Source organism: Sphaerodactylus townsendi, linkage group LG07 (assembly GCF_021028975.2).
Source record: "Sphaerodactylus townsendi isolate TG3544 linkage group LG07, MPM_Stown_v2.3, whole genome shotgun sequence".
Lineage (NCBI taxonomy): Eukaryota > Metazoa > Chordata > Lepidosauria > Squamata > Sphaerodactylidae > Sphaerodactylus > Sphaerodactylus townsendi.
This window is the reverse complement of record NC_059431.1, coordinates 633,900-702,453: the sequence shown is the minus strand read 5'-3', so window position 1 is coordinate 702,453 and position 68,554 is coordinate 633,900. Positions and strand designations below refer to the sequence as shown.

The window sequence follows — 68,554 nt, the reverse complement described above, 5'->3', positions numbered from 1 at the left end:
TCAGAGAATTGCAACCCTAACCATATAGGCATTACCATAACCACTGTTTGTTTTGCTTCTATGGGCATTGTGGCACTCCTCTGTAAACGTTACGGCTGAAATCCACTCCATTTATAGCAAATGGATTTCGGTATCTGAGTTGAATTGGACCCGATGACTCAGCACTTATTCGGTTTTGAAACTTTCAAGCACCACCGCGCTTGTTTGAAGCAATTCCTTGGCCTTCTGTTGTACGGCTTGTTCCAAATATCTAAGAAATGTCAAGGTATGTTTACCTTAGTTAGGGATAAAAGGAAATCAGCTTCTGTGCAGGACAAAAGATATACACCACCTTTAACGAAGCTTGTCTTAAGAGAATTCCAGTTGCTATAAAAAGAATACACTTCCTTGACTCTTGGGGAACAACTTAATTTGAAAAACTGGATTGCAACAGTATGGTGGAGTCTCTTTCTTTAGAGGTTTTGAAACAGAGGCTGGATGGCCATCTGTCAGGAGTGCTTTGATTGCGTGTTCCTGCATGGCAGGGGGTTGGACTTGACGGGGTCTCTTCCAACTCTATGATTCTAACGCACAGGCAGCAATATCTCTGCATCCCGGAAAGCCAGGGAGCTGTAGTAGTTAAGAGCAATGGACTCAAATCTGGTGAGCCAGGTTTGATTCCCCACTCCTCCTCCACATGAGCGGTGAACTCTAATCTGGTGAACTGGATTTGTTTCCCCACTCCTACACATGTAGCCTGACGGGTGACCTTGGCTAGGCACAGTTCTCTCGGAACGCTCTCAGTCCCACCTACCTCACAAGGTGGGGAGAGGAAGGGAAAGGAGTTTGTAAGCCACCTCGAGTCACAGGAGAGACATTTGGGTTATAAATCCAAACTCTTCTTCTTTTCATCTTCACCTTAAGAAGAAGAAGAAGAAGAAGAAGAAGAAGAGGAGGAGGAAGAGAAGGAGTTTGGCTTTATATCCCCCCTTTCTCTCCTGTAGGAGACTCAAAGGGGCTGACAATCTCCTTGCCCTTCCCCCCACACAACGAACACCCTGTGAGGTAGGTGGGGCTGAGAGAGCTCCAAGAAGCTGTGACTCGCCCAAGGTCACCCAGCTGGCGTGTGTGGGAGTGCACAGGCTAATCTGAATTCCCCAGATAAGCCTCCACAGCTCAGGCAGCAGAGCGGGGAATCAAACCCGGTTCCTCCAGATTAGATACACGAGCTCTACGCCACTGCTGCTCCTTAAACTTCAGATGCTGCCATTTTTGCTCCTAAAGTGGTTCAGGCAGGTCCACAACAAAATAAAAGTACATAGGAAAAAAAACTAATTGAAAACTACTAAGAATATCTCAGGTCCAGTCAAAACCAAGGCAATACCTTTTGGAGGAGTCCAGTGATGAGTCCCATACGATGTCTGCAAGAGGAGGTACTGGATATTGCTCCCGACTGTGGCGGCAGATGCCTCACGCAGCTTTCTGAAGATAATCAAGCCACACGCTCTGACGGTCATGATTGTCCTACGTAAAATGAAGATGAGTGAATGACCTCAGGAACTGGATATGCAGACATGGCTCCGACGCCTCAGAGATTCCCCAAAGGGAAGCCAGTGGGCAAAATGGTACCCACCAAACCTTTCCTGATGCCCACCAAGTGTCTGCAGAAAACAGGTGAGGCCAGATGAGGTGCCTGCCTGCCCAGCAGGGTGAGCGTAAAATCATAGAGTTGGAAGAGACCACAAGGGCCATCAGGGCCATCCCCCTGCCATGCAGGAACACGCAATCAAAGCACTCCCGACATATGTTCATCCAGCCTCTGTTGAAAAACCTGCAAAGAAGGAGACTCCACCACACTCCGAGGTAGTGCATTCCACCGTCAAATAGCCCTGACAGTCAGGAAGTTCTTCCTAATGTTTAGTTGGAATCTCTTTTCCTTCCCCTTGAACCCATGACTCCGTGTCCTAGTCTCTGGAGCAGCAGAAAACAAGCTGGCCATCTTAAGAACATAAGAACAAGCCAGCTGGATCAGACCAGAGTCCATCTAGTCCAGCTCTCTGCTACTCGCAGTGGCCCACCAGGTGCCTTTGGGAGCTCACATCTTCAATATGACTTCCCTTAAAACATTTAAACATGGTTATCATGTCACCCCTTAATCTTTTCTCCAGACTAAACATTCCTAGCTCCCTAAGTCTCTCCTTGTAGGGCAGTGATGGCGAACCTCTGGCACAGGTGCCAGAGGTGGCACTCGGAGCCCTCTCTGTGGGCATGCACACACAGAGTTTGTCATGTGGAGGGCAGAAAATCACCCCCACACATACACATCTAGGCTGGCCTGGGCCACTGAGAACGATGTGCGTGCACTGCAGGGAAGACCCGGCTGGCGGGCCTGGTGCCTGTGCTCCAGGTGGCTGTTGCCGGGGGGGGGGGGGCAGAGGAGGCAGAGATGCTAGAGAGGCAAAGAGCGGTGCACGCAGGACTTGCTTGAGGCTAGAAAAGGCTGCCCCCTGCTCCAGCGGGTGGGGCGGAGGAAGAGGGAGCCAACCGATTTTTCCTAAACTAAAACCTCAGCATTCAGGTTAAATTGCCGGGTTGGCCCTTTGCGATAAATGAGTGGGGTTTGGGTTGCAATTTGGGCACTCGGTCTCAAAAAGTTTCACCATCACTGTCGTAGGGCATGGATTCCAGATGATTGACCATTTTAGTCACCTTCCTCTGGACCTGTTCCGGCTTGTCAATATCCTTCTTGAATTGTGGTGCCCAGAACTGTACATATTATTCCATGAGTGGTCTAACCAATGCAGAATAGAGAGGTACAATTACATCCCTCGATCTGGACACTATCCTCCTATTGATACAGCCCAGAATTGCACTGGCTTTCTTGGCCGCCACATCACACTGCTGGCTCATGTTCACATGGTGGTCTACTAAGACTCCTAGATCCCTTTCACATGTACTGTTATCAAGCCAAGTATCCCCCCATCCTATATCTGTGCACTTTATTCTTTTGACCTAAGCATGGTGTCTTATTGATTAAACTAATGATGCTTCAGTGGCAGCTGCCACCATAGCGTTGCTTTCTCTCTCTTTCTATCACTTTCCGAGCATATTTTCAAAAACTCCTCCTCCTGTCCCCTGCCCTTGGGCTTCCTTCACACGTGTCTGCAGCCACCTTGCAACGGCGCCCACAAAATTCCAGAGGTGCTCACAGGGTGGAAAATGTTAGGGACTCCTGCTCTCCATGATGCAATGTGAAGCTGGGTGCTCACAAAAATAAATATTTTATTTACTTAACAATACAAATAATTTAAAGTCATACAATCCAGGTCAATCTAAGGCCATGTAACCAGAAAACCTGTTCAAAGGCCAGGGAAAACAGCCGCCTCTTCTTTCCCAATCTTCTGAACGCAGGTAAAGAAGATGCTGGACACGCCCACAATCTCGGGGCCACCACTGAGAAGGCCCTGAAATATGAGTGGGAAACCCAATTGCAACCAGCAGATCTTAAACAGCGTCCATGACACCGACCTCGGATCCCATCAGACCACTCTGCATCCCGCTGGCCCCACTCCAAGTTGTTCCTGAGCATGTGCAGAGTTCGACACACTGATACGCTCTGCACATGCAGCAGCTATTGCGTTTTTTAGAAAAGAAATCTGTTATGCGCTGAGCTTAGTCGGTCTGGAATGCCCCTTTTGCAAAGCCTATTCAAATGAACGGGCTTACTCGAAAGTAACCGTGTCTAGGAAAAGGCTGTCACGTGATGCTTACCAGACTAGCAGCTCCACCTTACAAACAACGACCCCACGCCTTCATTCCCTGCAAGAGAGCCCCGAGAGCATTGGAACCTCTCCATTGGCAGGCAGGTGTGCCAATCAAAGCGTAAGAGTCGCTCGTCCAATCAAGATGAGAGAAAGAATGCGGAAGAAAAGGGGAGCGTTCAATCAACGAAGGGAAAGGGAGATGGAAGGTGGAGAACTAGCGATGTGATTGGCTTTGTGATATGAGTGATGGGAAAAGCACCAATAGGAGACTCCAAAGCGTCTTTTGGCTTTACTGACACCGGGCTCAAGTTTCACAAAACCCAATCCGTGTTGAGGGCGGTGACTTCCAGAGGAGACTCGTCATTTTTCCGCCTTTGAGTTCTACTCTCCCGCCACCGTCTTTCTAAGCACCCGATTGGCTAGATGAGGCGCCACCCCTTCAGCCTCGCTCTCTCTACTCCGCTTCCCATTGGACGCCTATGTTGGCTTGGGGGCGGGGCGGCGAACAGGCGCGAGCGTTCGAACACAGGCTTTGCGGCGTTGCTATGGAGACGCGGCCTAGCCATCGTCAGCGGAGCCTGGCTTGAGTTCTCCAAGCAGGCTGCTCGGGTCTTCCTTCACCCAGATCAGGGATGATCGCTGAGCATACTCCAGGTAAGCCCGGGGGGAGAGAAAACACAAATCCGGGGTCGAATGGCGTTGCTTCTGGGGAAGCGTGGCTGTTGCTATGGCGACAGCCGGGCTCCCCGGACCCCCGTGTACACACGGACCTGCTCCGTTGCCATGGCGACGCCCCCTTTCCTCGCCCTCCCGACGTCGCGACCACTGCGAATTCAAAGTTGATGCTCAGTGCTCAATCCGGAGTGCCTTTGCACGTGTTGGGCGTTCAGACACCTGTACACGTGTATGCACTACTCCCTCTGGAGGCACTTGGGTTTCAAAATGCTCTTTTTTGTGTGCAGAGCGCATAAGTGGGTCAAACGCTCTGCACATGCTCAGGAACAACTTCGAACTCAGACCAGAACTCTATTGTTGGAGACTTGCTCACTGGGCGCATGATAGCAATAATTCTCAACCGGATTTTCTGAGGTGGGCAAGAATGACTGCTATGGCGCAGCCAGCCCTGCCTCCTTTTGCCAGCCTCAATCGGTGAGCCAGCTGGACAGAAAAGACCTGGTGGTGCGGGCCTTGGTGGTCTTAGGGTTGGACTACTGCAGTGTGGTCCACATGAGGCATCCCTTGGAGACTGTCTGGAAACCACAGTTGGTGTAGAGTTCTGCAGCCAGGATGCTGGCTGGCATGGGTCTAGGGCAGTGGTGGCGAACCTATGGCACGGGTGCCAGAGGTGGAACTCAGAGCCCTCTCGGTGGGCACGTGCAAACACAGTGCCCCCCCCCCCACACACACACATCTAGGTTGGCCGGGGCCGCTAGGCTCGATTATTAGCATTAAACCTAAGATCTAGTTTTGGGAAAGCAGTGTAGTGCTGTTAAACCCCACTGATTTTCATGCCAAGAACTAAAGCGTGTTCCTTTACCTGGGAGTAAGCTCAGTTGCTGGCAATGGGGCTTGCTTCTGAGTAAACCCTCCTAGGGTCGTGATTCACCCGTTGGAAGAGTTGCGCAGTTGCTTCAAAGCCAAGCCACCGACTACCACCAGGCTTACTCCCGAGTAACGCACGCCTCTGAGCCAACCGTTTTTTCTTAACTAAAACCTCAGTATTCAGGTTGAATTGCCGAGTGGGCACTTTGCGATAAATAAGTGGGTTTTGGGTTGCAATTTGGGCACTCGGTCTCGAAAAGGTTCACCATCACTGGTGTAGATTCTGCAAATAAATACATTGAAATAAACAACAACATTTTTCCAAAACTGAGCTCGGGCGATGCCAAAAGTGCCCCTGTCGATGGAGCTGGGCAGCCACCGGATGGCCTCCAGAATAAGGAATGCGTTGGGAGGCCACATGGAAGTGATATTTTGCATAAGAACCTGAGCCCCCAACTTTTTGAGCCCGTGAGTTCTGGAATTCTGACATGAAGTGGTAGGTGCAACCACAAAATGGCCACTGTGGGAGCCAGAGCCAACCACAACCACAGAGGAAGCCCAGGTGGGGGTGGGGGCAAGAGGAATGAATGTTAAAAATACATTGGGAATGAGGAGTCAGACAGAGAATAAAATCAACCCTGCAGTGGCAGCTGTCTGCAGAGCCAATCAGATTTCCCGCGGTCAACCAGAAGTCCTGCGAGGGAAGAGCTCACGTGGCCCCACCCACTTTCCAGAAATACTTGGTGGATGCCAGGCAAGGTGTTGGTGGGCACCATGCCACTCCCAGACACCATGTTGGGGATCTCTGCGTTTAAATATGCTGCCCTTTTAATGCGCTGAAGGCACTTCTTGCAGTTGTGTGTGTTGTGAAGATGGGGTGGTGGTTCTTGGCTGGGTGGAGTTCCTGCCAGAGGTGTTTGGGCAGGGCCCTGCAGATGTTCTGTGGGAAAGCTGGGAACTCATGTGCCCTACTTGCATACTTAATAAACATTCCTTGAGCGACACACACTGTTGTTATAGTTCCTCCTTGCATCTAGTCTGTCCCGGTTGCACAGGGTTGCTTGGGCAATATGGCTGATTGTTTTGTAGCCGTGCAGAAGACAGGAATGATTCAGCTACACAAACAGGCCGCGTGAGAATAGCACTTGCCCTCAAGAGCGTTGGATACGCATAACCCCCTTATGCCTCTCGCTGCTGTCTACCTGCAACTGGTACCTGTTTGACAGGTAAGCTATGCAGCAGTGATAGAGGTCAAGGTTGGGGAAGGGTTCGCGATGGTTTCTAAACAGGGGCAGGCTTGTGCGGTCTCTCTACTCATGGTGCCGCTTTTGATACAACGCAGACTTACTTTTTTGAACTGAAAACTTGAGAGTTTAGAGGTCCTAATACCCACATTCTTTGTCAATATAAATGGGGAATTTAAAAAGCCCTCTAGTGGTGGCAAATCTGTACTTTCCCACTCTGATGGCAGCTACCAAAGTTTTACTGCGATCCGTCACAAACCTTTGCAGGAACGCAGGGTTGAAGGCATGACCGTGCTGTGAGCGAGCCAGGAAAAAGCTTAATTCCCAACAGTATCAAACCCATGCAGAAATGGCCCTTTACTTTACTCATTTATTTTTATTATTCCATCTTTGTTTACTTCTTTGTTACCCTCCTAGGGAGGAGTCCGGCCGTTCCCTCTTTTTGGGGAGGCTTTTAATGAATTGGGTTATGGGACGCCTGTTATTATTGTTTTGACCGCTGTTTTAATGGATTTTAATGGATTTTAGTAAATGTAGCAATTGTTTAGTTTGGAGAGGAGTACTTTAGTTTGGAGAGGAGACGGCTGAGGGGGGATATGATTAAAGAGAGGACTTTAGTTTGGAGAGGAGACGGTTGAGGGGGGATAGGATTGAAGTCTATAAAATTATGCATGGGGTAGAAAATGTTGACAGAGAGACATTTTTCTCTCTTTCTCACAATACTAGAACCAGGGGGCATTCATTGGAAATGCTGGGGGGAAGAATTAGGACTAATAAAAGGAAACACTTCTTCACACAACGTGTGATTGGTGTTTGGAAGATGCTGCCACAGGAGGTGGTGATGGCCACTCACCTGGATAGCTTTAAAAGGGGCTTGGACAGATTGATGGAGGAGAAGTCGATTTATGGCTACCAATCTTGATCCTCCTTGATCTGAGATTGCAAATGCCTTAGCAGACCAGGTGATCGGGAGCAGCAGCAGCAGCAGCAGAAGGCCATTGCTTTCACATCCTGCCTGTGAGCTCCCAAAGGCACCTGGTGGGCCACTGCGAGTAGCAGAGAGCTGGACTAGATGGACTCTGGTCTGATCCAGCTGGCTTGTTCTTATGTTTATGTGGTCACTATTGTGATCCTTTGTTATATATTGTATATCTGCTGACGCTGTTGGGCACCACCCAGAGCCCCTTGGGGATGGGGCGGTCTACAAATCCAAATAATAAATAATAAATAAAATAAATAAATATTTGTGGTAGAGTGCAAGCAGAAATCAAAACAAACCAGGGATCAAATGGATAGTAGTGTGTGTGAACTACTCTAGACAAAGATACTGATGTGTGTGCACTGTGTGAGGGTGTCGCTGTGTTTTTACACTCAAAGATGCCAGAGCCTACACAATGTTGCTCGTACATTGTTCCACCTTATCTGTAAGGGTTTATACTCCTCTGAGATTAATTCTGTTGTGTAAACCGACATGTTGTTTTGGGAAGAGTTTTTTGCCCTGCTTTTAACGTGAGTTGTAAAAGAAGGTTCTCCTTCAAAATACACACGACTGCTTATTTTGTAACCTGGCATTTTTTATTGTTTGTAGCGTGAAGGTGTTACAAGTGAGCTCTCACATCTCTGAGTTTAAAAAGACAGCAACACCGTTACAGAGGCCCTTTCCGCACAGGCAAAGTACAGCAAGTTGCAGTCAGGATTAAGCACCCCGCATTGCCGTTGCGCAGGCGTGGTTTTTTCCCACCTGCCTCCCTCCGCTGTGTAGCTATGCGGGCAGGCTGGCATGGCCCTCCCCAGCCATTCTGCCAGCCCTGTGCCCCTTCGTGTCTACGCAGCTGAGAGGTGGGACTGCCAAGTATCGCGTTTCCCGGGGCAGCTGTTCGCTTGCAAGCGGCTGCAACCCACATTAAAACCAAAGAATCGCGAATAGCACGATTCTCGAATAACCTGTTTGGTGGGGGGGAATGCGGGGCAGACTCACGTTAGGGGAGGGAACCATGTGAAGTTCCCTCCCAAAACAGGTTTGTCCTGTTGTTACCCTGGGTTTATTGGCGCGTGCGGAAGGGGCTATAGTCACACATCAATGTCTTTGTTTAAACCTTCATAGTTGCACATTGCTCACATACTCCAGCAGTCAGATTATTTGCACCATCCATTTAGCTGATTCGTTGTTTGTTTTGGTTACTACTTGTATTTACAACCCAAGGTTTGTCTTTTTTGTTCTGAGTTATTATGGCAGAGTACAGCATACTCAAAGAGAGAACAGAGAGATGAAGGCGAATTATTTCCAAGTTCTTTAGCAGTGGTGGATCAAAGAATGTCCTTAGGCTGCTCTTCTCTTTCTCCTCCTACTAGAAATACTCATCCAGGGAAGCATTTTAAAAGTGCTAGGGAGAGATCTAGTCTCCTCTGATAACCTGGAGATCGCTTTCCCCGCCGGAGGAAGATGCACTTGGGGTACTAGAAAATCCCAGGTGCAACAGCATCGGACATTGTTAATTTTATTTTTTCTTCTTTAAAATGTTTGAAAGTTTGTTAGTCTTCTAACATCTGTGGGCCAAAACACAGTTTTTCTGGTTCCAAACTGAAAATTAAAAATATGGGTCTGTAAGGGAACAGAACTGGTGTGAAATATTCCGTGTGCTAATGGGAGGCATGAGTCTGCTCAAAGAGCACATGTCCTCTAAAGTGTGCGTTTTAGGCTCTGGGTGTTTGGGCTGTATTACACATAATGACTGTGTCATAATGTGCTCCGAAACTGTGCCCCAAGATATACTGGAATTTGACTTGGGATTTTTTAAAAATAGCAGACAATAAAATGTGTGAATTTGTTTTGTGTGGCGCCATGTAAAACACTTGGGAAGCAGGAAGCTGGTGGATTCTTAGGCGAAAGAGTCCGGAGTCTGCCTGATTACTTAAAAAAAACCACGTTGGTCTCTATTGCTCAAATGACCTCTTAGAACTCTGGTGCCCCCCACCCCCACCCCCCACCCAAAATATGACGCTCTTGCTGAAGTTCTTCCTCTTTGTACAACTTGAAAGGAAGATGCTGGTTGCTATGCAACCAATCCCACTAACAAGGAAATTGGAAAGCAGGGATCGAAGAAACGAGTAGAAACGTGCCGTGACAAATATGCCGTTACGTAGAAACATAACGAAGACGTGTGCCTGAGTCTTTGCTTGCTAAATATACTTATCGATTGAGGATTCCTTCACTGAAGGAGAGTTATCGAAAGTGCAAACAAATGCTTGTTGCGTTTTGGAAATTGCCCGGCACAGCTCTGGAGATTCTCCTAGAGCAGTGGTGGTGAACCTTTGGCACTCCAGATGTTATGGACTACAATTCCCATCAGCCTGCGGTGGCCATGCTGGCGGGGCTGATGAAGGTAATCCACGCCTGAGTAAAGACCGCCACCGATCCTAGAAGGAACTTAAATGCAGGTGCGGCCAATTGCGTTTGTAGTTACAATAGTCGGGAAACCTCTAATTAGCCGCCTGGGCTTGACATTTACGCTGAAGTTTATTCATTTGGCCGGACACTTGAAGTTCCTGGAATAACACTATAATCTTTCATATAGATCATCATGATCTGGATTGCATAACAATATGCCACCTATGGAATGGTGGAAAGAGGCAATTATGGTTATCTTTGAATAACTCTGTTTTATGGACTTACTTGAGGTTCTAAAGTGAATTACATTCAAGGTTCTCTCTATATATATTAGACCAGTGGTGGTGAACCTATGGCGCTCCAGATGTTCATGGACTACAATTCCCATCAGCCCCTGCCAGCATGGCCAATTGGCAGCATGGCCAAGGTTCTCTCTATATATATTAGACCAGTGGTGGCGAACCTATGGTGCCCCAGATGTTCATGGACTACAATTCCCATCAGCCCCTGCCAGCATGGCCAATTGGCAGCATGGCCAAGGTTCTCTCTATATATATTAGACCAGTGGTGGTGAACCTATGGCGCTCCAGATGTTCATGGACTACAATTCCCATCAGCCCCTGCCAGCATGGCCAATTGGAAGCATGGCCAAGGTTCTCTATATATATTAGACCAGTGGTGGCGAACCTATGGCGCTCCAGATGTTCTGCGCGATACTGCTGAGAGGAGGGGCGTAACTAAGGCAAAAATCACATGGCAAAATCACCAATTAGTAACCCCCTCTCGGCACACACAAATAATTAGTAACCTACTCTCGGGAACCTGTGAGAACCTGCTGGATCCCACCTCTGGATAGAACCCTCTCTTAATGTAGTTATGCTAATTATACTCCTTGAAATCCGGAATGTGCTCTCGTCACCAGCTGGGGGTGTCGAATACAGTGTGAGCCTGTGGAAAGATACTTGTGGCCTACTGCCTTAACTACGATTGAGTAGTCTCCCTGTTGGCTGGATGGAGATTGAAAATGGGGTCAGTATCCAGACCGAGGATGTCCCCCCCACGCTATGTGGCTGCGCGCCTTTGGCCACAAGGGGCTACCCGAACAGCTGAGCATAGCAGTGAAACTATGCGTGGCATGCCTTTGGAAGGGCCAGAATTAGAAGCAATGCCACAATAAGGCCTCAGGAAATTATTTCAGTGTTTAAACTTATACCACAAGTGCAGCAGGGGGTATTTTTTAATTCCCTTTTATATTTTATATTGGGTTCCTTTGACCCCAGCACAGTATTGATGCGCGTATATCACCTTCCATGTTTTGTGATTACCTTGCCCTTGGCTACGGTTGTCCTGTTTCCCCACTCTTACCGCCAGCTGCATCGAATTTGTTCTAGCACACTCCATTGATACGCCCTCCCGTTCCTTCAATTTGATAATCCGGTTTGATACCCAGACAGCTGGACGGCACAACTTAATGTCTGGTGCTGCGGAAACTCCTTTCTCCGCCCGCCCATCTTGTACTATTTCAACACTTACCCTTGGCTCCTTTCCACTCGGAATAAAATTGTTTACCTTTCTCTGCCGTCTTTTCATCTGTATGAATTGGTCACATTCGAAATGTTAACAAATCAGCTTTGGCAATATGCTCATAGCAGCAGTGGCGTAGTAGGCTAAGAGCAGGTGCATTCTAATCTGGAGGAACCGGGTTTGATTCCCCGCTCTTCCGCCTGAGCTGTGGAGGCTTATCTGGGGAATTCAGATTAGCCTGGGCACTCCCACACACGCCAGCTGGGTGACCTTGGGCTAGTCACAGCTTGTCGGAGCTCTCTCAGCCCCACCTACCTCACAGGGTGTTTGTTGTGAGGGGGGAAGGGCAAGGAGATTGTCAGCCCCTTTGAGTCTCCTGCAGGAGAGAAAGGGGGGATAGAAATCCAAACTAAAAAAAAAGAAAGAAAAATACTATCAGCTTCTCCCTAGAACTTACATGAATTCCTATTTCTATTTCAGGGAAGGGAGATGATGCAGGAGAGAAAGGGGGGATATAAATCCAAACTCCTGCTCCTCCTCCTGCTCCTCCTCCTGCTCCTCCTCCTGCTCCTCCTCCTCCTTCTTCTTCTTCTTCTTCTTCTTCTTCTTCTTCTTCTTCTTCTTCTTCTTCTTCTTCTTCTTCTTCTTCTTCTTCTTCTTCTTCTTCTCATTTTAATGGCAGAAATTCTTCCTGACCAGAAAATTCTTAATTTTTCGTTGAAGATCTTCCTTGATATTTACCCAAGGTTTCTGATAACTGTACTGTAGAAGGCTCTCTGCCTGCACTACTTGAATTCCTTTCTTGATCCCGGGTATCTTTCTGGCAGCCCAATCCGGAGGGGGGAGTGGCTGTTGGAACCCAACCCAGAAAACTCTGTCACCTGAAGAGCCACACAAGCCTAAAGTTGGATGCCCACATGGCTGAGGACAGGCTTGGACTCAGGGGTCTGCAACCTGTGGCTCTCCAGATGTTCAGGGACTGATGGGAATTGTAGTCCATGAACATCTGGAGAGCCGCAGGTTGCAGACCCCTGGTATGTGCATTCCTGGAGATTGTGTTACCGCTGTTGCTCGGGTAACAATAAGTGATTTCAGCTCAGCAACTTAATGAGGCGCAGGAAGCCGACGTTCTTCAAAGCAAAAGGATTTTATTTGCAGGTGATGGTCACAGCTCGGGCAAGAGAATCGCGCTCTTGCAACCCCGTGCAAGAACTTTTATTCCCAAACTTCAAAGGGGCAGGGAAAAGGGAAGGTGAGGGGGCAAGTCCCTCACCAAACACCAATAAGAAAACAACAAATACCAAAGCAAGATACAGTTACAACTTCTGAATGGGATTACAAAATCCCGCTGTCAAACGTCTTCCTGCGAGATCTTGCAATGGTGCTGAAGGGAGAGCAGATAAGGTCCCTTCAGAAAATCCAGGTGGGCTCGCTACCGCACCCAGCTATCTCCTTTATCAGATGGCTGTTTCCTTTAGTAATACCCTAAGGCTCCCGCCTCACATAGTTGCAACAAAGAAAAGTTCAAACTGTCCAATGGTGGTCCCTGCACGTCTTCCAACAGCTGGGGACCTTTGGGTGCTGGCAACAGATTCGATTTGCAAGTCCAAAGAGGGTCTTTGTTAAGGAGTCGGCTGGGTGTCGGTCTAAGCTGCATTCCAGAGCCAACTTTCTTGTCCCTTAATATTAGCTTTCAGGCCACTGCTTTTGCTATCAGACACAAATTTCAAAAATAACATTTCTAAACTTAAACATTAGGGAAACCTTAAAGGGATAAACATATATACTTGTAGGCAAGGCTTTCCTAAGTCAACAATAACAAAACCTTAAACTAACCGAAGAACCTAGTCAAACTAAAATCCTAAACAGCGGGCACATCATAAATTCAACTCTGAAGGGGCTTTTATTACATCCTAGAATGGCATAAACAAGAGGGAAACCATATATAATTGGCACAATTCATATGTTTGCAACCTTTGCAAGTTTTATTAAGGCTTCTGAGACACACAAGTCTCTGCGTCCTAGCATGGAGCCAGTGTAATCAGGCAACCTGACTCAGGAAAATATTTTGTTTATTTTTCTGGCGGTAACAATTGGGCTTCCCTGGTGCCTTCAGGCCAGGAACGCGCCTGGTGCAGCCCTCAAACTTATGCCACCCAAAAGTGCGGCACAAGTCTGTTCTGGGCTATGGGGGATTCTCTGATGACGAGTGCTTTCCTTGTTGTCACGGCCTTCCCATGCCACCTTGATCCCCTCTGGAGGCGGCAGAGCAGCAGCGCCATCCCTGGCCACCACAGCCCTCTGGATCAGCCTGTTAGGGTTGCCAGGTGCCCACTGAAAGAAAGAGCCGGGGGTGTTTAGCCAGGGGTGTCAAAAGGAGCCGCCACGCCTTCGTCACCGCCAAGACTTAAAGCACTCGGTAGCTGCAGGCCGCGCTGGTCGAAATTGCCAGCAGACTCTGAATATAGTCAGTTTTTGTCCGGGCATTTGAACATGGAAGGGGCTTTATTTTGGGAAAGGCAGCCACAGCCCGACTTTGTTCTTCCCCCTGGTGGGAAGGGAAGAAGCGGCAGCTGCTGCTGTTGGGCTGAAACTTAAAACGGAGTGACAAATGGCTTCCAGCCCCCCCACTCCCAGTCTGAACAACTGGCGCAGATTATTCCGGTGGACAAATGTCCAGGGACCGGAACAGCAGTGGGTTCCGGAAGGGGGCAAGTCTGTTCTCAAGTGCGACACAAAATGTTGGCAGCATTTATTCTCTTTCTATATTGCTTCTCTTCTTTGGGTATCTGTGGGTATTGTCTTATAGCTTATAGAAGAAGAAGAAGAAGAAGAAGAAGAAGAAGAAGAAGAAGAAGAAGAAGAAGAAGAAGAAGAAGAAGAAGAAGAAGAAGAAGAAGAAGAAGAAGAGGGGAGGAGGAGGAGGAGGAGTTTGGATTTATATCTCCCCTTTCTCTCCTGTAGGAGGCTCAAAGGGGCTTACAATCTCCTTGCCCTTCCCCCCTCACAACAAACACCCTGTGAGGTGGGTGGGGCTGAGAGAGCTCCAGAAAGCTGTGACTAGCCCAAGGTCACCCAGCTGGCCTGTGTGGGAGTATACAGGCTAATCTGAATTCCCCAGAGAAGCCTCCACAACTCAAGCGGCAGAGCGGGGAATCAAACCCGGTTCCTCCAGATCAGAGTGCACCTGCTCTTTACCACTGCTCTTAGATTTATTTTGTTTTATTCTTTTATTTCATTTAGTTTCCTGCCCTCCCCGGCCAAAGCGGCTAACACACACACATTAAAATCGCAATATTAAAACCAATAAATAACATGGGCACAATTTAGAACATTCTAGCGAGTAATTTCCCCAGGTGACTGTAATCAATACATTATCCATTTTACTGATATGCACACCCGAGGTGCCTATTTCCTATTGGGGGTGGGAATATTTCCCATTTGGGAAAATGGGCATCCCTCCCATTCCTACCAAGAGATGGCCCTGACGTCAGAAACGTCAGTTTTCCTAGCTTCTAGAGAGAGCCAACTCGTCTTTCTTCAGTTCTGTTGGGAAGAGAGGCAAATTATTTCCATGTGTGTCAGAATCACTGAGTTGGAAGAGACCTCAGGGGCCATCAAGTCCAACCCTCTGCTATGCAGGAACACACAATCAAAGCACTCCTGTCTAAGTGTTAAGTGTCATCAAGTTCAGTGGTGGGATCCAAAAATTTTAGTAACAGGTTCCCATGGTGGTGGGATTCAAACTGTGGCGTAGCGCCAATGGGGCTGGGCAGGGCATGACGGGGGCGTGGCCGGGCATTCCGGGGGCAGGGCATTCCTGGGCGGGGCTGTAGCAAGGACGCAGCAGCGCGCTGCGCGCTGGGAGTCAGCATGGCCAAGGGAAACGAATGCCTGCGCGAGGCGCCAGGCTGCCACGCACGCCAGTGCACCTCCTGCTAGACTGCTTCAAGTTCAGCGTGCTACTGCTGAGAGGAGGGGCGTAACGAAGGCAAAAATCACGTGGCAAAATCACCAATTAGTAACCCCCTCTCGGCACACACAAATAACTAGTAACCAACACTCGGGAACCTGTGAGAACCTGCTGGATCCCACCTCTGATCATGTTGCTTCCAGCAAACAGCTCAGCCATATGAATAAATGAACTCCCAAATGTCTCATTGGTTGATAGCCTTGCTCCAGTCTTGCAGACTGAGGGTTGTGGCTTCCTTGATAGAGTCGATCCTTGTCATGCCGGGTCTTCCTCTTTTCCTTCTGCCTTCAGCTTTTCTTAGCATTATTGCCTGTGCTGGTGACGCATTGTCTTCTCATAACTAGACCAGAGTGCAACAGCCTCAGTTCATTAGTTTTAGCTTCCAGGGAAAGTTTGGGCTTGATTGGTCGTTTTTCCAAAATTAAATAATCCAGTTTGTATGTGGTTGTGTGTCCTTAACAAAGAGGAAGAGGAAGAGGAAGAGTTTGGATTTATATCCTCCCTTTCTCTCCTGCAGGAGACTCAAAGGGGCTGACAATCTCCTTGCCCTTCCCCCCTCACAACAAACACCCTGTGAGGTGGGTGGGGCTGAGAGAGCTCCGAGAAGCTGTGACTCGCCCAAGGTCACCCAGCCGGCGTGTGTGGGAGTGCACCAGCTAATCTGAATTCCCCAGATAAGCCTCCACAGCTCAGGCGGCAGAGCTTGGAATCAAACCCAGTTCCTCCAGATTAGATACATGAGCTCTTAACCTCCTACTCCACTGCTGCTCCTGTGGAGCCTGTGGAGCTGGAACCTGTGGAGCTGGAGGACAACTTTGAGAACTGGGGTGGTACAGCAGCAACTTGGACCCCATGGTTGTGCTAGAAGGCTGGCAGTGGGGTGGTGACCTTTCCCTGCTGTCCCCTTCCCATAGCAGACCCCAGTGACACCTCCCCAAAAGGAAATTTTTGTGTTTATGGGACCTTCTGTGGACATAAGGCCAATTAGAATGGGAGGCGCTATGGGGATGAGGGGCAATTGAGAGCACCCAACTCTCCCCGTTCTCATTGGCCTTGTAAGTCTGGGCTTATTTTTGCTGTCAAATTAATGTGTGTCCATAGTTCTTGCACTGTTGTCATGGCCCTCTAATGTCTTAGCCTGGGTCTTGCCATATTTCTGTCTCCTGAGTACTTGCTGCCATATTTCTGACTGGTAAATACTTACTCCTTAAACAGGCCTAAGAATATTTTCCTATACCAATCTGCTCTTATCTCTACAGCTGTGGGGTGGTGGGGGTGGTGATACAATATTTTCATCCCAATTCTCACTGACTGAGGGATAAGTATAAAACAATACCTTCCCACTTCAGGGGAGGGAAGGGGGAATTATAAATCTGACGTATCTATACTAAAAAAAATAATACTTTACCCATTTTAATACGTTCAATTATAACAATATAAACGACAACTTTCCTGAACTTACCATCAATAAATAAATATTAATTCCTTCATTAATCAAATCCAAAATGATAACAACTGTCTTTTATGTAACCCGAAGAGGAAAATGATCGGCGACTCTGAATAAACCCAAGTATGTCACACAGTCCAACTGTATTTGAGAATTGTGGTCTCATGTACATAACTACAAAGGCCACGCAGACTTGGGGAGGAAAGTGTGTGTGGCCACGCGCGTCCTTCTTCATTGGAGTAGATCAGGGGTCTGCAACTTGCGACTCTCCAGATGTTCATGGACTACAATTCCCATGAACCCCAATTGGCCATGGTGGCAGGGGCTGATGGGAATTGTCGTCCATGAACATCTGGAGAGCCGCAGGTTGCAGACCCCTGGAGTAGATGTACTTAATCACCTCCGCAGTCCCAGGAACCAGCTTGAGATGGGAGTAGAACCTTTTATCTACCCTGTTTCCCCGAATATAAGACATCCCCTAAAAATAAGACATAGTAGAGATTTTGCTGAAGTGTGAAATATAAGCCCCGAAAGTACCCCGAAAGTAAGACGTAGCAAAGTTTTTGTGTGGAAGCATGCCCGACGAACAGAACACAGAAAAATAAGACATCCCCTGAAAATAAGACATAGCGCATCTTTGGGAACAAAAATTAACATAAGACACTGTCTTATATTCGGGGAAACACGGTATTAATACTTGCAAGGACCCCTTTGGCCTTTGTTACATACCAATATCCCCTTCACAGCCTTCCGATAATTGACCGTAGGGACACATGGTTGGCCAGAAGGGGCATGTCTAATTTTAGGCACGTTCCTTTCTGTAGCTAGCGTGCTACTCTATGCTGTTGCAGCATGAAGCGTTAGTTGTATCAGCTTGCAAGAGTCGGAAGGCAGCAAACGCATGTAAGTGATTGTCCTGTCCTAGAACTAACTTCTCCGTGTATCTTAATTGTCTTCAGTCAGCTTTTCCCCTGATTAACGGTCTGACTTTTCCCCAGTCGGTTGATGGATGAAAGAGCTCCATTTACATCCATATCTCGAGGTGCTTTGAAAGGGAGTGGATTTGAAGAAAGAAGGTACAAATGTGTAGCTCGCTAGTCACCGATTGGAGGGGGGAAAGCCTAAATCTACAATTAAAACTTTAATCGGCTTCCTTTCCGAACCAGCGGAAGCGTGTATTACTAACAGGTGGCACGCATAGAAGTGTCTTACATTGACTGACTGAAGTAAAAGCTGGGAAAGATCCCAGGTTTAAACTCCTTAGCTGGTTATTCACTGGGAGACTTTGGGACCTAAAACCTATAACAGTGATAGCGAACCTTTTTGAGACCGAGTGCCCAAATTGCAACCCAAAACCCACTTATTTATTGCAAAGTGCCAACACAGCAATTTAACCCGAATACTGAGGTTTTAGTTTAGAAAAAATGGTTGGCTCTGAGGCATGCATTTCTCGGGAGTAAGCGTGGTGGTAGTCGGTGGCTTTGCTTTGAAGCAAACGTGCAACTCTTCCAACGGGTGAATCACGACCCTAGGAGGGTTTACTCAGAAGCAAGCCCCATTGCCAGCACCCGAGCGTACTCCCAGGTATAGGATCGTGCTTTAGTTCTTGGCATGAAAATCAGTGGGGTTTAACAGTGCTTAACAGGGTTACCTACACTACTTCCCCAAAACTCGGTCTTAGGTTTAATGCTAATAATTGAGCCCAGCAGCCCAGACCAGCCTAGATGTGTGTGTGTGTGGGGGGGGGACACTGTTTGCGCATGCCCACAGAGAGGGCTCTGAGTGCCACCTCTGGCACCCGTGCCATAGGTTCACCAACACTGACCTATAACCATATAGTGGTGGTGGTGGTGATAACATTGTCCTTACCTTACAGGGCTGGTGCATGGACGGCTGGGAGACACTAAGTGGAGCATTTTGAAGAAATAGGGAAAGTGCTAAACATAATCCTAACTGCTGTTTCGTGTTTTCACTTTGAACTAACTTATATTGGCAGACAAAGCAACCTGGGATTTTGGTCTGGTGGTCTTTAGCCCTATTTACATCCATATCTCGAGGTGCTTTGGAGCAGCAGTGGCGTAGGAGGTTAAGAGCTCGTGTATCTAATCTGGAGGAACCGGGTTTGATTCCCAGCTCTGCCGCCTGAGCTGTGGAGGCTGATCTGGGGAATTCAGGTTAGCCTGTACACTCCCACACACGCCAGCTGGGTGACCTTGGGCTAGTCACAGCTTCTTGTAGCTCTCTCAGACCCACCCACCTCACAGGGTGTTTGTTGTGAGGGGGGAAGGGCAAGGAGATTGTCAGCCCCTTTGAGTCTCCTGCAGGAGAGAAAGGGGGGATATAAATCCAAACTCCTCCTCCTCCTCCTCCTCTTCTTCTTCTTCTTCTTCTTCTTCTTCTTCTTCTTCTTCTTCTATTCACAGATAGATATTTGTGCTGTCAAGTGATAGCTGATTTATGGAAGCCCTGTTGGGCTTTCAAGGCAAGAGATGCTCAAGGCAAGAGAATTACGGAAGCCCTGTTGGGCTTTCAAGGCAAGAGGTGGCTTGCAATGACCTCCCGCCGTGTAGCAACCTGGGCTTCCTTGATGGTCTCCCGTCCAGGTGCTGACCCGGCTTAACTTCTGAGAACTGATGCCATCAAGCTATACCAGGGGTAGGGAACCTCATGCTTTTAGATGTGCCCATCCACCCCCCATCAAGCCCCTGGCTGCATGGCCAATTGGCCATGCTGGTAGGGGGCTGATGGGAATTGTGGTTCCTGAACATCTGGAGAGCCGCAGGTTCTGGGGGGGGGGGGGGGTGGGGGGGGGGGGGGGTGGGGGGGGGGGGGGGTGGGGGGGGGGGGGGGTGGGGGGTAGGGGGGGGGTGGGGGGGGGGGGGGGTAGGGGCTGATGGGAATTGTAGTTCCTGAACATCTGGAGAGCCGCAGGTTCCCTACCCCTGCTCTAGGCAAACTCTGCCCCCAACCACAACTGTGCTCCGATCTTTGCTTGGTTCAGAACGCTCTCTGGGTCATGTAGTGGTTAAGAGCAGGTACACTCTAATCTGGAGAACCGGGTTTGATTCCCCACTCTGCCACTTGAGCTGTGGAGGCTTATCTGGTGAACCAGATTAGTTTGTGCACTCCGAACCATGCCAGCTAGGGGATATAAATCCAAACTCTTCTTCTTCCTGCTGCTTACCTGTCAGCATAGCGCAAGGTGTTCAGGGTGTGCTCGGTAGCAACGTGGCTGGGTGAGACGTTAGCAATCATGCACGTCTTGGAATTGCCAATGAAGGAATCCTTCAAGACCTTGAAGAAGGAAGATGGGATTAGCAATGTTGAGTACCATTCTTTTTGCAAACTGTCCTTACTCCCTCTGTGCGCTTGGAAAGATGCAGGGCTGAGTGTTGTATTGCCTTCAGCCTGACTTGTGGCCCCAGCAACAGTCAGATGGTGTCAGGAAGAGCCTTCCGGGCATCAAAAGGGGCTCTGTTATGTTAATGGACCTTCGCTTTACTTTCAGTTTCCCACAGGGGCGTAACGAGGCAGCCCTGGGCAAACTGTAGCCCTGGGCAAAACCTGAGTTGGATGCCCCCGCCCCCTCCCCCCCATGGGTGGCCAATCCACCACGACCAAATTTTTTTTTGCACCAGTACATTGGTGCCTACGGGGGTGAAGTTTTTAGACATATCAGCACCAAAATTTGAGCATATCATCAGGAGACTGTCCTTATGCTACTCCCCAAGTTTGGTGAGGTTTGGTTCAAGGAGCCCAAAGTTATGGACTCCCAAAGGGGGTGCCCCATCCCCCATTGTTTCCAATGGGAGCTAATAGGAGATGGGGGCTACAGTTTTGAGGGTCCATAACTTTGGCCCCCCTGAACCAAACTGCACCAAACCTGGGGGGTATCATCAGGGCAGTCTCCTGATGAGACCCTGAAAGTTTTGAGACTGTGCCTTCAGAAATGTCCCCCCCCCCCCAGCCTGCAACCCCCATGGACAGAAATACAGAAAACTCAATACAGAACAAAGATTCTTGGGCAAATTTCTGGGATGTTCCTGCAGGGAGCGCATTTTTGGATGTATCAGCACCAAAATTTCAGGGTATCATCTGGAAACTGTCCTTATGGTACCCCCAAAGTTTGGTGTAGTTTGATTCAGGGGGTCCAAAGTTATGGACCCTCAAAGGGGGTACCCCATCCCACATTCTTTGCTAAGGAGATGGGGGCTACGTCCAAGAATGCACTCCCTGCAAGAACATCACCCATTTGAAGCATTGCACGGTTGCTTCACCAAGTCTACTCCCGAGAAACGCACACCTCTGAGCCAACCATGTATTCAGGTTAAATTGCCGGGTTGGCACTTTGCGATAAACGTGGGGTTTGGGTTGCAATTTGGGCACTCGGTCTCAAAAAGGTTCGCCATCAATGGTATATATGGATCCACTCATTCCTGGTCTTTCTCCTGCCCTCCCTGCAATAAATAACGTGGTGCGGCCCCTTCATAGAGGCCAATTTGGCCCCTGCCCCGGTTGACACTGACCTTTAAAAAATTTTTTTACCTGAGTCAACTTGCTTTGCCTGAAGGGGGTGTGAGCATGTTCCTGATCCAGGGCACGGATGCACTCCTTAAGCTACGGTGGAAAAGAGACGACAGGATCGAGGAAATGGATTACGGTTGGTTTGTTTTTAATCCACCTTCATTAGTTTTATATGCTGCTCATTCCCTTGTGAGCTCAGGGCGGTTCACAACAATGAATAAATACACAACTCGAGTGGCAGAGCGGGGAATTAAACCCTGTTCTCCAGATTAGAGTGCACCTGCTCTGAACCACTACGCTATGCTGGCAGGTTAGGCGGGTATTAATAGAAAAAAACAGTTTTGAACAATGTGTGTGCAAAGTGCTGTCGAGGGGCAGCTGACTCCTGATAGGCCTGCAGGGTTTTCAAGGCAGGAGGCCAACAAGAGGTAGTTCAACATGGACCTGCCCAGTGGTGGGACCCAAAAATGTTAGTAACAGGTTCCCATGATGGTGGGATTCAAACTGTGGCGTAGCGCCAATGGGGCTGGGCTGGGCACGACGGGGGCATGCCCGGCATTCCGGGGGCGGGGAATTCCTGGGCGGGGCTGTGGCAAAGACGCAGCTGCTGCGCCGGTCCTTGGGTGGGAAACGAATGCACGCAGGCGCAAGCTGCCACGCACGCCAGTGCACCTCCTGCTAGACTGCTTCAAGTTCTGCGCGCTACTGCTGAGAGGAGGGGTGTAACTAAGGCAAAAATCACATGGCAAAATCACCAATTACTAACCCCCTCTCAGCACACACAAATAATTAGTAACCTGTATTGTCGAAGGCTTTCACGGCCAGAATCACTGGGATGCTGTGTGGTTTCCGGGCTGTATGGCCGTGTTCTAGCAGCATTCTCTCCTGGCGTTTCGCCTGCATCTGTGGCTGGCATCTTCAGAGGATCTGAATCTTCAGAGGATCAGCGTCGGCTGCTCTCTTGCTGCCCGCCAGATCTTCAGATCCTCTGAAGATGCCAGCCACAGATGCAGGTGAAACGTCAGGAGAGAATGCTGCTAGAACATGGCCATACAGCTCGGAAACCACACAGCACCCCAATTAGTAACCTACTCTCGGGAACCTGTGAGAACCTGGAGGAGGAGGAGGAGTAGTTTGGATTTATATCCCCCCTTTCTCTCCTGCAGGAGACTCAAAGGGGCTTACCATCTCCTTGCCCTTCCCCCCTCACAACAAACACCCTGTGAGGTAGGTGGGGCTGAGAGAGCTCCGAGAAGCTTTGACTAGCCCAAGGTCACCCAGCTGGCGTGTGTGGGAGTGTACAGGCTAATCTGAATTCCCCAGATAAGCCTCCACAGCTCAGGTGGCAGAGCTGGGAATCAAACCCAGTTCCTCCAGATTAGATATACGAGCTCTTAACCTCCTACGCCACTGCTGCTCCCACCTCTGGACCTGCCTCTGCATCATCAACTTTCCTCTATGGGCATGACAAACGAACAAAACAGAACATCTAGAAAAAGAACTGCATCAGATAAAACAAGCACACATAAGCCATCAGCATAAAAGTAAAATAATAACACTATATAAAGCTAGAATCAGGGGTCTGCAACCTGCGGCTCTCCAGATGTTCATGGACTACAATTCCCATCAGCCCCTGCCAGCATGGCCAATTGGCTAATGGGATCTGTAGTCCATGAACATCTGGAGAGCCACAGGTTGCAGACCCGAGCTAGACAGACATTATGGATCACACCAAGACAACTGCATGATCACAACTGTATGGTGTGGCATAGGAATTTGGCAACAATTTCTGTTGTTTCTGATTGGACCTGTCTTTATTGAGCAAACTGGGCCTTCTTTGGTGGTCTCCCATCCAAGCACTAACCAGAGTCAGTCCTGCTTAACTTCCAAACTCTGATGAGAGTGGGCTAGCCTGGTCGCCCAGGTCAGGGGCAACCCTTAAAAAATAATACCAAAATCAACCAAATCACAGTACGTGTACAAAATCAAAATGACCAGGAAACAGCAGCGAACACAATCAAATACAAAGCAAAAGGAGCTGGAAATACAGTTTTTGCTCGATGCCCACGGGTAAAAGATGGTATCAACCAAACTTTGAAGAAGTGCCTATTGGCATCGTTGGGCCTTAAACTGCTTAGCTTTGGCCTCAGCCTATTTCAGTGATGGCGAACCTATGGCACGGGTGCCAGAGGTGGCAGCCGAAGCCCTCCCTGTGGGCACGCACACACAGAGTTCATCATGTGGGGGGCAGAAAATCACCCACCCACCCACACACATCTAGGCTGGCCTGGGCCACTGAGCACGATATGCGTGCACTGTGGCGAGCAGGGAGGACTCGGCTAGCGGGCCTGGTAACTGTGCTCCAGGTGGCTGCTGCCTGGGGGGGGGGGGGGGCGCAGAGGAGGCAGAGATGCTAGAGTGGCACAGAGCGGTGCGCGTGGGACTTGCTGGAGGCTAGAGCAGGCTGGCCCCTGCTCAAGCGGGTGGGGCGGAGGAAGAGGGAGCCAACCGGTTTTTTCTAAACTAAAACCTCAGCATTCAGGTTAAATTACCAGGTTAGCACTTTGCGATAAATAAGTGGGGTTTGGGTTGCAATTCGGGCACTCGGTCTCAAAAAGGTTCGCCATCACTGGCCTATTTAATGGAGGGAAAAGCAAACCGGTTTCTAGACAGAGCTCCCATCCAGGGAGTATCCCTCCTTCAGCCCATCTCAGAAAAGAACACCCATCACAAGGCTACAGAACTCACCGCCAGAAGACTTTGGTTTATTTCGGCTCCTTCCATCTTCGTCTGTCTGTCAGAGTCTCTGGCGTCGGCTGCTCTCTCGCTGCCCGCCAGATCGATAAACGATATCCTGGAAAACAAATTATTACTATGTTGTTGTGGTTACTGTGATCCTCTCTGCATCTTCCCCATTCTTTGAGGAGTTCATAGTGGGTTTTGGTTACACAAATGACCTGAAGAGGATCTTTATTGCCAAGAGGCGAAGATATTCTTTTTCACAGAGCGACTGAAGGCAATAAGCACACCAGCAGTGAAGGAAAACAGTTGTATTGAAATCTTGGTGGTGATGACATACCCACGCATTAGTCCAACTCACAAACAACCTGCTCCCCAAGGTGTTACCTTTGATTTATAAAGTCCTAAATGTCTGGGTCCCAGGTATCTACAGGAAAACCTTCTCCGCAACACCACAACACAAGCCTTTATTGGCATATAAAACAGGACAAAATTTTAAAACAAAACAAGGTTAAGAAATGCAGTTAAAACTACTAATTTCCAGTATAAAATTTGCAACAGTTTCACAAAAGAGGACATCAGAGCTGTTCAGGAGATTGGGTATCTCATAACACTCATGCCACTGAGAACATTGCAAGAGAATGGAATTCATGTATTTCATGCGTATCTTATTGTATTTAGGGCATAGAAACAGAGAATGGTCAAGTGTTTCAACCATAGTCATATCACATGAACAAACTCTTTTAGAACGTTCCATATTCTTAAATTTTCCCTCCAGCAGAGCTGATGGCAGCACATTACATCTTGCAGTAGCCAAGGCTCTCCTCTGGGTGGGATTAATCAGCAGACGAAGATATGCTGCCATAATTCCACGCTCGGAAAACCTTCTCCCATAACAACCTGCCTGTGTTCCAAGATCAGCAGATGAAGCCATTCTGGCGGTACCTCCACCCTCCGGGGTAAAGTAGGTGGAGACCCGAGACACTGCTTTTTCAGTGGTGACCCCGAGACTGTGGAATGATCTCCCCACTGAGGTGTGTCAAACATCTTCTTATATACGCATTTAGAAAACTTGAAAAGATACACCTATTTTCCTGGCCTTTGGATGAAGAGTTGGTTTCCCCCTTCTGGTTATAGGAATTTTTAAATAGATTTGATGAATTTTAAACAGATTTGATGAATTTTAATGAGTTATATATATATATATTGATAGGTTTTAATAGGAGCAGCAGTGGCGTAAAAGGTTAAGAGCTCGTGTATCTAATCTGGAGGAACCGGGTTTGATTCCCAGCTCTGCCGCCTGAGCTGTGGAGGCTTATCTGGGGAATTCAGATTAGCCTGTACACTCCCACACATGCCAGCTGGGTGACCTTGGGCTAGTCACAGTTCTTTGGAGCTCTCTCAGCCCCACCTAACTCACAGGGTCTTTGTTGTGAGGGGGGAAGGGCAAGGAGATTGTAAGCCCCTTTGAGTCTCCTGCAGGAGAGAAAGGGGGGATATAAATCCAAACTCTTCTTCTCTTCTTCTTCTTTATAAATTTTAAATGAATTTTATTGATATGCTGTTATATATTGTATTTGTTTTTAGGCTATTTTATAATTTTTATCTCACGTTGTAACCCACCCTGGGACTTTCAGAGTATAGGGCGGGCTAAAAATACATATAAATAATTTATTTATTTATTTATTTATATTTCAAATTTATAGGCCGCCTCTTCCCCAAGGGGCTCGAGGCGGCTTCCAACATGGCTGTTCTCTGACAGCAGCTCCAACAGCATAAATCAACACATTTAAAATCCAGCATAAATTAACACATTTAAAATCCAGCAACAATCATATACAATTTAAACAATAAACCAATAAAACGGTAAAAACGGGCGCCCAATCCCAAGGCTAAAAGGGAGAATTAAATAATAGAAGAGGAAAAATGAATAAGTAATCTTCCACAATGTGCCACTAAAGCACAGGTGTCAAACTCACGGCCCTCCAGATGTTATGGACTACAGTTCCCATCATAAGAACATAAGAACTAGCCTGCTGGATCAGACCAGAGTCCATCTAGTCCAGCACTCTGCTACTTGCAGTGGCCCACCAGGTGCCTTTGGGAGCTCACATGCAGGAGGTGAAAGCAATGGCCTTCTGCTGCTGCTGCTCCTGAGCACCTGGTCTGCTGAGGCATTTGCAATCTCAGATCAAGGAGGATCAAGATTGGGAGCCATAAATCGACTTCTCCTCCATAAATCTGTCCAAGCCCTTTTTAAAGCTATCCAGGTGAGTGGCCATCACCACCTCCTGTGGCAGCATATTCCAAACACCAATCACACGTTGCGTGAAGAAGTGTTTCCTTTTATTAGTCTTAATTCTTCCCCCCAGCATTTTCAATGCATGCCCCCTGGTTCTAGTATTGTGAGAAAGCATGATGCTGGCAGGGGGTGATGGGAACTGTAGTCCATAACATCTGGAGGGCCGCGAGTTTGACACCTACGCAGGGTCCTTTAACTCGAGAGAAAGGAACAGGCTTGTTCGAGCGACCTCACAGCTGTGAAAGGATTTGACCTAGAGCTTCCCTCTTCCAGATCCAGCCCTAACTATTGCGCCATCGTGGGCAACAGCTCTAGGTTGCCATCTTTTGACAAGCAGGACGGTAGAACGATGCGACAATCAGGCCGTGTGACATTAGGAGAGGAACAGCCCTGCCGGTCTCTTCTGGAACAGAGGCAGGGAAGGACAGCGCCGTATCAGAAAACAACCTCAGATTGCTGGGAAACGCTGTGTGCTCCTGTAACAAGGCTGCAGTTTTGAATCGCAGAAGCTGAGAGCAGCAGTGGCATAGGAGGTTAAGAGCTCGTGTATCTAATCTGGAGGAACCGGGTGTCATGCCCCCGCAGACCCTTTAAGATTTAGTTGCCCTTTATATAGAATGGGTTTAGCTATGTTTTGTATAGTATTCAATGGGAGGGAACCTAATTTAGTTCTGTCCCTTTAAGAAGCCCTAGGGCTGGTGTTCTACGGCAGTTATTACCCAGCAACCCGTCTGTTTTTGGCAGTTAGGTGCCAACGGAAGCTGGGTGACTGCAACAAGTTAGACAGTCCAAGATGTTATAGACTCAGTATTTAAGTTAAACAGTCAAAGATGTTATAGATTCACAGTATAGATGTTATAGTCTCACAGTGTTTACAATAAATTCCAGACTCCAGAAAGTTTCTGCAACAAAGTAACCTTTATTTAGTCAGACCCGGGAGGAGTCAGGGTCTGTCAACACTGTTACAATTAAAGCTTTAAGTATTGAACTGTTAACTGAATCAGTGAGTCTGACATTCTGCTTTGGCCGGCTGCAGGGCACCTAAATAACCACCTGGGGAGCAGAACACCCGGTTTGATTCCCAGCTCTGCCGCCTGAGCTGTGGAGGCTTCTCTGGGGAATTCAGACTAGCCTGTGCACTCCCACGCATGCCAGCTGGGTGACCTTGGGCTAGTCACAGCTTCTCGGAGCTCTCTCAGCCCCACCCACCTCACAGGGTGTTTGTTGTGAGGGGGGAAGGGCAAGGAGATTGTCAGCCCCTTTGAGTCTCCTGCAGGAGAGAAAGGGGGGATATAAATCCAAACTCCTCCTCCTCCTCCTCCTCCTCCTTCTTCTCTGGAAGTTTTCTAAAAGCAGAATAAGGGTACCCGCCCCCCACCCCCAGGTCATCTTCCTGATAATGTGGAACTGAAGCCAATCTCGTAATTTGTGTCCAGAGGGGCAGGCACTGGGGAACGCTGTTCTGAAAAGCACCATATTTTGCAGTCTGATGTGTACAACTTATCCCATCCCATTGGCATGAACTTTCTTGATTAGCCTGAGGGTGGTGACCATAGTGAATTGGGAGAGAGGGGTGTTGCCTCAGCTGGCTTGCGGGCCTGGTAAACCCCCTTGTGGGGCAGCGTCTGGCCCCAAACTGCATGTTTAACCCCCCCCCCCCCCGTGATAGAGTTTAGTAAATTAAACACTTGGTAGAGAGAGTGGACAGACAGAATGTCCATGTACCAGCTGAGGATATGCAGCCTCCTTTGAGCAGCAGTGGCGTACGAGGTTAAGAGCTCGTGTATCTAATCTGGAGGAACAGGGTTGGATTCCCCGCTCTGCCGCCTGAGCAGTGGAGGCTTACCTGGGGAATTCAGATTAGCCTGTGCACTCCCACACACGCCAGCTGGGTGACCTTGGGCTAGTCACAGCTTCTTGGAGCTCTCTCAGCCCCACCCACCTCACAGGGTGTTTGTTGTGAGGGGGGAAGGGCAAGGAGATTGTCAGCCCCTTTGAGTCTCCTGCAGGAGAGAAAGGGGGGATAGAAATCCAAACTCTTCTTCAAAACTCTTCTTCAAAGGTTATCGGAGATAGTTAAGTGCAGCAAGGGGACTCGCCCACGTGGCCTCTCGGGTCTTCACAGAAGTGGCTTGCTGCAAAGAGCGACTGCGGAGGGCAGGGCTCCGGAATGCACGGAAGCAACGTAAGTACTGAGCTCTGTGGCGCGTCAGAAGTCAGCGGTAACAGCGGGGGTCCAGCGGCCCGGCCCAAAGACCCCCAAAACGCTCACCTCCCCAAACCTTGCTTGGCTGCGTCTTTAATCTGGATCTGGATGATGGCGTGCGAACGAGAGGAATCTGAATTGACTCCGGTGGCTCCGGTGCTGCGCTCTTTCCCTCCTTTCAAGATCACCTGGAAAGAGAGCAAAGCGAGAAAAGGCAGTTTGTACGTGCCCCGCGTTGAGGGTGTCGGATGGAACAAGAGCACCGCAGGAAATGACAGAGCCCCTCACAAGCTTTCCCTGCCTGCAAACCTGTCGAACAACCATGAAGTCTCTCAGCCCCGTCGACCTCACAAGGCGTCAGTTGTGGGGAGGGGAAAGGAAAGGAGTTTGTAAGCCTATGTCTTGTCGAAGGCTTTCACTGCCGGAATCACTTGGGCGCTGTGTGGCTTCCGGGCTGTGTGGCCGTGTTCCAGCAGCATTCTCTCCTGACGTTTCGCCTGCATCTGTGGCTGGCATCTTCAGAGGATCTGTGTGGTTTCCGGGCTGTAGGGCCGTGTTCTAGCAGCATTCTCTCCTGACGTTTCGCCTGCATCTGTGGCTGGCATCTTCAGAGGATCTGTGTTGTTTCCGGGCTGTAGGGCCGTGTTCTAGCAGCATTCTCTCCTGACGTTTCGCCTGCATCTGTGGCTGGCATCTTCAGAGGATCTGTGTGGTTTCCGGGCTGTAGGGCCGTGTTCTAGCAGCATTCTCTCCTGACGTTTCGCCTGCATCTGTGGCTGGCATCTTCAGAGGATCTGTGTGGTTTCCGGGCTGTAGTAACAAAGAAGGCAACCAGGTCAATAGTTGAGGGCATCTGAATAGAAGTATGAGTAACAATGAAGTCTATGGCATGGGAGTAACAATGGAGATAGCAAGGTCACTGGTGGGAGCATCTGAACAGGCCAGGATACTTCTATTCAGATGCTCCCACCAGTGACCTTGCTATCTCCATTGTTACTCCTCACCCACCCTGGACACTCCAACAGATATATATACTCCACTTGCTTTCCCAACATCAGATCCTCTGAAGATACCAGCCACAGATGCAGGCGAAACGTCAGGAGAGAATGCTGCTAGAACACGGCCATGCAGCCCGGAAACCACACAGCACCCAAGTTTGTACGCCTCTTTGAGACTCCTTACAGGAGAGAATACCAACAAGACAAAGGAGCTTATAGTGGACTATAGAAGGAATAGCTCAGAAATTCAGCCCTTGACTATAGATCAAGTAGAGCGGGTGGCTAGTTTTAAATTTCTGGGCATCATGATTAAAGAGGACTTGACCTGGGGCGTACAGACTGCCGCGGTGGTTAAGAAGGCCCAGCAAAGACTACTATCTGAGACTTTTAAGGAAACAACAACGGAATGGAAAACTCCTGGTGTCCTTTTACCGCTGTGCTACAGAGAGTGTCTTAACCTACTGCATCTGTGTATGGTTCTCCAGTTGCACAGTGGCAGATAGGAAGGCGCTCCAAAGGGTGATCACTATTGCACAGAGGATTATCGGCTGTCCTCCCCTCCTTGAAAGAACCCTATAATTCCCAAAGCCTAAAGAAAGCCCAAAATATTCTGAGAGACCCGTCTCATCCAGCACACTCTCTTTTTGAACTGTTACCATCTGGCAGACGATACAGGTCTATCAAAACTAGGACAAAGAGGCTTAGAGGCAGCTTCTACTCTAGAGCTGTGGCTATGCTGAACTCCGGGGCTTCGTGTTGATGTGTTTGGGGCTGTATAGGGATGGGTGGAGGAAGGGGAAAGTGAGGGTGGGGTATGAGCAACGAGGAATTGTGTGCATCGAGGAATGCTGCTGTAAATTTCGTTGTGCGTGCACAATGACAATAAAATGCTTATGCTTATGAAAGGCAGGGTATGAATCCAAACACTTCTTCATGGTGGAAAAGAAAGAGAAAGATGCACCGGACTTACTGTAAAGGCATCTTCTGATCTGTGGGGCAAAGTCACCCATGCTGCAGGGCCATGTAAATTTGTTGCGTACTTTCCTGGACTCTAGGGGGCTGTCCCTGTCCAGTCATGTTAGTAAAATTACCTCCAGGAGTAGGTTCACTGTATCCACGTGGACTTCCCGCAGGCCGACTATTTGCACAACGTGTTTACTGTCCTCTCTTGCAAAAAGCCTGAAGAGGAAACATTAAGTTAGCAAGGAGACAAACTCGTGACCTTGATAAATTAGGTGAGTGGGCTAAGAAATGGCAAATGAAGTTCAATGTAGCAAAATGTAAATTGATGCACATAGGGGCAAAAAATCCAAACTTCACATACACGCTACAGGGGTCAGTGCTATCAGTCACAGACCAGGAAAGGGATTTGGGCGTCTTAGTTGATAGTTCCATGGGAATGTCAACTCAGTGCATGGCAGCTGTGAAAAAGGCAAACTCTATGCTGGGGATCATTAGGAAAGGAATTGAGAATAAAACTGCAAGGATTGTCATGCCCTTATATAAAGCCGTGGTGCGACCGCACTTGGAGTACTGTGTTCAGTTCTGGTCGCCATATCTCAAAAAGGATATTGAAGAGATAGAAAAGGTGCAGAGAAGGGCAATGAGGATGATTGAGGGACTGGAGCACCTTCCTTATGAGGAGAGGCTGTAGCGTTTGGGACTCTTTAGTTTGGAGAGGAGACGGCTGAGGGGGGATATGATTGAAGTCTACAAAATTGTGCATGGGGTAGAAAATGTTGACAGAGAGAAATGTTTCTCTCTTTCTCACAATACTAGAACCAGGGGGCATTCATTGAAAATGCTGGGGGGAAGAATTAGGACTAATAAAAGGAAACACTTCTTCACACAACGTGTGATTGGTGTTTGGAATATGCTGCCACAGGAGGTGGTGATAGCCCACTAACCTGGATAGCACAAAAAACTTTGGACAGATTTATGGAGGAGAAGTCGATCTATGGCTACCAATCTTGATCCTCCTTGATCTGAGATTGCAAATGCCTTAACAGACCAGGTGCTCGGGAGCAACAGCCGCAGAAGGCCACTGCTTTCACATCCTGCAGGTGAGCTCCCAAAGGCACCTGGTGGGCCACTGCGAGTAGCAGAGAGCTGGACTAGATGGACTCTGGTCTGATCCAGCAGGCTTGTTCTTATGTTCTTATGTTCTTGTGATATGACATAACTGTGACTTGGCCGGGCCAGGGCGTAGCTGCCTCAGCTGGCCCCAGAACAGCACGAGGGGGGGGGGAGCGGGGTGTTGCCTAGACTGGCAAGTGTGCAGCAGAGGAGGGTGGCTACCTTGAGAGGGCAGAAAGTCAGAATAAAAATGTTGTAAACAAACAACCCAATCAGTTACGTGAAGCTGACTGTACATGCCTGCCCCACAGTGCATACCTGACCCAGCAAGCAAGATTTGAACCCGGGTCTCCCGGATACAGGTCTAATGCTCTAATGAGCATGTGAGCATATACATGCACGTATTCCCGATGTTGGTCTTCTAAGAAACTTTTACTTCTGTTTGGCTCTATGTCAGTGATGGCGAACCTATGGCACTCGGAGCCCTCTCTGTGGGCATGTACACACAGAGTTTGTCATGTGGGGGGTGGAAAATCACCCCCACCACACACACACACATCTAGGCTGGCCTGGGCCACTGAACACAATGTGCGCGCACCATGGTGAGCAGGGAGGACTCAGTTGGCAGGCCTGGTGCCTATGCTCCGGGTAACTGCTGACCGGGGGCGGGGTGGTGTGTGTGCAGAGGAGGCAGAGATGCTAGAGAGGCACAGAGCAGTGCACATGGGACTTGCTGGAGGCTTGAGCAGACTGGCCCCTGCTCGAGCGGGTGGGGCGGAGGAAGAGGGAGCTAACCAATTTTTTCTAAACTGAAACCTCAGCATTCAGGTTAAATTGCTGGGTTGGCACTTTGCGATAAATAAGTCGGGTTTGGGTTGCAATTTGGGCACTCGGTCTCGAAAAGGTTCGCCATCACTGCTCTATGTGATTTACAGTCCTTGCCGCAAACGCTGTGCATCTGTAGGTAAGTACCTTTTCCTTCCGTTTAGCAGGTCGTAAAGTTGCCCACAATAGATCTCATAAAAGCTAATCCAAACATGAAGGTCTTTTCCAGCCTGGGATGTTTCTAAGTGCCGGAAGATATCTTTCGCCGCTAGGGCGTACAGCCCTGGGTTTTGGTACGTGCCTATCATAGTGTAGGTCTTGCCGGCCCCCGTCTGCCCGTAGGCAAAGCAAGTGGCGTTGCCGCTGGAATACAAGAAAGACAATTAGATTTTTTGGAAAAAACCCAAAACAGAAGTATTGTTGAAGGCTTTCACGACCGGATTCAACTGGTTGTTGTGGGTTTTCTGGCCCGCGGGGTTGTGGTCTGGTAGATCTACCGGACCACAGCAACACAGCCCGGAAAACCCACAACAACCAAAACAGAAGTGTTTGTGTAAAGTCTTCACATTCAGATAATGTGCCTACCCATCTCTGAGGCTCATTCCGCACATGCGGAATAATGCACTTTCAAACTGCTTTCAGTGCTCTTTGAAGCTGTGCGGAATGGCAAAATCCACTTGCAAACAGTTATGAAAGTGGGTGGAAAATGCATTATTTTGCATGTGCGGAAGGGGCCTGAGATGATGAAGACATCAATTTTCATGAGGCAGCTGCATGAAGCAGCTCTAAGCCAACAGGCTGTGTTGTGTAAGCATAAGCACAAAACAAATTGTGAACAGTGGGTTAAATGGTTGTAAAACGCAAAAGTTCTTTGTGATGGTTCTTTGCAGGAGGCTGTGCTCAGTTTGTACGAAAGCAAAACCGAGGAAGGCGTGGGAACATAAAACAAGCGACGTGCAAAAACCACCAAAACTTTACCGCAAGCAAAAAGCACAAGGCGAGACCCTACCCGTTGAAAATGTGCTGGATGAGAGGATGGGCCGTCTTCATGTACACATCCTGATTGGAACAGGCTTCCCCAAAGACTTCGTCAAAGTAAAACACATGCTGGAAAAGCAAAAGGGATGTTTCTGTGAGATGGAATTCCCCTTCTTTCATACGTCCTGGTCGCAAAACAAATGGCCTGCGATGTGGTTTCCATTGAAAATTAAGAGAAATCTCCATGCTTGGACCATACGTCCACAACGTGGCACCTGTGGGCATCATGGTGCCTGCCAGCATTTTCCTTGATGCCCGTAAAGTGTTTTTAGAAAGTTGCTAGGGCCAGGTGAGTTTCCTACCCAGCAGGGCTTCTAATTGGCCACTGAAATCTGTTGAGGAGTTACTGTCCTAGGAGCAGCAGTGGCGTAGTGGCTAAGAGCAGGTGCGCTCTGATCTGGAGGAACCAGGTTTGATTCCCCGCTCTGCTGCTTGAGTTGTGGAGGCTTATCTGGGGAATTCAGATTAGCCTGTGCACTCCCACACACACCAGCTGGGTGACCTTGGGCTAGTCACAGTTCTTTGGAGCTCTCTCAGCCCCACCTACCTCACAGGGTGTTTGTTGTGAGGGGGGAAGGGCAAGGAGATTGTCAGCCCCTTTGAGTCTCCTATGGGAGAGAAAGGGGGGATATAAATCCAAACTCTTCTTCTTCTTCTTCTTCTTCTTCTTCTTCTTCTTCTTCTTCTTCTGGGGGGGGGGTGGGGGGGGGGGGGGGTGTTTGGGGGGGGGGCTGTGGGGGGGGGGGCGGTTGGGGGGGGCGGGGCGGGTGGGGGGGGGGGGGGGTGGGGGGGGGGGGGGGTGTGGGGGGGGGGGGGGGGGGGGGGGGGGGGTTTGTTGGGGGCGGGGGTGGGGGGGGGGGGGGGTGGGGGGGGGGGGGGGTGGGGGGGGGGGGGGGTGGGGGGGGGGGGGGTTGGGGGGGGGGGGGGGGTGTGGGGGGACGGGGGGGGTGGGGGGGGGGGGGGGTGGGGGGGGGGGGGGGTGGGGGGGGGGGGGGGTGGGGGGGGGGGGGGGTGGGGGGGGGGGGGGGTGGGGGGGGGGGGGGGTGGGGGGGGGGGGGGGTGGGGGGGGGGGGGGGTGGGGGGGGGGGGGGGTGGGGGGGGGGGGGGGTGGGGGGGGGGGGGGGTGGGGGGGGGGGGGGGTGGGGGGGGGGGGGGGTGGGGGGGGGGGGGGGTGGGGGGGGGGGGGGGTGGGGGGGGGGGGGGGTGGGGGGGGGGGGGGGTGGGGGGGGGGGGGGGTGGGGGGGGGGGGGGGTGGGGGGGGGGGGGGGTGGGGGGGGGGGGGGGTGGGGGGGGGGGGGGGTGGGGGGGGGGGGGGGTGGGGGGGGGGGGGGGTGGGGGGGGGGGGGGGTGGGGGGGGGGGGGGGTGGGGGGGGGGGGGGGTGGGGGGGGGGGGGGGTGGGGGGGGGGGGGGGTGGGGGGGGGGGGGGGTGGGGGGGGGGGGGGGTGGGGGGGGGGGGGGGTGGGGGGGGGGGGGGGTGGGGGGGGGGGGGGGTGGGGGGGGGGGGGGGTGGGGGGGGGGGGGGGTGGGGGGGGGGGGGGGTGGGGGGGGGGGGGGGTGGGGGGGGGGGGGGGTGGGGGGGGGGGGGGGTGGGGGGGGGGGGGGGTGGGGGGGGGGGGGGGTGGGGGGGGGGGGGGGTGGGGGGGGGGGGGGGTGGGGGGGGGGGGGGGTGGGGGGGGGGGGGGGTGGGGGGGGGGGGGGGTGGGGGGGGGGGGGGGTGGGGGGGGGGGGGGGTGGGGGGGGGGGGGGGTGGGGGGGGGGGGGGGTGGGGGGGGGGGGGGGTGGGGGGGGGGGGGGGTGGGGGGGGGGGGGGGTGGGGGGGGGGGGGGGTGGGGGGGGGGGGGGGTGGGGGGGGGGGGGGGTGGGGGGGGGGGGGGGTGGGGGGGGGGGGGGGTGGGGGGGGGGGGGGGTGGGGGGGGGGGGGGGTGGGGGGGGGGGGGGGTGGGGGGGGGGGGGGGTGGGGGGGGGGGGGGGTGGGGGGGGGGGGGGGTGGGGGGGGGGGGGGGTGGGGGGGGGGGGGGGTGGGGGGGGGGGGGGGTGGGGGGGGGGGGGGGTGGGGGGGGGGGGGGGTGGGGGGGGGGGGGGGTGGGGGGGGGGGGGGGTGGGGGGGGGGGGGGGTGGGGGGGGGGGGGGGTGGGGGGGGGGGGGGGTGGGGGGGGGGGGGGGTGGGGGGGGGGGGGGGTGGGGGGGGGGGGGGGTGGGGGGGGGGGGGGGTGGGGGGGGGGGGGGGTGGGGGGGGGGGGGGGTGGGGGGGGGGGGGGGTGGGGGGGGGGGGGGGTGGGGGGGGGGGGGGGTGGGGGGGGGGGGGGGTGGGGGGGGGGGGGGGTGGGGGGGGGGGGGGGTGGGGGGGGGGGGGGGTGGGGGGGGGGGGGGGTGGGGGGGGGGGGGGGTGGGGGGGGGGGGGGGTGGGGGGGGGGGGGGGTGGGGGGGGGGGGGGGTGGGGGGGGGGGGGGGTGGGGGGGGGGGGGGGTGGGGGGGGGGGGGGGTGGGGGGGGGGGGGGGTGGGGGGGGGGGGGGGTGGGGGGGGGGGGGGGTGGGGGGGGGGGGGGGTGGGGGGGGGGGGGGGTGGGGGGGGGGGGGGGTGGGGGGGGGGGGGGGTGGGGGGGGGGGGGGGTGGGGGGGGGGGGGGGTGGGGGGGGGGGGGGGTGGGGGGGGGGGGGGGTGGGGGGGGGGGGGGGTGGGGGGGGGGGGGGGTGGGGGGGGGGGGGGGTGGGGGGGGGGGGGGGTGGGGGGGGGGGGGGGTGGGGGGGGGGGGGGGTGGGGGGGGGGGGGGGTGGGGGGGGGGGGGGGTGGGGGGGGGGGGGGGTGGGGGGGGGGGGGGGTGGGGGGGGGGGGGGGTGGGGGGGGGGGGGGGTGGGGGGGGGGGGGGGTGGGGGGGGGGGGGGGTGGGGGGGGGGGGGGGTGGGGGGGGGGGGGGGTGGGGGGGGGGGGGGGTGGGGGGGGGGGGGGGTGGGGGGGGGGGGGGGTGGGGGGGGGGGGGGGTGGGGGGGGGGGGGGGTGGGGGGGGGGGGGGGTGGGGGGGGGGGGGGGTGGGGGGGGGGGGGGGTGGGGGGGGGGGGGGGTGGGGGGGGGGGGGGGTGGGGGGGGGGGGGGGTGGGGGGGGGGGGGGGTGGGGGGGGGGGGGGGTGGGGGGGGGGGGGGGTGGGGGGGGGGGGGGGTGGGGGGGGGGGGGGGTGGGGGGGGGGGGGGGTGGGGGGGGGGGGGGGTGGGGGGGGGGGGGGGTGGGGGGGGGGGGGGGTGGGGGGGGGGGGGGGTGGGGGGGGGGGGGGGTGGGGGGGGGGGGGGGTGGGGGGGGGGGGGGGTGGGGGGGGGGGGGGGTGGGGGGGGGGGGGGGTGGGGGGGGGGGGGGGTGGGGGGGGGGGGGGGTGGGGGGGGGGGGGGGTGGGGGGGGGGGGGGGTGGGGGGGGGGGGGGGTGGGGGGGGGGGGGGGTGGGGGGGGGGGGGGGTGGGGGGGGGGGGGGGTGGGGGGGGGGGGGGGTGGGGGGGGGGGGGGGTGGGGGGGGGGGGGGGTGGGGGGGGGGGGGGGTGGGGGGGGGGGGGGGTGGGGGGGGGGGGGGGTGGGGGGGGGGGGGGGTGGGGGGGGGGGGGGGTGGGGGGGGGGGGGGGTGGGGGGGGGGGGGGGTGGGGGGGGGGGGGGGTGGGGGGGGGGGGGGGTGGGGGGGGGGGGGGGTGGGGGGGGGGGGGGGTGGGGGGGGGGGGGGGTGGGGGGGGGGGGGGGTGGGGGGGGGGGGGGGTGGGGGGGGGGGGGGGTGGGGGGGGGGGGGGGTGGGGGGGGGGGGGGGTGGGGGGGGGGGGGGGTGGGGGGGGGGGGGGGTGGGGGGGGGGGGGGGTGGGGGGGGGGGGGGGTGGGGGGGGGGGGGGGTGGGGGGGGGGGGGGGTGGGGGGGGGGGGGGGTGGGGGGGGGGGGGGGTGGGGGGGGGGGGGGGTGGGGGGGGGGGGGGGTGGGGGGGGGGGGGGGTGGGGGGGGGGGGGGGTGGGGGGGGGGGGGGGTGGGGGGGGGGGGGGGTGGGGGGGGGGGGGGGTGGGGGGGGGGGGGGGTGGGGGGGGGGGGGGGTGGGGGGGGGGGGGGGTGGGGGGGGGGGGGGGTGGGGGGGGGGGGGGGTGGGGGGGGGGGGGGGTGGGGGGGGGGGGGGGTGGGGGGGGGGGGGGGTGGGGGGGGGGGGGGGTGGGGGGGGGGGGGGGTGGGGGGGGGGGGGGGTGGGGGGGGGGGGGGGTGGGGGGGGGGGGGGGTGGGGGGGGGGGGGGGTGGGGGGGGGGGGGGGTGGGGGGGGGGGGGGGTGGGGGGGGGGGGGGGTGGGGGGGGGGGGGGGTGGGGGGGGGGGGGGGTGGGGGGGGGGGGGGGTGGGGGGGGGGGGGGGTGGGGGGGGGGGGGGGTGGGGGGGGGGGGGGGTGGGGGGGGGGGGGGGTGGGGGGGGGGGGGGGTGGGGGGGGGGGGGGGTGGGGGGGGGGGGGGGTGGGGGGGGGGGGGGGTGGGGGGGGGGGGGGGTGGGGGGGGGGGGGGGTGGGGGGGGGGGGGGGTGGGGGGGGGGGGGGGTGGGGGGGGGGGGGGGTGGGGGGGGGGGGGGGTGGGGGGGGGGGGGGGTGGGGGGGGGGGGGGGTGGGGGGGGGGGGGGGTGGGGGGGGGGGGGGGTGGGGGGGGGGGGGGGTGGGGGGGGGGGGGGGTGGGGGGGGGGGGGGGTGGGGGGGGGGGGGGGTGGGGGGGGGGGGGGGTGGGGGGGGGGGGGGGTGGGGGGGGGGGGGGGTGGGGGGGGGGGGGGGTGGGGGGGGGGGGGGGTGGGGGGGGGGGGGGGTGGGGGGGGGGGGGGGTGGGGGGGGGGGGGGGTGGGGGGGGGGGGGGGTGGGGGGGGGGGGGGGTGGGGGGGGGGGGGGGTGGGGGGGGGGGGGGGTGGGGGGGGGGGGGGGTGGGGGGGGGGGGGGGTGGGGGGGGGGGGGGGTGGGGGGGGGGGGGGGTGGGGGGGGGGGGGGGTGGGGGGGGGGGGGGGTGGGGGGGGGGGGGGGTGGGGGGGGGGGGGGGTGGGGGGGGGGGGGGGTGGGGGGGGGGGGGGGTGGGGGGGGGGGGGGGTGGGGGGGGGGGGGGGTGGGGGGGGGGGGGGGTGGGGGGGGGGGGGGGTGGGGGGGGGGGGGGGTGGGGGGGGGGGGGGGTGGGGGGGGGGGGGGGTGGGGGGGGGGGGGGGTGGGGGGGGGGGGGGGTGGGGGGGGGGGGGGGTGGGGGGGGGGGGGGGTGGGGGGGGGGGGGGGTGGGGGGGGGGGGGGGTGGGGGGGGGGGGGGGTGGGGGGGGGGGGGGGTGGGGGGGGGGGGGGGTGGGGGGGGGGGGGGGTGGGGGGGGGGGGGGGTGGGGGGGGGGGGGGGTGGGGGGGGGGGGGGGTGGGGGGGGGGGGGGGTGGGGGGGGGGGGGGGTGGGGGGGGGGGGGGGTGGGGGGGGGGGGGGGTGGGGGGGGGGGGGGGTGGGGGGGGGGGGGGGTGGGGGGGGGGGGGGGTGGGGGGGGGGGGGGGTGGGGGGGGGGGGGGGTGGGGGGGGGGGGGGGTGGGGGGGGGGGGGGGTGGGGGGGGGGGGGGGTGGGGGGGGGGGGGGGTGGGGGGGGGGGGGGGTGGGGGGGGGGGGGGGTGGGGGGGGGGGGGGGTGGGGGGGGGGGGGGGTGGGGGGGGGGGGGGGTGGGGGGGGGGGGGGGTGGGGGGGGGGGGGGGTGGGGGGGGGGGGGACTCTCTTTCTCACAATACTAGAACCAGGGGGCATCCATTGAAAATGCTGGGGGGAAGAATTAGGACTAATCAAAGGAAACACTTCTTCACGCAACGTGTGATTGGTGTTTGGAATATGCTGCCACAGGAGGTGGTGATGGCCACTCACCTGGATAGCTTTAAAAGGGGCTTGGACAGATTTATGGAGGAGAAGTCGATCTATGGCTACCAATCTTGATCCTCTTTGATCTGAGATTGCAAATGCCTTAGCAGACCAGGTGCTCAAGAGCAGCAGCAGCAGCAGGCCATTGCTTTCACCTCCTGCAGGTGAGCTCCCAAAGGCACCTGGTGGGCCACTGCGAGTAGCAGAGAGCTGGACTAGATGGACTCTGGTCTGATCCAGCAGGCTAGTTCTTATGTTCTTATGTTCTTAGCAGACCAGGTGCTCAGGAGCAGCAGCAGCAGAAGGCCATTGCTTTCACCTCCTGCACGTGAGCTCCCAAAGGCACCTGGTGGGCCACTGCGAGTAGCAGAGTTCTGGACTAGATGGACTCTGATCTGATCCAGCAGGCTAGTTCTTATGTTCTTATGACTGTAACGGGTTTTTGGAAAACTGGGGGCATTTGGTGTGGTGGTTATACAATGCCAATAGTATCTCCCAGTCTTGCTTTTCCTAACTCCTGGCTTTTTTGACTTTAGGGTGAAAGAACTGAAGAAGGGGATGAGATGTTGCCTGCCGGTTGCGAACAGGCGCCAGACCACAGGGAGCCTGTCTCCAAAGCGGTTCCAGAGCGCCCTGACGGTGCAAGCCGGGGAAAGGTCCTCGCCGAAGAAGGTGAAGCTGGGCCTGCAGTCTCCCTCCAGGAAGGCAGCCAGAACGAAGGCGTCCCCTCTGCTGTTCCATCCGGCAAACTCCCCTTACTCTTCTACCCCCAAAGGGGCGGCCCGCAAAGGCCATCGTGTCACTGCTTGGCTCGGCCACCCCAGCCCACTCAAAGGGGCTTCCAAGAAGACGATGGAGGACTTAGCGCCATTGTCGGAGAACAGCCACCTTGGTCAGGACCAGGTATGCTGTGCGGCTCCCGCCCCCAAGACCACGAAGGAAGGCGGCCAAGGAGACAGGGAGCGGGTCAGGAGTCGGAAAGTCCAACTGGTACGCAAGCAGCTGATTTCCAGGGCCGACTTTCCCCTGGGGGAGGCCCGCTCTCCTTCGGCCCGTGTCCTGAACAGCGGGAGAGGGTTCGCCGAGCAGTGCGCCGAGGCGTGGATGAGGCTCCCGTCGCAGCAGAAAGACCGCGAGCGGCACCTCCGCTTCTACCACCAGCAGTTCCAACAGCCCCCCATTCTGCAGGAGAAGCTGAACTACCAGCCGCTGGAGAGGTTCCTGGCCCAGTACAAGCCGCAGGAGGTCCGGGTGCAGCCCGAGGCCCCCGGGCGTCCCCCCTCTCCCCTCCAGGGTTCGGACGAGACGATGCAGCTCGAGGACTTGGACGACAGCGATTTTAGCGAAGATTCCTTCTCCCCCGGGCCGAGCCAGAGGAAGCCCGAAGCTGACGGGGGCAGGGAAGGCAGCCAGCTTTCGTTTTTCCTCCACCGCAGGGAACGTGAGGCTGATGGGCAAGAAGTCCAGCTGGGGCAGGAGCTGTTTTTCGAACTCCCTGATCTTGAGAGTAAAGAGGGGGCCTCCCCAAGGACGGAGGAGGCCGTCGGCAGCGAGCAAAGCGCTCGGAGCCAATCCGACTGGAGCACGGGAGAAGCCTCGATGTTCGATTTCCCTCCACAGAACGACACAGCCGAGAAACCTTATTGCTTGCAAGGAGACGGTGTCGAGGGCAGCAGGAGCAGCGCCGAAGATCCTCTTGCGGGGCGAAGCCTGCTCCGCTGCGTCCACTGTGATCTAGGGTGTCCCGAAGACAGCTTCTCTGGTTCAGAGAAAGCAACCCAGATCTTGCCTTTCGCCCATGCGTCGGGATCCGCAAGTTGTCTTGCCCCCGGCCGGAGGGAAGGCTCAGTCAAAGGCTGTCCAGTAAATTCAGAAAAGCAGCTCCCAAAAGCGAGCAACCTCTCTGGATCTCTGGCGTTTTCACTGGACTTTGTGGCGGGAACGAGGGCTCCGTTGACGGGGCAGCTCCTTGACGCTGAGCGAGCAGATGTGGTCGAGAAAGACGCTCTAGACCAGCAGCCGGGAAAGACTCGGCTGGAGGAGGAGAGAGAGGGGAAAGGCCCCTCAAGCCCCAGAACACGAGTGGACGAGAACGCCAGGCTGTCCCTTGGGAAGAAAGCTGCTCCTCTGCCCCCCCTGCACGAAACTGACCCCTGGGGAAGACGAGCTGTCCAGCCTCTTCCTCCGCAGGGCAAGCCCCAATGGCTTCCACAGCCTCATCGCAGTCCAAAGCCTCCTGCGTCCTTGGGAGACGTATCGTCCGTGGGTGAGCTTCGTGATTGTTCGTGCAGCTTCTCCGTGGGCAGCACCGGCCTGGCAGAGATTCTCTCCCCGTGGAAAGGGAAGGACGGCCCTTTGCCCCTTGGCAGTCTGCAAGCTGGGGAGGTGTCCGCTGACGCAATCGCCTTGTCGAGCAGTCCGGAGCCATTCCACTCAGGGGAGAAAGGTTGCTCCGAGTCTCTGGTGCCACCGAAGCACCCTGGTCTCCCAGAGAAGGCGTTCGTCTCGAGAGCAGCCGAGAACCAGGGACCCTCCGGCCAAAGTCTCCCGCTACAGCTCAGCTTGGAAGTCCAGAAGCCGGAGCTTGGTTGTTCTCAAGAGCAGGTCAAGCTGGTGTTTCCCAGCGAGGAAACGAGGCCCCCAAAGAAGCAAAGTGCTCCACAAGCGTCCGTTCGGAAATCTTCCGATGCTGCCAAACAGGGTTCCGGGTCGAACGTCGGGTCTCCCTGGAGCTCCCCGGATGACGATTGCAAAAGCTCACTTGGGAGTAAGGAAGCGTTGGGCAGGTGAATTCTCTGGATCTCAAATGTTATCAAAGGGTGGTAGATCCTCACAGTGTGTGTCAGCTGTATTGGTGTGGGGAAGCATTAGACCACCAGGTGGGTCCGGGTCAGGGGCGTAATGCCCATTGGGCAAGGTGGGCAGCTGCCCAGGGCATCACTTTGTGGGGGGCATCAAAATGCAGGGTTCGTTTTGGGGTATTTTTAGTGGATGTCCATTTTTGGCCTGCAGGGGGTGCAGTTTTTAGGCTAGCGGCACCAAAATTTCAGTATATCATCAGGAGACTGTCCTTATGCTACTCCCCAAGTTTGGTGCAGTTTGGTCCAGGGGGGCCAAAGTTATGGACCCTCAAAACTGTAGCCCCCATCTCCTATTAGCTCCCATTGGAAACAATGGGGGATGGGGCACCCCCTTTGGGAGCAACTTGCAAATAGACTCTCTGGTCTTATGTTGCAGTGATTCTCTAACAACAAATGTCCAAAACATAAGTGCATAAATAAGAGTATAGTGGGCTGCGTCAATAGGGGTATAGATCTACAGACATATAGCATCTAGACCAGTGGTGGCGAACCTATGGCACGGGTGCCAGAGGCGGCACTCAGAGCCCTCTCTGTGGGCACACACAAACAGAGTCGCCCCCCCCCTCCCCCCACACACATCTTAGCTGGCCTGGGCCACTGGGCTCAATTATTAGCATTAAACCTAAGACCTAGTTTTGGGGAAGCAGTGTAGGTAACCCTGTCAAGTGCTGTTAAACCCCACTGATTTTCATTTTTCTTTTATGTACACTGAGAGCATATGCACCGGAGACAAATTCCTTGTGTGTCCAATCACACTTGGCCAATAAAGATTCTATTCTATTCTATTCTATGCGAAGAACTAAAGCATGATCCTTTACCTGGGAGGAAGCTTGGTTGGTGGCAATGGGGCTTGCTTCTGAGTAAACCCTCCTAGGGTCGTGATTCATCCGTTGGAAGAGCTGCACAGTTGCTTCAAAGCAAAGCCACCAACTACCACCAAACTTACTCCCGAGTAACGCACGCCTCGGAGCCAACTGTTTTTTCTAAACTAAAACCTCAGTATTCAGGTTAAATTGCCATGTTGGCACTTTGCGATAAATAAGTGGGTTTTGGGTTGCAGTTTGGGCACTCGGTCTTGAAAAGGTTCGCCATCACTGATCTAGACTGAGGGATGTAATAGTACCTCTTTATTCTGCATTGGTCAAATCTCACCTGGAATACTACATCCAGTTCTGGGTGCTGTAATTCAAGAAGAAGAAGAAGAAGAGTAGAAGAGTTTGGATTTCTATCCCCCCTTTCTCTCCTGCAGGAGACTCAAAGGGACTGACAATCTCCTTGCCCTCCCCCCCTCACAACAAACACCCTGTGAGGCGGGTGGGGCTGAGAGAGCTCCGAGAAGCTGTGACTAGCCCAAGGTCACCCAGCTGGCGTGTGTGGGAGTGTACAGGCTAATCTGAATTCCCCAGATAAGCCTCCACAGCTCAGACGGCAGAGCTGGGAATCAAACCCAGTTCCTCCAGATTAGATACACGAGCTCTTAACCTCCTACGCCACTGCTGAGGAGAAAGAGGACTCTGTGTGGGTTGGCCCAAAGCCCCACGTAAATGCTCAGAATTATTATTTTCCTCCTTTCTCCCCCCCCCCTCGGCCAGAAAAATGTGCTTCAGGCAGGGTGGAAAGCTCTTGGAAGGTGTGTGTGTGTGTGCGGGGGGCGGAGGGGGGTGGTTGTCCTCTGCTGGCAAATCTGAGAGCTCAGGATTGCGAAAACCGGTTACAGCGAGCAGAGCCGAGGGAGTCCCGCTAATAAGGGCGTGTGTGTTTATGTCCCCAACAGGCAAGCTGCGATCCAGATCCGTCAGGAACAGCTGGACGAGATGGCAGCCCTGTCTCGGCAGGAAGAGGGCTTGGTCAGGCAAATGTCAGACCTGGTGAGTGTTAGGAGCGCTCTTCGGGGCGGCTTGTCACTCCGGGGGCCCTCTCTGACATTGCACGGGGTCGACGGCAGCATCTCTACAACGCGGGCAGGAGTTGGGAGCAGGGTGGTAGAACAAAATGTGCCCTCGGGCTGCAGGTGGAGATCCCCAGTTAGTTAGCAGCGGTCCCTTGTGCGAAACTCTCTGCAAATAGAGCAGCAGCGCAATGGGCACAGAGAGAGGGGTTGTGGCTCAGTAGCCAAGCATTCAGAAGGTCCCCGGTTCAAGCCCCAGCATCTCCAATTGAAAGGATCAGGCAGTAGGTCAGTGATGGCGAACCTACGTCATGGGTGCCAGAGGTGGCACTCGGAGACCTCTCGGCGGGCACACACACACAGAGTTCGTCATGGGGGAGGGGGCCAGAAAATCACTCTCACACACACACACACACACACACACCAGCCCGAATATGAGGCTGCCTGTCTCCATCTTCTTTATTCTGGTTGGGCCTGACCCACCGATAACATCGCGGGCCCTACCTATTTCCTCCCTTCCCTGGCCTTGGTTCGGGCGCCTGTTTTCAACAATTTTGTCTTAACATACTTCTGCTGTAGGAGCAGCAGTGGCGTAGGAGGTTAAGAGCTCGTGTATCTAATCTGGAGGAACCGGGTTTGATTCCCAGCTCTGCCGCCTGAGCTGTGGAGGCTTCTCTGGGGAATTCAGACTAGCCTGGGCACTCCCACACACGCCAGCTGGGGGACCTTGGGCTAGTCACAGCTTCTCGGAGCTCTCTCAGCCCCACCTACCTCACAGGGTGTTTGTTGTGAGGGGTGAAGGGCAAGGAGATTGTCAGCCCCTTTGAGTCTCCTGCAGGAGAGAAAGGGGGAATCTAAATCCAAACTCTTCTTCTTCTTCTGTTTTAATTTATTGCTGCATAGGTTTTAAGGGATTTAAGTTTTTATGTTGTTGATTTGCTGTTCGTTAGAACAGCCATGTTGTGAGCCACCTCGAGCCCTTCGGGGATGAGGCGGCCTGTAAGCTGAATGAATGAATGAATGAATGAATGAATGAATGAATGAATGAATGAATGAATGAATGAATGAATGAATGAATACTCATCTAGGTTGGCCTGGGCCATTGAGCACGACGTGCGCACACCACAGTGAGCAGGGAGGACTCAACTGGCGGGCCTGGTACCTGTGCTCCAGGTGGTTGCTGCCTGTTTGGGCAGGGGGTGGCGCAGAGGAGGCAGAGATGCTAGAGAGGCACAGAGCGATGCGCGCGGGATTTGCTGGAGGCTAGAGCAGGCCGGCCCCTGCTCGAGCGGGTGGGGCGGAAGGAGAGGGAGCCAACCGTTTTTTTCTAAACTAAAACCTCAGCATTCAGGTTAAATTACCAGGTTGGCGCTTTGTGATAAATAAGTGGGGTTTGGTTTGCAATTTGGGCACTCGGTCTCAAAAAGGTTCGCCATCACTGCAGTAGGTGATGCGAAAGGCCTCTCTGGCTGTAGCTCTGGAGGGCCGCTGCCAGTCTGAGCAGACGACCCTAACCTTCATTATCTGTTCCCCTGGAGTAAATGCCTTCTCTGGAGGGTGGACGTTGTGACATTAATCCAGTGGTGGGATCCAAAAATTTTAGTAACAGGTTCCCTCGCCAGCCCCCCCCCCTCAGCGAAGGGGGCAGAGGCGTACCTAGGCAAACCTGAGCCCTGGGCAAAACCTGAGTTGGATGCCCGCCCACCCCGCATGGGCAGCCACCCCACCATGACCCCCCAATTTTTTTTTTGCCCCAGGTCATTTCTAAATCATCATCACATTATAGAAAATGCCCCAACTCACAAATCTGAGCACAGCAATGGTGAAACACACAGGCTCTTTGATAGAGACTGCTGAGATAAAAGGTACAAAAGGCTGAGAATCCATGAATTGCAGTACCTGAAAGGGATTCACCCAGTTCAGGGAGTTACATTATTAGTCGCAATTGCAATATGGAACCTTCACGTTCAAAGGCCGGATGCCTCTCGGGGAGGAGAGGGCGTGGAGACGGGAAAGCGGACCCAATTGGTAATCCCCTCTCGGCACACACAAATAATTAGTAACCCGCTCTCGGGAACCGGTGAGAACCTGCTGGATCCCACCTCTGCATTAATCCCAGTGAGGTCCCTTCCCCAAATAGCCACGTATTCTTCAACGTTGATGGACCAATGATCGGCAGCTTTGTGTGGGGTCGGAGGCTTTCTCCCTGGAGTGCTTTTTATGTAAAGGCATTCAGGGCTGTACTCCTTCACCTGCTGTGGGGCTATCCATTCCACCACCCTGTTCTCCTGCATGGGTTATGGGGGAAGTCATATTGTGGGGGGCTGCCCTCTGTTTTGAGGTCTCTCTCTCTCTCCCTCCCTCCCCCCCTCCCCCCTCTCTCCCTCTCCCTCCCTCCCCCTCTCTCTCCCTCCCCCTCTCCCCCTCTCCCTCCCTCCCTCCCTCTCTCTCCCTCTCTCTCCCTCTCCTTCCCCCCCACTCCCCAGTGTGAAGACCTCTTTCCTGTTTGGTTATTCACTTTTATGACCAGCCAGTGTCCCCAAAGTTCCCAGGGGCCGCTTCTCCTGGGAACTGTAAAAGTGATATAAATGACCTGACTCGACAGCTTGCTTATTGCCCTGAACAGCAGCAGAGCCAAATCAGCGATTCCATTTAGCGCCTCTTCCGAGCCCTCTCCGTTTGCTCAATTTCACCATCTGAAAAAGGCAAACTCTATGCTGGGGATAATTAGGAAAGGAGTTGATAATAAAACTTCAAAGATTGTCCTCCCCTTATATAAAGATTGCAGGCACTGGACTTGGGAGTCCCAAGTGTCCAGTCTCTGGCCCACACATCTCAAAAAAAAGGATACTCCAAGAGAGAGAGTGTGCAGAGAAGGGCAACAAGGATGATTGAGGGACTGGAGCACCTTCCTTATAAGGAGAGGCTGCAGCGTTTGGGACTCTTTCGTTTGGAGAGGAGACGTCTGAGGGGGGATATGATTGAAGTCTATAAAATTATGCATGGGGTAGAAAATGTCGACAGAGAGACATTGTTCTCTCTTTCTCACAATACTAGAACCAGGAGGCATTCATTGAAAATGCTGGGGGGAAGAATTAGGACTAATCAAAGGAAACACTTCTTGGTGTTTGGAATATGCTGCCACAGGAGGTGGTGATGGCCACTAACCTGGATAGCTTTAAAAAGGGCTTGGACAGATTTATGGAGAAGTCGATCTATGGCTACCAATCTTGATCCTCCTTGATCTCAGATTGCAAATGCCTTAGCAGACCAGGTGCTCGGGAGCAGCAGCAGCAGCAGGCCATTGCTTTCACCTCCTGCACATGAGCTCCCAAAGGCACCTGGTGGGCCACTGCGAGTAGCAGAGTGCTGGACTAGATGGACTCTGGTCTGATCCAGCAGGCTCTTTCTTATGTTCTTATATCTCTCCCCTCTCTTAGGATCTTGAAAACTTCGTAATGAAACTAGATGGACTCTTTCTTCTGAAACTGAAGTGCATCCAACGAACGAGAACTCAGCTGCAGCCTCTTTTAGCTGCAGAGCAGAGAATGTCCCCAAATTAGCCAGGAGGAGCTCTGTACTGACCCAGCCCCATTTCGCTGCCTTCAGTGGCCAGCAGAGGAACGTGTGTGTGTGTTTAGTTTGTACGCGGTGGTGCGGAGACTGAAGCCAGATTGCTCCTAAGGGAAGTCCTGCAGCCCAAGAACTCATTTCTAAAAGTCCCCACGAAGTTATCCTGCAACGCGGTAACGGCTCGGACAAATCCGCGCAAAGCTCAAGCGCACCGTGGACTTTTCCCGCCAGCTACTCCTGGCCCAGTTGGGGCCGATCATCGCTTTCGCCGGTGAGATTCCCCAGGTGGGAGCTGAGCTTCGTTTTGCACCAAAGACCCTCGCAAAGATTGGTGGATGTACCACCGGGAGCCCTGCCACACTGTGGTAAACGCCGGGCAACTAAAAACTCCGTGCTGTCAGTCTTCCGTCATTTCAAGGGGTACGCTGGTTGCTGTCTTCTGGCTCGCCCCTGCAAAAGCTCGGTGCTAGATGGCAGGGGACAGCAACTAGAGGCCAGGAGATGGTGCCTCTTGCCACTCGCAAGAGCAGCCCAAACCCCGGCAGCAAGTTGGCAGACTCCTCAAGGCGTCGCCCACCCTTTGAACCAGCACTTTACGCAAAACGTTTGCAGCAAGACGCCAACTAGCTTGTATGTGCGTCTTCAGTGTCCGCCAGGAGGGATTTAGACTTTGCCGGCTTTGCATCTGCTTTGGCTCACGCACAATCAGCTGGTAGCCGGTGCAGCTATTTCTCTGTAAGAGCTGATATGTGAAGATTTAAGGGAAACGACCGGGGAAATCCCCTTGCCGCCCCACACACACACACAATTGCGTTAATTGCAAAACCTTTTCGGGTTAGGGCAGCAGAGCAGGGAGTGCAGCGAAGCTGACGGGAGGGGCTCACAGAAGATCATCCGCAGCTCATGATGAACGCGGCCGGTTTGATTCCATCCGCCCCCGCTTTGAGGAGGGGGGCTCAGGAGACAAGATGCAGGCGGGGATCTGACCTGTGAACAATTGCAGGTCCCTGGACTTTCCCAGGAGAGGTTTTGCTACTTTGGGGGAAGTCAGGCAGCTGAAATGGGGTGCTAACAGGAGCCTTATAAACACTGGTGCTTTCAGTTGTTTTAATCTACTACTTGCATATCCAAGCTTGTTTGTGAAGTCATTATCGAGGTCTGTTCAGACCAGAGGAGGGAGCGGGAGGGGAAGAGGTCCTTCTAGACCACAGGTGTCAAACTCGCGGCCCTCCAGATGTTGTGGACTACAGCTCCCATCATCCCCTGCCAGCATGATGCTGGCAGGGGATGATGGGAACTGTAGTCCATAACATCTGGAGGGCCGCGAGTTTGACACCGGTGTTCCAGACCTTTACTTGTCTGATGGCACGAAAGTAACAGGGCCTCTGCTATACAGCCTTCAAAATGAGCAGGCTTTGCGACCCAACCCTCCCGAGTTCACACAAAAACTGGCAGGGTCGCCATCTTTGGTGCAGTATCCACACACACACACACACCTTTCACTTGGCTTCGTGGCCTCTGCTTTCCTTAAAAAAAAACCCATACCAAGTGCCGAGAACTCATCTCAAGCCCCTCGAGTGTCTATGTCAAGGGTCTTCAAACTATGGCTCCCCAGATGTTCATGGACTACAATTCCCATCAGCCCCTGCCAGCATGGCCAAGTGGCAGGGCTGATGGGAATTGTAGTTCATGAACATCTGGGGGGGGCATAGCTTGAAGACCCCTGGTCTATGTACTCCCTGACGTTGGCAGAAAGACAGCAATTATTTTTTTTATAATTTTTACGTCGCGTCCTCTGCGGTACAGTCTCGGAGCTTAGACCAAAACCTGCCAGGGCCGTTCGGCTCTTGGGGGTCATTTTCTTTAGTGAGACACTTGGAAGCAGAGCTTTTTTCCCCATTTCGGGCTAAGAGTGAGTTGTGTTTCTGCCCATTTAAGAGATGAACACACCTCAAGGAACTATGCATAGGCCTGCAAAGTGGTTAGAGTACACACTGTGCATGTCACTCTTATACTGACAGTTTTGCTGAAATCATTTTCCTGCAATAAAAAAACACACCCTGTTTGCAAGCCTGTGTTCTACAGCGTTCCAGAGGGCAAGTTCTGATCACATGCAACCCTCGTTTGGTTGTGAAAGTAGTTCACAGTGAGGCAGCGGCCACGATTGTGTCAGTCTTCCCAGCTCTGGGAGGAGATGCTGCCCAGAAGCGAAACCACCTCTGCGCAGCAGGGTCAGAAAGAGCCTCTAGTCGGAGAGGACCACGTGGGGTGCTGTCACCACCGAGCAATCCCGATCGTGCATCAGCTGAAGTGAAGGAAGATTACCCGGCAACCGCAGCCACCGGCGAGCCGACGCTGACAGCCCTCGACGCTGACCCACATACTGAACAAGCGAGGATGTCACTTTCAGGCATCCCGGCCATATAATTGGGTGTCACTGGGGCACCTGTGGCCGGCTCTCGGGCTCAGCCAACGATCTGCTCCCGATTCATTCAGAGGAGGAATCAAGGACTGGCCGTTGGAGAGGAATGGCAGTGGCAATGCCACCTCTTGAAACACACGCTGGAAGGGACCCTAGGGGTCATCTAGTCCAAACCCCTGCAGAACAATGGAACTTCAACTTCCCCCCTCCTCCAGTGACCTCTGCTCTATGCCAAGAGGGAGGAGGAGAGAACTCCAGGATTCCTGGTCAACCTGGCCTGGAGGAAAATTCCTTCCTGACCCCATAGTGGCAATCAATTTTACTGGGGTGCTGTGTGGTTTCCGGGCTGTATGGCCGTGTTCTACTGTGTTTCCCCAAAAATAAGACAGTGTCTTATATTAATTTTTGCTCCCAAAGATGTGCTATGTCTTATTTTCAGGGGATGTCTTATTTTTCTGTGTTCTGTTCGTCGGGCATGCTTCCAAACAAAAACTTTGCTACGCCTTACTTTTGGGGGATGCCTTATATTTCGCACTTCAGCAAAACCTCTACTACATCTTATTTTCAGGGGATGTCTTATATTCAGGGAAACAGGGTAGCAGCATTCTCTCCTGACGTTTCGCCTGCATCTGTGGCTGGCATCTTCAGAGGATCTTCTTGTTGCCAGGATGCAGGTAAAACGGCTGTGAGAATGCTGCTAGAACACGGCCATACAGCCCGGAAACCACACAGCACCCCAGCGATTCCGGCCGTGAAAGCCTTCGACAACACAAATCAATTTTACGGTCGCCATGTAAGAAAGAGCTATAGAATACCAAAATACACTATGCCTATTGGCCAACCACACATACAGAAATCACGCATAGGGGGGGAAAGTACAAGTGCTCTATTCATATATGAAGGTGCAACAGAAACATGTATACAAACTACAAAGACATGAAAACCCCATATTGTGAATGGGGTTTTGGGTGGGAATATGGTTACGCATTGAGATATTCATGGACTCTGATGCTGATTTGGAACACTGTCATGGACTAGATCTTATATTGTATTTGTTTTATGTCTCATTGTACAGCGCCCAGAGCCCTTCGGGGGTTGGGCGGTCTATCAAGCCTAATAAATAATAATAATAATAATAATAATAATAATAATAATAATAATAATAATAATAATAATTGAAGTTGAACGATTGTGGCAGAAAAGAACAACAGTAATCCCACTAGTAGTCGGTGCTCTAGGAGGAATCCCAAGAAATCTTGAAAAACATCTGGAAAGCCTAAACTTGGACAGAACATCAGTCCACCTGCTGCAGAAAACAGCCCTTCTAGGAACTGCACACATTCTACGCAAATACCTCTAATATCCTAGGTCCTTGGGAAGGACTCGATATTCAGAGATGAATTCCAGACACTTGTGCTGTGTTGTTATGTGTATAATAATAATAATAATAAACTCTCATGGCTGTGATGCACACTTAAATTCCTAAGAAAGGAGTGTGCGTTGTGGTAATAGGATGCCTGTTAATAGCTGTTTGTGTACAGTCTTTGTTGTTTGTATACATGTTTCTGTTGCACCTTCATACAGGTACAGAGCACTTGGATTTCTGCTGCTGTGTGTGGTTTTTGTCTGTAACAAGCGTGGTTGGCCAATGGGCAGAGTGTATTCTGGTATTCCATACTTTATCACATTGCTGATATACTATATTATAGGACGTAAGAAAGAGCTGCGCAAGCCGGCCCCTGGCCTCATCCCTGCCTGCCGTCCTTCTCATGATTCTATCTGCCTAAATTCACAGAAAGCTTTCCTGGCCGGAATCCACTGGCTGTTGGCGTAGGAGGTTAAGAGCTCGTGTATCTAATCTGGAGGGACCGGGTTTGATTCCCGGCTCTGCCGCCTGAGCTGTGGAGGCTTATCTGGGGAATTCAGATTAGCCTGTACACTCCCACACACGCCAGCTGGGTGACCTTGGGCTAGTCACAGCTTCTCGGAGCTCTCTCAGCCCCACCCACTTCACAGGGTGTTTGTTGTGAGGGGGGAAGGGCAAGGAGATTGTCAGCCCCTTTGAGTCTCCTGCAGGAGAGAAAGGGGGGATATAAATCCAAACTCTTCTTCTTTTCTGGACTGTGTGGCCACAATCTGGCATTTTCAAAGGCATGTCACAGTAAAGGAGAAAACAGATCTTTCCGTGACATCCTTCTGAAGATCCCAGCCATAGATCCAGGCGAAATGTTAGCAGCTAAAACTACCAGCAAACACACAGCAGTCACAGAGTCAGCTTCGCTGTAGACCTCCATCAAGCCGCTGCTTAAAGGCTTCCAAGGAGAGCCCACGACCTTCCAAGAGCCGGGCTTTCCTGAAATCCCACTTCCAGCTGTAGCGCCAGGCCTCCGTGACCCATATCCTCCCAGCAGACACACAGGCTGCTGTGGAGGTCGGGGCCCGATCCCTAGCACCAAGCCACCGGCAGCAGGAAGAAGTTCACATACCTGAGACAGGTGACTCAAAGCAGAGAGGAATTGTGTGCGTGTGTCGTAGGGCAAGTTGGAGGGGCAGTCAGCTAAATTACAATCTGGCTTGTGGCTTGAAAGAACAGGGCTCCAGCCACAGGGGGGTGGCTCTTTTGCTGGTCAGCGTCACCCATCTGGATCCTGCTTGAAGTCCAGTTTCCGGCCTCACCATCACCCGTTCACAGGATTTACCGATACGATCAAGTTGCTCGCAGTACGTGCTACTTCTCGGCGTGTATTGCTGGCAGCTTGCATTAAAGACCTCGAAGGGAAAGGGTCTCTTCGGAGCATTCCACGCATGCAGACTGCTGCATCAGTGTTGTGTCGTGGTTAAGAGCGCTGGACGCTAGTCTGGAGAACTGTGTTTCCCTAGTCCTCCACATGAAGCCTGCTGGGTGACCCTGAGCCAGTCAGTTCTCGCAGAACTCGCTTAGCTCCACCTGCTTCACAAGGTGTCTGCTGTGGGGAGGAGGAGGGAAGGTGCTTGTAAGCAGCTTTGAGTCTCCTTGAGTCACGAGCAGCAGTGGCGTTAAGAGAGCTCGTGTATCTAATCTGGAGGAAGGTATTCTGGTATTCCATACTTTATCACATTGCTGATATACTATATTATAGGACGTAAGAAAGAGCTGCGCAAGCCGGCCCCTGGCCTCATCCCTGCCTGCCGTCCTTCTCATGATTCTATCTGCCTAAATTCACAGAAAGCTTTCCTGGCCGGAATCCACTGGCTGTTGGCGTAGGAGGTTAAGAGCTCGTGTATCTAATCTGGAGGGACCGGGTTTGATTCCCCGCTCTGCCGCCTGAGCTGTGGAGGCTTATCTGGGGGATTCAGATTAGCCTGTGCACTCCCACACACGCCAGCTGGGTGACCTTGGGCTAGTCACAGCTTCTCGGAGCTCTCTCAGCCCCACCCACCTCACAGGGTGTTTGTTGTGAGGGGGGAAGGGAAAGGAGATTGTAAGCCCCTTTGAGTCTCCTGCAGGAGAGAAAGGGGGGATATAAATCCAAACTCTTCTTCTTCTTCCTTAAAGGTAGGGGAAAGAGGGGTATACATCCAAACTCCTCCTCTTCATCATCATCAATTATGTCTCCCTGTACCCCCTCTCCAACTCTCAGTAGCAGCAGCCGCCTCCCGCTTTCAGTTGTGCACCGAAGGTGGTTTATAGGATAGAAACAAAAGCACACAGTTGGGTGCTGCAGCCGGTCACTCGCTGCTGACCTCGGGTCACCTCCAGGATGAGTTACAGCAAAAACGAGTCCGACAGGAACCAGTGACCTGGCTCTGAGTCAGGTTTGGAAGCACCTGTGTTAAAAATAATATCGCAGCGAGGCACGGTGTTTTATTCCCTTCTCTCCCGTGCAAATGTTCTGGGGGGGAGAGGCTGATCCTTGGACTTTTCATCCTTAGAACTGCCCCCCTTCCCTGGAAAATTCCAGCCCAAGGCTCCCTGGGAAATACAGAGTTCCAGAATTTATGGATCAGGAACCTTGAACTAGGAACCTTGAAAAATCTCACACGCCAATGCTCGATCCTTATCCAATACCCAGAATAGATACGCTCATCAAGGAACTGGCAAGTGCGAGGTTTATCTCCACACTTGATTGCAGCAAAGGATGCTTTCAAGTGCCTTTAACTCCTGAAGCCATAGAGAAAAGTGCATTTGTTTGTTTTGCTGGTCACTTTGAATTTGTGAAAATGCCGTTTGGACTTCAGGGTGCCAGTCAATCATTTCAACATTTGATGGATAGAGTCCTAGAAGGCTTACCGTATGCGAGAGCCTATCAGGATGATGTGGCCATTACATCTTCCACTTGGGAAGAACATGTTGAGCACCTTAGAATGGTACTGACACGCTTGAAAGAAGCAGGCCTTACACTTAGACCGGACAAGTGCCACCTCGATTGCAATGAGGCTGTGTACTGAGGTCACTGAATAGGAAGGGGTCAGCTGAAACCTTTAGAAGCCAAGGTTGCCAGCATTAAACAGTGGCCTCAATCTACCACCAAGAAAGATGTCGTGACTTTCCTAGAAATGGCAAAATTTTACCGCAGATTCATACCGCATTTCAGTCAAATAGCAATCCCATTGACTGACTGATGCAAAAAGAGTGCTTCTGTCAATGTGTTGTGGTCGCCACAATGTCAAAATGCGTTTGATCAGTTAAAGAAATGTCTGATTGACACACCTATATTAACAGCACCTGATTTCAGCAAACCTTTCATAGTTCAAACTGATGCCTCAGAAAGAGGGATTGCGGGTGTTCTGATGCAAAGGTCAGATGACCAAGAATTACACCCCGCAGTGTACTTGAGTAGAAAACTTCTTCCTCGTGAATGCAATTATAGCACGGTGGAGAAAGAATGCTTAACACTAGTATGGTGTCTCAACAAGCTCGAGCCTTATTTGATGGGCACAAAGTCATAAGCCACAGGGTATCTGGCGTGAGGTCAAAATCCCCGTTTGGCATTGTCCTCCCCACCCGTTGCCACTGCCTGAAGAGACGTGCAGTGCAGAGAAGGGCAACGAGGATGATTGAGGGACTGGAGCACCTTCCCTATGAGGAGAGGCTGCAGCGTTTGGGACTCTTTAGTTTGGAGAGGAGACGGCTGAGGGGGGATAGGATTGAAGTCTATAAAATTATGCATGGGGTAGAAAATGTTGACAGAAATTTTTCTCTCTTTCTCACAATGCTAGAACCAGGGGGCATCTATTGAAAATGCTGGGGGGAAGAATTAGGACTAATCAAAGGAAACACTTCTTCACGCAACGTGTGATTGGTGTTTGGAAGATGCTGCCACGGGAGGTGGTGATGGCCACTCACCTGGATAGCTTTAAAAGGGGCTTGGACAGATTGATGGAGGAGAAGTCGATCTCTGGCTACCAATCTTGATCCTCCTTGATCTGAGATTGCAAAGGCCTTAGCAGACCAGGTGCTCGGGAGCAATAGCCGCAGAACGCCATTGCTTTCACATCCTGCACTTGAGCTCCCAAAGGCACCTGGTGGGCCACTGCGAGTAGCAGAGAGCTGGACTAGATGGACTCTGGTCTGATCCAGCTGGCTTGTTCTTATGTTCTTATGTTCTTACTGGGGAACAGGGACGAGGGGTCCAGAAAAACCTTGGAGATCTCATCGGCTTTTACCTTTTCAGACCGGGATTTTATCTAGAACAGAAGCTCAGGACCCCGAGAGCGGCATTTCAAGGTTTTATTAGTATCCCTTTCTGCAGAAACCAAAATACTTAGCAAATCACTTCAGAGATTCACCTACTGCTTAATTTGTTTTTATGTGTTTAGATCTTTTAACCATGTACAACATAATATACTTCTTCTTTTTTTTTAAAACTATCAAAATCAAACCAAAAAGTAGGATTCCTATTCCTAGATGTTAACAGATTAATGTAACTGTAGCAGAGTGTGTGGGGGGGGAAGGAGATGGAACAAATGCAGTGAATATTAAAAAGAAAGTGCTCGAAAAGATAAACGACTTCCCATCTCTCACGCTGTGTTAATTCTAAACTGCCGGCCGATTTTTTCCAGGAGTGCTTCTGCATAAATTTAAAGAGGGCGGCCAAGAGGGTCTTCCCCCCCACCCCCACCTACCCACCCCCAGTTCAGAAATCAGCCACTCGGCTAAGCAGCCCAAGAGGCTCACAGTTTACTCGCACTGAGAATTCGGCCTCACCTGTCAAGGACCGGCAAAGAGCAGATAGGCAGAGCCAGGATACCAAAGGAAAAGGTACGGCGTCTCTCTATGCACGGAGGCAGTTTCAGGCCCAGTGTTTCACTAACTTTCAAACCAAAGATTCCCCCACCCCCACCCCCCCACCCCGGGCTCCCCCAGGACAAAACTGAGGATCCCATTGCACTCAAGGTAGGCTTCCGTTGCTCCTGACCGCGAGTCCACGTTTCGGTACAAGCGGACAAAGTACGAAATCAGCTTCAAGCAGCTCAAAGAGCGGTTTGTTTCAGAACCGAGCAGATACTTCTCTGGCCGAGTCTAGTGCAAGAGTTGCGGGGGGGGGGGAGGGGGGTGGCAGTGGAGGGGGGGTAAATAACTAGCCTGGCCTTACTATGTACAACCCCGATCAAGGTTCTCTGTGGCCTAGCCAAAATAAAAGTGGGGGCGCGAGGGGGGATACTCAGGAAAGGACACTTAAACTTTAATTGAAGGGTTGGGCTCTCCCCACTGGGAACGGCCTACTGGAGGGCTGGGGGCCAACAAATTAGCTCTCCTCGGAAAGGCAGGGTTGTTGCGGCTGTCTCCTTTCCACGCCCACAGAGAGAGCCGTGTGACGGTGGCAAGGGGCGGGCCGGCAGGGCCGGCCGCGGGCTCCTCTGCCCTCTCTTCAGCTGGCTCCTGCCCGGGTCATTAGATCTTCCAGCGCGCCGTCCTGGTCGTTTTTGTGTAATAATAAAACTTCTTTAATGTCCTTCAGTTCAAAGCCCATTTCTTTAAATTTACTCATTAGCTGGAGGAGCGCCGTGGCCTGAGAAAAGGAAACGGGGGCGGGGAGGGAGAGAGGTAGGTAACGTTAACAGGTTTCTGGAAAGAGACACACACCCCACACACACCTGGAAGAAAGCTGGCTTAGAGCCGACTAGGATTCAGGTTTCTTCTTTTAAAGAGCGGCCAGTGAGCAGGACATAGCGCCAGTCAACAGCTTCCAAAGCGAGTGGAAGACCTCCTCCTTAAGGGGGGATATGATGGAGGGGGGATAGGATTGAAGTCTATAAAATTATGCCTGGGGTAGAAAATGTGGACAGAGAGAAATTTTTCTCTCTTTCTCACAATACTAGAACCAGGGGGCATCCATTGAAAATGCTGGGGGGAAGAATTAGGACTAATAAAAGGAAACACTTCTTCACGCAACGTGTGATTGGTGTTTGGAATATGCTGCCGCAGGAGGGGGTGATGGCCACTAACCTGGGTAGCTTTAAAAGGGGTTTGGATAGATTTATGGAGAGGTCGATCTGTGGCTACCAATCTTGATCCTCTTTGATCTGAGATTGCAAATGCCTTAACAGACCAGGTGCTCGGAAGCAGCAGCAGCAGCAGGCCCTTGCTTTCACCTCCTGCAGGTGAGCTCCCCAAGGCACCTGGTGGGCCACTGTGAGTAGCAGAGAGCTGGACTAGATGGACTCTGGTCTGATCCAGCAGGCTAGTTCTTATGTTCTCCCTCGGACTGTGGCCCCCAGCCTTTTTGAGCCTGAGGGCACGTTTGGAATTCAGACACAACGAAAAAAATGTGCTCCAAAAGGGCGGCTGCGGGAAGCAGAGCCGGCTGCAAAAGGATGGCCACACTTCAATAAGAGTGCAGACCCTTGTGCTGCGCTAGCAGCTGCTGCCAACGCTGATCAAACCTCTAGCAGTCAATCAGAAGACACTAGGCCCCACCCATTCCCTAAAAAGACTTGGCACAATAAGTGTGAGTGTGAACAAAGGGGGGGGGGGGTTGAAAACATTTTACAAGTGTTTTAGGAGACTTGTGCGGAAAGGGCCAAGGACTCCTCATCAGGTCACCATCCAAAGAGTTACCCCTTACTGTTTCTCAGACTAGGAGCACAGGTTGCTGAAGGCAATCATAGAGTTGGAAGAGACCCCAAGGGCCATCAAGTCCAACCTCCTGCAATGCAGTAGCAGTGGAGAAGAGGAGTGGGACAGAAAGCACTAGTTGAGCTCTGGTTTTCTTTTTGGAGGGCTTTTCTCAAAGCCAAATCTTTGTTTCTGAGGGCTTGTGTGTTTCTTCTTTGAGGGCTTGGGAAGGCTTTTGTTGTTTTTCTTTTTTGGGGGGGGGGGGGTCTTGGTTTTCTTGTTCTGACCATGTGCTTGCCTCAGGCTTCTGAGAGGTGGGGCTTACTATTTACCAGTAAGTGTACGAAGACCAAAGATCAAGGCTGTTGCTTCCAGTATCCAAAATGCCAGGGCCGGGATGTGCTCACCACCACACTGAAAGCAGCACAAGGCGATAGAGCAAGGCCGGCAGGACGCACTAGGCTGATTCACAAGGCGATTCTACAGCCCCGCAGAGGGTGCAACACGCGGCAGCAGGCGGATGCTTACCTCCTCCTCTGCCGAACACTGGTGCATTTCCAAAGCAGCTTCTACGAGGAGTGGATCGAAGCCCTTTTCACAGAGCTGCCCGTGGACAAACAGGTAGTCCAGAACCTGCCGGGAGAACAGGAGAAAGGAAATGAGGCGCCTTCTCTGCCAGCATCATCAGGTTCAGGACAACGCTGAGCACCGAGCTTTTCTAAGCCCTCCAAAGGAAGAGTCGCAGGACTGGATCTTGGCAACAGATCCTGCCTTGGGGACAACTTCATTTGCCCCAACCCACGTTTATTGGGTGCCCCACCCAAGGAAGAAGAAGCAGCGTTTGGATTTATATCCCCCCTTTCTCTCCTGTAGGAGACTCAAAGGGGCTGACAATCTCCTTGCCCTTCCCCCCTCACAACAAACACCCTGTGAGGTAGGTGGGGCTGAGAGAGCTCCGAGAAGCTGTGACTAGCCCAAGGTCACCCAGCTGGCGTGTGTGGGAGTGCACAGGCTAATCTGAATTCCCCAGATAAGCCTCCACAGCTCAGGCGGCAGAGCTGGGAATCAAACCCGGTTCCTCCAGATTAGATACACGAGCTCTTAACCTCCTACGCCACTGCTGCTCCTTAGCAAATGGAGGGGGGGAATCCGTATGTGGGAGCGACGGGGCAGCCGCGCTGGTAGATTCACCCTCTCCGGGACACTTATCCTGGCGGAGGAGCGAAACTGCCGTATGTGGTGGGACGTGGAGCAGGATGCTGAGGCAGCGTTCTTGTGCCTCCACTGCTGGTGTAGTGGGAGGTGTGGGGGGGCTGGGGCCGGAGGACAAGCGGATGGTCGTTGGCTCCCTCCAGGCCTTTGCCGGCATCTGGCCAGTGAGCCACAATCCAGACTGGCTGGCTAAGTCCACCGCTCATTGAGGTTTCTTCACAGCAGGGAGGCTGTTGCACTTTGCGAGCCTCCCCACCCCGCTGGGAAACCTCTTTGGGAGTGGCGGCCGGGCGCAGCCGTGGCCCTGTGGCTGGACGCCCAGCTTGGGAAGGGGGCTGCCCACTGTGCACCTGACCTTCTCCAGCTTCTAAGCCCTAGTCCTAAAAGCTGCCTTTTCAGGATCTCATTTTGCACTGACTTTCTAAACTCCCAACCAACATTTCCAAAACTCGGGCGCTAATTGAAGTCAGTGACTGGCCACGAAGAGCACCAGGCGCTCTCAAACATGCCAGCCCTGATATGGCCACACCCCCAAGTTCTGACACTGTTTTCTTGCCAGCAGCTCCTTCAGTGGTCCTTCCACAGAACTGGTGTGAGTTCCCAGCCCCAGTACTATAAAGCAGCACACCGGGCAGAGGGATTACTCCTGCCGATAGCAAGGCCTAAAAGTCAGCCAAGGAGCCTCCCCCAGTGGCGAGTCTAACAGCAGTTCTTAGAGCTCATCAGAAGAGCCCTGCTGGACCAGACCAGCCTTCCATCTAGTCCAGCATCATAAGAACATAAGAACAAGCCAGCTGGATCAGACCAGAGTCCATCTAGTCCAGCTCTCTGCTACTCGCAGTGGCCCACCAGGTGCCTTTGGGAGCTCACATGCAGGATGTGAAAGCAATGTTGGGGGGCGGGGGGGGTGGGGGGGGGGGGGGGTGGGGGGGGGGGTGTTTGGGGGGGGGGGGGGCTTGGGGGGGGGGGGGGTGGGGGGGGGGGGGGGTGGGGGGGGGGGGGGGTGGGGGGGGGGGGGCTTGTGGGGGGGGGGCGGTGGGGGGGGGGGGGGGTGGGGGGGGGGGGGGGTGGGCGACGGTGGGGGGGTGGGGGGGGGGGCGGGGGGGGGCGCGGGGGGGGGGGGGGGGGGGGGGGGGGGTTGGGGGGGGGGGGGGGGGGGGGGGGGGGGGGGGGGGGGGGGGGGGGGTGGGGGGGGGGGGGGGTGGGGGGGGGGGGGGGTGGGGGGGGGGGGGGGTGGGGGGGGGGGGGGGTGGGGGGGGGGGGGGGTGGGGGGGGGGGGGGGTGGGGGGGGGGGGGGGTGGGGGGGGGGGGGGGTGGGGGGGGGGGGGGGTGGGGGGGGGGGGGGGTGGGGGGGGGGGGGGGTGGGGGGGGGGGGGGGTGGGGGGGGGGGGGGGTGGGGGGGGGGGGGGGTGGGGGGGGGGGGGGGTGGGGGGGGGGGGGGGTGGGGGGGGGGGGGGGTGGGGGGGGGGGGGGGTGGGGGGGGGGGGGGGTGGGGGGGGGGGGGGGTGGGGGGGGGGGGGGGTGGGGGGGGGGGGGGGTGGGGGGGGGGGGGGGTGGGGGGGGGGGGGGGTGGGGGGGGGGGGGGGTGGGGGGGGGGGGGGGTGGGGGGGGGGGGGGGTGGGGGGGGGGGGGGGTGGGGGGGGGGGGGGGTGGGGGGGGGGGGGGGTGGGGGGGGGGGGGGGTGGGGGGGGGGGGGGGTGGGGGGGGGGGGGGGTGGGGGGGGGGGGGGGTGGGGGGGGGGGGGGGTGGGGGGGGGGGGGGGTGGGGGGGGGGGGGGGTGGGGGGGGGGGGGGGTGGGGGGGGGGGGGGGTGGGGGGGGGGGGGGGTGGGGGGGGGGGGGGGTGGGGGGGGGGGGGGGTGGGGGGGGGGGGGGGTGGGGGGGGGGGGGGGTGGGGGGGGGGGGGGGTGGGGGGGGGGGGGGGTGGGGGGGGGGGGGGGTGGGGGGGGGGGGGGGTGGGGGGGGGGGGGGGTGGGGGGGGGGGGGGGTGGGGGGGGGGGGGGGTGGGGGGGGGGGGGGGTGGGGGGGGGGGGGGGTGGGGGGGGGGGGGGGTGGGGGGGGGGGGGGGTGGGGGGGGGGGGGGGTGGGGGGGGGGGGGGGTGGGGGGGGGGGGGGGTGGGGGGGGGGGGGGGTGGGGGGGGGGGGGGGTGGGGGGGGGGGGGGGTGGGGGGGGGGGGGGGTGGGGGGGGGGGGGGGTGGGGGGGGGGGGGGGTGGGGGGGGGGGGGGGTGGGGGGGGGGGGGGGTGGGGGGGGGGGGGGGTGGGGGGGGGGGGGGGTGGGGGGGGGGGGGGGTGGGGGGGGGGGGGGGTGGGGGGGGGGGGGGGTGGGGGGGGGGGGGGGTGGGGGGGGGGGGGGGTGGGGGGGGGGGGGGGTGGGGGGGGGGGGGGGTGGGGGGGGGGGGGGGTGGGGGGGGGGGGGGGTGGGGGGGGGGGGGGGTGGGGGGGGGGGGGGGTGGGGGGGGGGGGGGGTGGGGGGGGGGGGGGGTGGGGGGGGGGGGGGGTGGGGGGGGGGGGGGGTGGGGGGGGGGGGGGGTGGGGGGGGGGGGGGGTGGGGGGGGGGGGGGGTGGGGGGGGGGGGGGGTGGGGGGGGGGGGGGGTGGGGGGGGGGGGGGGTGGGGGGGGGGGGGGGTGGGGGGGGGGGGGGGTGGGGGGGGGGGGGGGTGGGGGGGGGGGGGGGTGGGGGGGGGGGGGGGTGGGGGGGGGGGGGGGTGGGGGGGGGGGGGGGTGGGGGGGGGGGGGGGTGGGGGGGGGGGGGGGTGGGGGGGGGGGGGGGTGGGGGGGGGGGGGGGTGGGGGGGGGGGGGGGTGGGGGGGGGGGGGGGTGGGGGGGGGGGGGGGTGGGGGGGGGGGGGGGTGGGGGGGGGGGGGGGTGGGGGGGGGGGGGGGTGGGGGGGGGGGGGGGTGGGGGGGGGGGGGGGTGGGGGGGGGGGGGGGTGGGGGGGGGGGGGGGTGGGGGGGGGGGGGGGTGGGGGGGGGGGGGGGTGGGGGGGGGGGGGGGTGGGGGGGGGGGGGGGTGGGGGGGGGGGGGGGTGGGGGGGGGGGGGGGTGGGGGGGGGGGGGGGTGGGGGGGGGGGGGGGTGGGGGGGGGGGGGGGTGGGGGGGGGGGGGGGTGGGGGGGGGGGGGGGTGGGGGGGGGGGGGGGTGGGGGGGGGGGGGGGTGGGGGGGGGGGGGGGTGGGGGGGGGGGGGGGTGGGGGGGGGGGGGGGTGGGGGGGGGGGGGGGTGGGGGGGGGGGGGGGTGGGGGGGGGGGGGGGTGGGGGGGGGGGGGGGTGGGGGGGGGGGGGGGTGGGGGGGGGGGGGGGTGGGGGGGGGGGGGGGTGGGGGGGGGGGGGGGTGGGGGGGGGGGGGGGTGGGGGGGGGGGGGGGTGGGGGGGGGGGGGGGTGGGGGGGGGGGGGGGTGGGGGGGGGGGGGGGTGGGGGGGGGGGGGGGTGGGGGGGGGGGGGGGTGGGGGGGGGGGGGGGTGGGGGGGGGGGGGGGTGGGGGGGGGGGGGGGTGGGGGGGGGGGGGGGTGGGGGGGGGGGGGGGTGGGGGGGGGGGGGGGTGGGGGGGGGGGGGGGTGGGGGGGGGGGGGGGTGGGGGGGGGGGGGGGTGGGGGGGGGGGGGGGTGGGGGGGGGGGGGGGTGGGGGGGGGGGGGGGTGGGGGGGGGGGGGGGTGGGGGGGGGGGGGGGTGGGGGGGGGGGGGGGTGGGGGGGGGGGGGGGTGGGGGGGGGGGGGGGTGGGGGGGGGGGGGGGTGGGGGGGGGGGGGGGTGGGGGGGGGGGGGGGTGGGGGGGGGGGGGGGTGGGGGGGGGGGGGGGTGGGGGGGGGGGGGGGTGGGGGGGGGGGGGGGTGGGGGGGGGGGGGGGTGGGGGGGGGGGGGGGTGGGGGGGGGGGGGGGTGGGGGGGGGGGGGGGTGGGGGGGGGGGGGGGTGGGGGGGGGGGGGGGTGGGGGGGGGGGGGGGTGGGGGGGGGGGGGGGTGGGGGGGGGGGGGGGTGGGGGGGGGGGGGGGTGGGGGGGGGGGGGGGTGGGGGGGGGGGGGGGTGGGGGGGGGGGGGGGTGGGGGGGGGGGGGGGTGGGGGGGGGGGGGGGTGGGGGGGGGGGGGGGTGGGGGGGGGGGGGGGTGGGGGGGGGGGGGGGTGGGGGGGGGGGGGGGTGGGGGGGGGGGGGGGTGGGGGGGGGGGGGGGTGGGGGGGGGGGGGGGTGGGGGGGGGGGGGGGTGGGGGGGGGGGGGGGTGGGGGGGGGGGGGGGTGGGGGGGGGGGGGGGTGGGGGGGGGGGGGGGTGGGGGGGGGGGGGGGTGGGGGGGGGGGGGGGTGGGGGGGGGGGGGGGTGGGGGGGGGGGGGGGTGGGGGGGGGGGGGGGTGGGGGGGGGGGGGGGTGGGGGGGGGGGGGGGTGGGGGGGGGGGGGGGTGGGGGGGGGGGGGGGTGGGGGGGGGGGGGGGTGGGGGGGGGGGGGGGTGGGGGGGGGGGGGGGTGGGGGGGGGGGGGGGTGGGGGGGGGGGGGGGTGGGGGGGGGGGGGGGTGGGGGGGGGGGGGGGTGGGGGGGGGGGGGGGTGGGGGGGGGGGGGGGTGGGGGGGGGGGGGGGTGGGGGGGGGGGGGGGTGGGGGGGGGGGGGGGTGGGGGGGGGGGGGGGTGGGGGGGGGGGGGGGTGGGGGGGGGGGGGGGTGGGGGGGGGGGGGGGTGGGGGGGGGGGGGGGTGGGGGGGGGGGGGGGTGGGGGGGGGGGGGGGTGGGGGGGGGGGGGGGTGGGGGGGGGGGGGGGTGGGGGGGGGGGGGGGTGGGGGGGGGGGGGGGTGGGGGGGGGGGGGGGTGGGGGGGGGGGGGGGTGGGGGGGGGGGGGGGTGGGGGGGGGGGGGGGTGGGGGGGGGGGGGGGTGGGGGGGGGGGGGGGTGGGGGGGGGGGGGGGTGGGGGGGGGGGGGGGTGGGGGGGGGGGGGGGTGGGGGGGGGGGGGGGTGGGGGGGGGGGGGGGTGGGGGGGGGGGGGGGTGGGGGGGGGGGGGGGTGGGGGGGGGGGGGGGTGGGGGGGGGGGGGGGTGGGGGGGGGGGGGGGTGGGGGGGGGGGGGGGTGGGGGGGGGGGGGGGTGGGGGGGGGGGGGGGTGGGGGGGGGGGGGGGTGGGGGGGGGGGGGGGTGGGGGGGGGGGGGGGTGGGGGGGGGGGGGGGTGGGGGGGGGGGGGGGTGGGGGGGGGGGGGGGTGGGGGGGGGGGGGGGTGGGGGGGGGGGGGGGTGGGGGGGGGGGGGGGTGGGGGGGGGGGGGGGTGGGGGGGGGGGGGGGTGGGGGGGGGGGGGGGTGGGGGGGGGGGGGGGTGGGGGGGGGGGGGGGTGGGGGGGGGGGGGGGTGGGGGGGGGGGGGGGTGGGGGGGGGGGGGGGTGGGGGGGGGGGGGGGTGGGGGGGGGGGGGGGTGGGGGGGGGGGGGGGTGGGGGGGGGGGGGGGTGGGGGGGGGGGGGGGTGGGGGGGGGGGGGGGTGGGGGGGGGGGGGGGTGGGGGGGGGGGGGGGTGGGGGGGGGGGGGGGTGGGGGGGGGGGGGGGTGGGGGGGGGGGGGGGTGGGGGGGGGGGGGGGTGGGGGGGGGGGGGGGTGGGGGGGGGGGGGGGTGGGGGGGGGGGGGGGTGGGGGGGGGGGGGGGTGGGGGGGGGGGGGGGTGGGGGGGGGGGGGGGTGGGGGGGGGGGGGGGTGGGGGGGGGGGGGGGTGGGGGGGGGGGGGGGTGGGGGGGGGGGGGGGTGGGGGGGGGGGGGGGTGGGGGGGGGGGGGGGTGGGGGGGGGGGGGGGTGGGGGGGGGGGGGGGTGGGGGGGGGGGGGGGTGGGGGGGGGGGGGGGTGGGGGGGGGGGGGGGTGGGGGGGGGGGGGGGTGGGGGGGGGGGGGGGTGGGGGGGGGGGGGGGTGGGGGGGGGGGGGGGTGGGGGGGGGGGGGGGTGGGGGGGGGGGGGGGTGGGGGGGGGGGGGGGTGGGGGGGGGGGGGGGTGGGGGGGGGGGGGGGTGGGGGGGGGGGGGGGTGGGGGGGGGGGGGGGTGGGGGGGGGGGGGGGTGGGGGGGGGGGGGGGTGGGGGGGGGGGGGGGTGGGGGGGGGGGGGGGTGGGGGGGGGGGGGGGTGGGGGGGGGGGGGGGTGGGGGGGGGGGGGGGTGGGGGGGGGGGGGGGTGGGGGGGGGGGGGGGTGGGGGGGGGGGGGGGTGGGGGGGGGGGGGGGTGGGGGGGGGGGGGGGTGGGGGGGGGGGGGGGTGGGGGGGGGGGGGGGTGGGGGGGGGGGGGGGTGGGGGGGGGGGGGGGTGGGGGGGGGGGGGGGTGGGGGGGGGGGGGGGTGGGGGGGGGGGGGGGTGGGGGGGGGGGGGGGTGGGGGGGGGGGGGGGTGGGGGGGGGGGGGGGTGGGGGGGGGGGGGGGTGGGGGGGGGGGGGGGTGGGGGGGGGGGGGGGTGGGGGGGGGGGGGGGTGGGGGGGGGGGGGGGTGGGGGGGGGGGGGGGTGGGGGGGGGGGGGGGTGGGGGGGGGGGGGGGTGGGGGGGGGGGGGGGTGGGGGGGGGGGGGGGTGGGGGGGGGGGGGGGTGGGGGGGGGGGGGGGTGGGGGGGGGGGGGGGTGGGGGGGGGGGGGGGTGGGGGGGGGGGGGGGTGGGGGGGGGGGGGGGTGGGGGGGGGGGGGGGTGGGGGGGGGGGGGGGTGGGGGGGGGGGGGGGTGGGGGGGGGGGGGGGTGGGGGGGGGGGGGGGTGGGGGGGGGGGGGGGTGGGGGGGGGGGGGGGTGGGGGGGGGGGGGGGTGGGGGGGGGGGGGGGTGGGGGGGGGGGGGGGTGGGGGGGGGGGGGGGTGGGGGGGGGGGGGGGTGGGGGGGGGGGGGGGTGGGGGGGGGGGGGGGTGGGGGGGGGGGGGGGTGGGGGGGGGGGGGGGTGGGGGGGGGGGGGGGTGGGGGGGGGGGGGGGTGGGGGGGGGGGGGGGTGGGGGGGGGGGGGGGTGGGGGGGGGGGGGGGTGGGGGGGGGGGGGGGTGGGGGGGGGGGGGGGTGGGGGGGGGGGGGGGTGGGGGGGGGGGGGGGTGGGGGGGGGGGGGGGTGGGGGGGGGGGGGGGTGGGGGGGGGGGGGGGTGGGGGGGGGGGGGGGTGGGGGGGGGGGGGGGTGGGGGGGGGGGGGGGTGGGGGGGGGGGGGGGTGGGGGGGGGGGGGGGTGGGGGGGGGGGGGGGTGGGGGGGGGGGGGGGTGGGGGGGGGGGGGGGTGGGGGGGGGGGGGGGTGGGGGGGGGGGGGGGTGGGGGGGGGGGGGGGTGGGGGGGGGGGGGGGTGGGGGGGGGGGGGGGTGGGGGGGGGGGGGGGTGGGGGGGGGGGGGGGTGGGGGGGGGGGGGGGTGGGGGGGGGGGGGGGTGGGGGGGGGGGGGGGTGGGGGGGGGGGGGGGTGGGGGGGGGGGGGGGTGGGGGGGGGGGGGGGTGGGGGGGGGGGGGGGTGGGGGGGGGGGGGGGTGGGGGGGGGGGGGGGTGGGGGGGGGGGGGGGTGGGGGGGGGGGGGGGTGGGGGGGGGGGGGGGTGGGGGGGGGGGGGGGTGGGGGGGGGGGGGGGTGGGGGGGGGGGGGGGTGGGGGGGGGGGGGGGTGGGGGGGGGGGGGGGTGGGGGGGGGGGGGGGTGGGGGGGGGGGGGGGTGGGGGGGGGGGGGGGTGGGGGGGGGGGGGGGTGGGGGGGGGGGGGGGTGGGGGGGGGGGGGGGTGGGGGGGGGGGGGGGTGGGGGGGGGGGGGGGTGGGGGGGGGGGGGGGTGGGGGGGGGGGGGGGTGGGGGGGGGGGGGGGTGGGGGGGGGGGGGGGTGGGGGGGGGGGGGGGTGGGGGGGGGGGGGGGTGGGGGGGGGGGGGGGTGGGGGGGGGGGGGGGTGGGGGGGGGGGGGGGTGGGGGGGGGGGGGGGTGGGGGGGGGGGGGGGTGGGGGGGGGGGGGGGTGGGGGGGGGGGGGGGTGGGGGGGGGGGGGGGTGGGGGGGGGGGGGGGTGGGGGGGGGGGGGGGTGGGGGGGGGGGGGGGTGGGGGGGGGGGGGGGTGGGGGGGGGGGGGGGTGGGGGGGGGGGGGGGTGGGGGGGGGGGGGGGTGGGGGGGGGGGGGGGTGGGGGGGGGGGGGGGTGGGGGGGGGGGGGGGTGGGGGGGGGGGGGGGTGGGGGGGGGGGGGGGTGGGGGGGGGGGGGGGTGGGGGGGGGGGGGGGTGGGGGGGGGGGGGGGTGGGGGGGGGGGGGGGTGGGGGGGGGGGGGGGTGGGGGGGGGGGGGGGTGGGGGGGGGGGGGGGTGGGGGGGGGGGGGGGTGGGGGGGGGGGGGGGTGGGGGGGGGGGGGGGTGGGGGGGGGGGGGGGTGGGGGGGGGGGGGGGTGGGGGGGGGGGGGGGTGGGGGGGGGGGGGGGTGGGGGGGGGGGGGGGTGGGGGGGGGGGGGGGTGGGGGGGGGGGGGGGTGGGGGGGGGGGGGGGTGGGGGGGGGGGGGGGTGGGGGGGGGGGGGGGTGGGGGGGGGGGGGGGTGGGGGGGGGGGGGGGTGGGGGGGGGGGGGGGTGGGGGGGGGGGGGGGTGGGGGGGGGGGGGGGTGGGGGGGGGGGGGGGTGGGGGGGGGGGGGGGTGGGGGGGGGGGGGGGTGGGGGGGGGGGGGGGTGGGGGGGGGGGGGGGTGGGGGGGGGGGGGGGTGGGGGGGGGGGGGGGTGGGGGGGGGGGGGGGTGGGGGGGGGGGGGGGTGGGGGGGGGGGGGGGTGGGGGGGGGGGGGGGTGGGGGGGGGGGGGGGTGGGGGGGGGGGGGGGTGGGGGGGGGGGGGGGTGGGGGGGGGGGGGGGTGGGGGGGGGGGGGGGTGGGGGGGGGGGGGGGTGGGGGGGGGGGGGGGTGGGGGGGGGGGGGGGTGGGGGGGGGGGGGGGTGGGGGGGGGGGGGGGTGGGGGGGGGGGGGGGTGGGGGGGGGGGGGGGTGGGGGGGGGGGGGGGTGGGGGGGGGGGGGGGTGGGGGGGGGGGGGGGTGGGGGGGGGGGGGGGTGGGGGGGGGGGGGGGTGGGGGGGGGGGGGGGTGGGGGGGGGGGGGGGTGGGGGGGGGGGGGGGTGGGGGGGGGGGGGGGTGGGGGGGGGGGGGGGTGGGGGGGGGGGGGGGTGGGGGGGGGGGGGGGTGGGGGGGGGGGGGGGTGGGGGGGGGGGGGGGTGGGGGGGGGGGGGGGTGGGGGGGGGGGGGGGTGGGGGGGGGGGGGGGTGGGGGGGGGGG

At 58.5% G+C, this 68,554-nt stretch overlaps 2 protein-coding genes and 1 long non-coding RNA gene across 5 annotated transcripts in view; 1 reads left to right on the top strand and 2 right to left on the bottom strand.

The window, feature by feature from the left end:
• Positions 1-3,873, bottom strand: part of NUDT2 (nudix hydrolase 2) — a 6,717-nt gene extending 2,844 nt beyond the window's left edge. Inside the window, exons 1-2 of one of the 3 annotated variants that reach the window (XM_048503790.1) lie at positions 3,751-3,873; positions 1,364-1,503 (exon numbers count right to left, since the gene is read on the bottom strand). In XM_048503790.1, the coding sequence (XP_048359747.1) occupies positions 1,364-1,496 (133 nt within the window). In that variant the 5' untranslated portion in view covers positions 1,497-1,503; positions 3,751-3,873. The other 2 variants (XM_048503792.1, XM_048503791.1) reach the window with 2 other exon arrangements.
• Positions 3,874-21,442: 17,569 nt separating this feature from the next.
• Positions 21,443-47,878, top strand: KIF24 (kinesin family member 24). The gene is made up of 5 exons (XM_048503283.1): positions 21,443-21,521; positions 21,662-21,695; positions 39,947-42,196; positions 44,046-44,139; positions 47,600-47,878. Exons 1-5 carry the CDS (start codon positions 21,443-21,445, stop codon positions 47,720-47,722), a joined length of 2,580 nt encoding a protein of 859 aa, XP_048359240.1. The 3' UTR covers positions 47,723-47,878.
• A 7,972-nt stretch (positions 47,879-55,850) lies between these two features.
• LOC125437297 lies at positions 55,851-58,828 on the bottom strand. The gene is made up of 2 exons (XR_007245166.1): positions 58,721-58,828; positions 55,851-57,146 (listed from the first exon to the last, which is right to left on the bottom strand). It is a non-coding gene; the product is annotated as an uncharacterized LOC125437297 (long non-coding RNA).
• Between the last annotated feature and the right edge of the window lie 9,726 nt (positions 58,829-68,554).

What these genes read in the sequence shown, in the direction of transcription:
- KIF24 (XM_048503283.1), top strand. Translation starts at nt 21,443, where the DNA reads ATGTTCCTGATCCAGGGCACGGATGCACTCCTTAAGCTACGGTGGAAA. An exon ending in GATCGAGGAAATGGATTACG is followed by an intron (nt 21,522 to 21,661) that starts GTTGGTTTGTTT and finishes CCAGATTAGAGT; the next exon opens with GCACCTGCTCTGAACCACTA. An exon ending in AGTAAGGAAGCGTTGGGCAG is followed by an intron (nt 42,197 to 44,045) that starts GTGAATTCTCTG and finishes TGTCCCCAACAG; the next exon opens with GCAAGCTGCGATCCAGATCC.